The sequence below is a fragment of the Chenopodium quinoa genome, unplaced genomic scaffold, assembly GCF_001683475.1.
Source record: "Chenopodium quinoa cultivar QQ74 unplaced genomic scaffold, ASM168347v1, whole genome shotgun sequence".
Classification (NCBI taxonomy): domain Eukaryota; kingdom Viridiplantae; phylum Streptophyta; class Magnoliopsida; order Caryophyllales; family Amaranthaceae; genus Chenopodium; species Chenopodium quinoa.
The window spans coordinates 2,829,822-2,885,905 of NW_018743212.1; the positions used below are offsets into that span (position 1 = coordinate 2,829,822).

General features: G+C 33.1%; 5 protein-coding genes across 7 annotated transcripts; 3 read left to right on the forward strand and 2 right to left on the reverse strand.

Moving 5' to 3' along the window:
• The first annotated feature begins 18,318 nt into the window (after positions 1–18,318).
• LOC110734417 (auxin-induced protein 22D-like) lies at positions 18,319–19,796 on the forward strand. The gene is made up of 2 exons (XM_021914566.1): positions 18,319–18,854; positions 18,982–19,796. The coding sequence occupies exons 1-2, from the start codon at positions 18,634–18,636 to the stop codon at positions 19,355–19,357; spliced, it is 597 nt and encodes a 198-aa protein (XP_021770258.1). The 5' UTR covers positions 18,319–18,633; the 3' UTR covers positions 19,358–19,796.
• A 1,539-nt stretch (positions 19,797–21,335) lies between these two features.
• On the reverse strand, positions 21,336–28,000 carry LOC110734418 (protein OSB2, chloroplastic-like). Its single transcript, XM_021914567.1, has 5 exons — positions 27,352–28,000; positions 25,415–25,553; positions 25,236–25,323; positions 25,027–25,133; positions 21,336–22,077 (listed from the first exon to the last, which is right to left on the reverse strand). Exons 1-5 carry the CDS (start codon positions 27,705–27,707, stop codon positions 21,901–21,903), a joined length of 867 nt encoding a protein of 288 aa, XP_021770259.1. The 5' UTR covers positions 27,708–28,000; the 3' UTR covers positions 21,336–21,900.
• A 3,081-nt stretch (positions 28,001–31,081) lies between these two features.
• Positions 31,082–39,184, forward strand: LOC110734419 (NADH dehydrogenase [ubiquinone] flavoprotein 2, mitochondrial-like). Its single transcript, XM_021914568.1, has 10 exons — positions 31,082–31,315; positions 31,436–31,468; positions 31,595–31,660; positions 33,210–33,326; positions 34,087–34,164; positions 34,248–34,353; positions 34,461–34,507; positions 34,613–34,690; positions 34,780–34,845; positions 38,717–39,184. The coding sequence occupies exons 1-10, from the start codon at positions 31,250–31,252 to the stop codon at positions 38,822–38,824; spliced, it is 765 nt and encodes a 254-aa protein (XP_021770260.1). The 5' UTR covers positions 31,082–31,249; the 3' UTR covers positions 38,825–39,184.
• Positions 39,185–41,743: 2,559 nt separating this feature from the next.
• LOC110734420 (inosine-5'-monophosphate dehydrogenase 1-like) lies at positions 41,744–45,856 on the reverse strand. Of its 3 annotated transcripts, XM_021914569.1 has the most exons (6): positions 45,412–45,856; positions 44,932–45,173; positions 43,427–44,433; positions 42,701–42,880; positions 42,241–42,498; positions 41,744–42,121 (listed from the first exon to the last, which is right to left on the reverse strand). In XM_021914569.1, the coding sequence occupies exons 2-6, from the start codon at positions 44,981–44,983 to the stop codon at positions 42,050–42,052; spliced, it is 1,569 nt and encodes a 522-aa protein (XP_021770261.1). In that variant the 5' UTR covers positions 44,984–45,173; positions 45,412–45,856; the 3' UTR covers positions 41,744–42,049. The 3 variants fall into 3 exon arrangements, with proteins under 3 accessions (XP_021770261.1, XP_021770263.1, XP_021770262.1); XM_021914571.1 differs by lacking the exon at positions 44,932–45,173 and having other exon boundaries at positions 43,427–44,436; XM_021914570.1 differs by lacking the exon at positions 44,932–45,173 and having other exon boundaries at positions 45,412–45,855.
• Positions 45,857–52,960: 7,104 nt separating this feature from the next.
• LOC110734134 lies at positions 52,961–54,960 on the forward strand. Its single transcript, XM_021914187.1, has 5 exons — positions 52,961–53,505; positions 53,628–53,775; positions 54,003–54,138; positions 54,293–54,497; positions 54,668–54,960. The coding sequence occupies exons 1-5, from the start codon at positions 53,406–53,408 to the stop codon at positions 54,772–54,774; spliced, it is 696 nt and encodes a 231-aa protein (XP_021769879.1). The 5' UTR covers positions 52,961–53,405; the 3' UTR covers positions 54,775–54,960.
• Positions 54,961–56,084: the final 1,124 nt, after the last annotated feature.

Genomic DNA, 56,084 nt, shown 5'->3' on the forward strand with positions numbered 1-56,084 from the left:
ATAAATAGGCTGATTGGTGCATTGTCTGCTGATTGATAATTTCAACAATTTTTTTTTATTTGAATAATAAAAAGTTTCAGCTTATTTTTAATTATTAATTCTACTTACACAATTTTAGTCAAATGATCTTGTAAAATTTCATATATTGTTTTCATAAATCTTCTTATATTGATGTAAGTGTTTTTTGAATGAATGAACATGAATTTACTTTAAAATTTGCATCAATTTGACTTTGACATCGATCATAAAATGTTTAGCTCAAAACATACACAAATTATACTCTTAAAATGCAAAAGTTGATACTCAAAATGAGTGAACGTTATAAAAATAAATAAATAAATAAAATTGTGTGATTTATTTAACCTTAATGCATGATGCCGAGTTCTTCAACAAAAATGGTTGTTGTATAAGGCCTCAAAAGGGGGTGTTGTGTATTCGAAAGAGTCATATTTCGTTTCTTGTCCTTTTTTCTTTTTACGAGCGAGATGTTAATTAGTTGACTGACATCCACCTAGAAGTCAATAACTCGATTCAGTGAGCATAAAAATATAATCAGTAAATACGTAGTATAATTAGTCCGCAAATAGAAAATAGCAAGTAATGGATAGAAAAATGAAAATCACCCTTATATAGTTATATCATTATATATAACCACATACAAAACAATCTAATACTAAATATTTTTGGGAGAAATAATAATAAAAGAGGAAATATATAAAAATAGGTGGAATAATAAATAAATAAATAAATAAAATAAGTGGACACGACATCCAGTTGGCAATGGCTGCCAATTAAGGAGCCAAGCTACTAATTTGGAGCCTGCATGCAGAGTTGGATATTGGGAAATCAACTCCTTTTTTAATCCTCGTATAAAGTTCGTTGTCTTTCACGGGATTCACATTTTCTACCTTGGCCTTGTAATTTCATTCTTTACGTAACAAGTAATTTTATTTTTATCACTTTTTCATGTTTTTTTTTTATTTGCTTTACATATTTCAATGTTCGAGTACGTATAAAATTATACTATAATATGGTTTTCATGGGATTTGAGATTGAGTCCTCCTAAGCCTAACAACTCCTCATTCTAGAAATATCCTTTGCAATTTTCATAGCTTGATTACGTATGTGTAGATGCATGCATTGGGTAATTACCAATCTTATCTTGATTAAGAATTAAATTAGAGTTATGTCTTACGTGTTGCATTCTAAACGGCATGTAGTTTACCATTAAAATTCCTGCAAGGTAGTTTGCTACAATCTTATCACGGAGTACAAATTAAGGTAATCCTTTTAACATGTAATTGATTTATGGAGTATTAATTTAACCCTATTAACAACGTCGAGAGTACTATCATTACTAAGAATTAATAATCATCAGGCGATTTGAATCATTTACTATATAGAAATACGAAGTACGAGTATAATTTATGCATGTCTTAGTAATTCTATTTTTGCCATCGATCAATCACTAGCTTAATTGTGTGACCATTAACATGATTTGATAGCTTGAAAAATGCTAGTTAGATGGGACATGAAGTGGGATAGGCCATAGAACTCCAAATTACTAAATTGACACTGTAATGGAAAATGAAGTGTCTCACAAACTTATTAGCTAGAACTTTTAGCCTTCATAGCTATAATGGCTTATGATTTTATCAACAGTTAAAAAGAAAACTTCTTTTGAGTATTTGACTAGATGGCGACTCATGTGATACTTGTGTAGTCTAATTATGTGATATATCTTCACTTTTAGTCTAATTTCATTACTAAATTACTCTTAAACTGCTGGAAAAAAAAAATTACAAGTACATATATAATATATATGCTATATAATTAGTGTATATATTCATAAAGATTCATATAATGTTATTTATTCCTTCTGTTTTAAAATAAACATCGTAAACTTCACAATTATCAAAGTTTGATCTAAAAAAGCGAGAATATTACGAACTTACGAGTTATATCAAAGAGGGAATTACTGTACATTGTGATGGGAATGGAATACGAAAAGGTGCTACACGGCATAAACCAACATGAATAATTCTTCTATCAGCATCACATCATTATAATCATACATTTAGCACGCGTATAAAGGAAATACCTTTCACCTATTGACACTTACCATGCATGCTACCTTATTTTTATGTACTAACCTATATAATATAATGTCGTTCAATTCATTGACCAAGTATTACGTTGTTGTACATTTGGAAAACCTATAAAGCAAAAAATTATCCCATAATTAAAAAGATTAATGATCGATTTCTCCCTCTTTAACTAGCAATTAATTGTAGCAAATTAAGCGAAGTGCAATTAGCTGTAATTGATTATATATATTCGTTGCTTAATGATGTTAATTAATTAGCTACTTTACATGCTAAATTTTTTTCTTTTTGTTTGTGAGTCTTTTTTCTAATATTTTGTTGACGGATTTGAGAATATATATTATTCTTTTTCTTTATGCACATGCTACATAAAATACTAAAGAAAAGAAAAGGGGTCAACATGTTTTTAAAAGAAAAAAAATGAAAAGGTGAATTTTTGAGCAAATCTTTCTCATAGTTGTTGAAGAAGTACGAGTAGTACATACTAGAACATACATAAATTTAACTTACAGATGTTTTTATGACACAATATATACTTACATATATATAATAAATCATACATGTGTCATTTGAATTGTACTTCATATATATTGTTTTGTTGATTATGTTATGTCTCATTCGTTCATTTTGTTAGTATGATAAATTGATGTTGATTTGAAATTAAATATATTAATTAAATAGCAATCGCGATTCATTATGTATATATATGTACCACTAGGTTTAAGATCTAGAGAACACTACTGTTTGGAGTCTAGAGATAATATAATCCTGATGGCTACTTATTGCGTACAACTAATTTTAAATGTCCCCATGATTCAAAATTAATAGTTACAAATATTATTCAATTAGTTGAAAGAATATAATTTATCATATTTCATCTAATATATTATATCTTCTAAATTAATTCTCCTTTTAATATCTTATTCAAGGTAGTAATTAAGCTAATTTGGAAGTAAAAGATTGAGCTTTACTTGGTAATCCGTAAGAACTAAGAAGTTTTTTTTTTTTTTTTGAACAAAGAACTAAGAAGTGTTTGATGAGAGAGGATTAACAGCTAATGGACCATAATACAAACTATATATCTATATAAAATCATGTTACATTCTTAATTATAACATCTCAAATTAAAGTTTCAAAACTATAATACCTAATTTACAGCGGGAGTTAGTTATATAGAGTAGTACATAACTTAGCTCATACGACAAGCAAATTTCCTCGCACCTGCCTTTAATGTGGTACAATGTCCAAGTGGTACTCATATAGGTCATCAAGACGGGTAAACCAAGTTCAATTCATAACCATATGTCAAATTTCATGCATGCAAAATGAAGCTTCATTTGAAGCTTTTTTTTTTTTTTTTTCAATAGATTAGGTCATCAACGATTATCTTTTTGCAAGATCAAAGAGGCAAAACTCAAAAGTACAATTCTAATGTGTCAGCTAATTGGCTCACACTAAATAGGCTATGACATGGGCAAAAGCAAGAGAATAACCAAATAAGGTAGAGAATAATACTTGGTAACAGTGGGATTTAGAACACCAAACTCTGGTTTGGCTATTCTTGTGTAAAATTATGAAAAATAGTGGGAAATTTCATTTTCATACTTTTACACAAATTTCCTAAACCACACAAATGTAGGAAGACATATCATGCTAGGTGCCTTTCACTAATACGAGTATATTAAATAAATGCAAATTAACTTGGTCTACCCACCTAGCCTTTCACAATCACCTTAAATTGGTGGGTCTTTTCTAGTGCACAACATTGCATGTATCATCCTATGGACTAGATTTTGTGACTCGACTAATGTTTGCTCAATTGTCAATACATACATGAAATGGATAAAAGGGTCTGTAATGGTCTAATAACAATTTTGAATAGCACAAGTGTTTTTTTTTTTTTCGATTCATAGAGATATCTAATTCCTTTTTTTTTTTTCAATTTTGGTACGAACGAGCTAACATAGGTCGTTTGAGTTGCATGGCTATTATATGAATATACGATAGCATGTCACGCACTTGCATGATTAGACTAGGCGTTGTAACTAGAATTGGCTATGGTACATACGACTGGTATGAGAATGACACCATGTTGCATATCTCCTGCCTCGAAGTGGCTAGGTATCATACTCAATCATATACGTAGAGGTATTGGAGATTTTCCAAGATGCACAACAAGACTCTTTGACATGCATTTTTCAGCAATTAGAGCCAATAGCTATTAAACATTCCCTCAGTCTCTACATGTTCTCTTATTTGAAATCTTTTGAGAGACGAAGGAAGTAATAGGTTGGCCTTAGCCATGCAATTAGATTTATTTTCGCCGCAAGTGGGAAATGAAAGAGTCGATCTCGAATTCTCTCGTAAACCTTGACGTACAAAAGGAGGCAATTGCAAGCATATAATATAAGGAAGAAAAACAAGGGCAAATTCAGATGTTGGGTTATGACCCTACCTAGCTTTTAATTACATGCTCTGTTAATTTTGCTACTCTAAAATAATTAACTTTAAGGACACTTAGTACTAATTAACACAAATTATGCCCAATGCTTCTATTTGAGGAGCACCAAGCTGTTTTGTAATTAAGGACTTTCACATGCTTTTTTGTGTACTTGGTGGACAAGGTTGTAGTACTTTATTATTTTTATGCTTATATTAGAGCTTGCTAATTAGCTTGATTGACTTCTTATGTTTATACCAAAAATATGTCTAATCTTATAATACAATTCAATACATTATTAAACCTAAGATTCCTTCACTTCCAAGACTTTTAATTATATATTTATTATTACTTCCTATAGTTATTATATATAATAATCATGGTCTAAATTTAGTCCTAAACATTATATTATTAATTAAGGCATTGAGTGCAAAATTAAGATATTATATAATTGAGGTTAATAATTTGTTTGCATTATTGAGATTACCCATTACAAAGTCATAGAGCAAAGCTTAAACTTAACTTAGCTTAAATATGAGCTTAATTTTTCTAAAATAAGTGAAAAATTGGTGAACTAAAATCAATATAAGCGCGAGGGGAGTGGATCAGACTTGTCTAAATTGTTTATTCACATCATAATAGTATACAACAATATTGAACTCAAATTCAATCAACATACAAAACAAGGGTGTATATATATGTTCTTTAACATTCAATTTTTTTTTTATTTGAACAAACTTTAATTTCATTCACTTAATAGCTTTCACTTGTTTTAACCTATCTAAATTAAATTGAACTTATTTGAACTTAACTAGACTTATATTTTAAAGAAAATATTAGTTCATGCAGATAAGTAAAAATCAGATAAGTGAATAGAACACACCCTTATAAAATTTTGTAGTAGTTTAAATTGAACTTGGATAACTTTTATCAACCATTATATGTAGAGAAAAATTCTATAATCTAATTAAAAGTCAGACGTGAATGCTAGTGAATTATTTGAAATGAAATTTAAGAGGCCGGATAATATGAATTATTCTGTAAATAGGGTGTTTTTAAACTTTTTTTTTTTTTTTTTTGGTAACTATAATCTGTACAATCCATGGTATATAACTATATATATTGTGTTCTAAAAACTCTTAATTGCATCTATTCATATGTATATATAGCTAGCTTGCGTTGGGTGCATGAGCTTATAAATGACAAGTTAGCTCATCATTTAGCTAGCAGCGTACGTACTACGTAGCTACTACACTACTATAGTACTACACACAGTTATGTCTTTAAGAGCATGCAAAAAATAGTGTAGTGGCGTAATTAATTAACTTAACTGACCTAATTTAAGAGAAGATTATAGTAATAATTACCTCAAATAATTAGTCATATAGTTGCAATTTGTCTATGAGAAAGAAGATAGGGACCATTATCCCGGGGTCAATGAGGAAAATCCCGGAATAATGAGCTTTTTAACGATTATGGAATCCCGTGTAACTACTACCAAGATTGATTTTGTATTTATAACCAAATCTATTAGGTTTAAGCTAACTACTTGTATATTCATTATCATCATTAGGTATATATATAATATGTTAGGCTATTAGCTAGTAATGTGAACTTAGATTAAGGTAAAATTCTTTTCATGTCATATGATCAATTTAGTTTTATTAAGTGGTAGCAATCGGTTTTCTTTACCAAAAAAAATAAGATGACAATGATGACCTTATACTCCTATGTTAACTTTTAATACTCCGTAATATATATACCTTATTATATACACCTTCATTCTATATAGACCTCACTCTAATAATTTTTAAAAACTCATCATAAACTTAACATTGATGTAACATATACACAATAACACAAATTAAATTGTATGTATATATATAATTATAGGATAGATAATACATGTAATAATAATTAAGGTATGTATACATAGAATAAAATGTAGGTATAAAGGAGTGGGACAGAAGTGTAAGAAAGGCATGTGGGATGGAAGCATGTGATGGGAAGTGGGAAGGGCAGTATGTAAACTTATGTAGTTATAAAAGTGTCAACTTCTTCAATTTATCAAAATTAATCCCATGTGCACTGTTGCAGGGGATTCCCCCCTGTACCTGCGCAACCACAATTAGCGATTATCCACCTTATTAACTAAGCTAACTAACTCATTATTATCCACCTTAATTCCTTACATTAACACTCTTCTTCTACTACTAATTCTACTGCGAATGAACTCTTGCTCGACGTCTCAATGCATTGGTTTAACTTAATTGTGTATTGAGAATCTTTATTGGGGAACATCATTTGTTTAACAATCATATACCAATAATACGAGTAATTATTATTATTATTATTATTATTATTATTATTATTATTATTATTATTATTATTATTATTATTATTCTTCAGTAGTCATTCTTTAAATCCTTGTATTTTGTTGTAATTATTGATTGTACTACGGAGTACACATGCATTATCATACTACGATGTTATATGGTAGCATATATACTTGTATTCAAAGTAATATATAGTATATTGGTATGTAGACATTGTAAAATTAGATCGATTGAATATCATATAACATTACTTTATATTATGTATGAATATGACCCAAGGATTAAGAGTCAAGTAGTGAACCCTAAATTTGATTGATAATACATATGATTTAGATTGAATATCATTACTTTATAATATGTATATGAATATGACCTGGCTTAAATTTGAATTGAACTGAGATAAAATGAATGATGAATGAATCGTTATATATTACTCCGTATTAACTAATCAAATGTAAACCTCATTCGAGCCGTATATATACATCTTTCTTTCAATAGTGGCTGCTCCCATAGGATGCATGTAATAACAAACCTCATTATAGGATGCATGCATGTAATAACAAACCTCATAATAGAATACATGTTATTAATATTAAGTCATTATTCTTTAAAAAAAAACCTGTGAAAATTAAACTCTACTTATTTAGTATTATCTCACTCCATCTAACATATCCAAAAAAAATTGGCATTTCCCTTAAAGTTACTCTCCAATTTAAATGAATGGTGAATCCAACATTCTTTGGCACATACCCTCCTCTCTAATAATTAATAAGCTATCCCTTTTTTTTTTTTTTTTTTTTTTTTTGAGAAAATTAATAAGCTATCCCTTATTACTATAAGAATATTATTTATGCTAACATTACAATACATTATGAATTAGAACATGCATGTATAAATATGACAATTATAAGTAGTAAATATACATTCTCCATTATTTATTAATAAATTAATAAGAAGTAGTAAATGTTGATTAAGGTGAGTCGTGACACCTATATATATAAGGTGGATCCACCATAATATAACTTGACAATTTAGCAAGGTTTTGGCTCATTGTTGCCGACATAAAGGGAACTATTGAGTACACTTAAAAGCCTTTATTAATAATTTGAGTTGCGGATTGATCGAGATTGAGGATACACTCTTCCAATCTTCCATACTTAACAACTTGTTTGGTTTTCGATATGATAGAAACTTGATTTTTGAAAGGATTTGGAAAGGAAAAGATAGATAGGGCAAGTGAATTGAAAGAAATGGAATCATATACATGTATAGTACGTATGTATTATTATTATTTACGTTTCTGCTTTGTTTTATCTTCTTAAATAGTTGAATTATTTTATTATTAATTAGTATATATGGGGATTAATATATAATTATATGAATTGGTTGGTCATTAACTAATAATGTAGGTGATTACCTGTTGGTTAAATGTGTTGTAAGTATGATTTTCCTATGTAGTACTCTCGTATGTATTAAATTTGGATTAACTAAGAAGAATATAATTAATCCTCGATCTAGTATTGGCTATGTAATCAACAAGAAAATAAAGCATAACTAGTTTTTGGATTCTACGTTCCCGGGTGGCAAATTTAATAGAAAACTAAAATTACATGACGTACAAAATACCCAAAAAAAGAAAAAAAAAAAAAAATCGAAAAGGATATCCAATGGGATTCAAATAGGGGCTCAATAGGAGAGATTGTTGTTAAAAGAGACCCTTATTTGACGAGTTATTAAAAATGAGAGCAATTGTAGGTTAAATTTGTTGATTTTTTTTAGATTTATAAAAAAAAAATTAAAAAGTTCTATTTTATAAGATAATAGTGAATAATGGGTGGTGTACTGGTGTGCTTTGAAATTATTTTTTTGGTCGAGACTCATGGAGTATCTCACCATTGGACTTTGAGTCAATCTCTAAAAGTAAGATAGAATTGAGTATTACACTTACCAATCACATTGAAGATAAAACTTACGAAAGATTTTTAAGACCCAAATCGAATCTCACCAATAAAAATGATCTAATATTCCGTTATAATAAGTACACTCCGTATTTCACATTACAGAGGCAGACCAAGTATTTTATAAGCCTGCTACATTGCACAATATATAACATCTATATCTCTTTTTATACGAGTATAAAAATAAAATCAGAAGGAAAGAATGATTTTTAAAAAAATGTCTCACTTGTCAGAAAATTATTTATTTGATCGATATTTCTTGCAAAAGAGAATACAATTTACTCGTATTGAATTATTTAGGGAGGCAAATGTAATGATAATACAGTATTTTAGATGTGTGAACACATCAAATAAAAGTGGAAACAGCCTAGCTAGATTAATTAATTACTAAATAAATAGATAATTAATCAATTAATTGATTAAGTAATTAATATATTGTTAAAATAAAAAAGATATTGCGGCCAGAGATTCCATCATTGCACAAACAATGCTGTTGGTTGACGGTGCAATTTATAGTTGGTAGTTGCGTTCGTTAATGACACTGCCTCTTATTTTATTTATCTTCTATTGTTTTGGTCAATGGATCACTATTATATTATACTTGTATATACTTCTACCAAGTATTTTTATTTATATATATGCATGGTTTTATAAAAGAGGAAACCAATTAATACTATTCCCTATTTTCATTCCATATCTGTGCATTCCTCTTCTAATTCTGAAAATGTTAAGAGTTACTTCATCTGTTTCTTTAGTCACGTTTGACAATGCACAACTTTAATAATATCTTTAATATTGATAGACAAAAATTATAAAGTTGATATTTTGAAAATATATATCGTGACGAATCTAACAAGATCTCACATGACAATCATTACGTATAAAATACAAAACACGGTCAAAGGGGAGTGAGTGAATAGTGTTATGTTGAGAAAATGATCAACAAGAATAAGTTGAGTTTGATAAATAAGTTCAGCTCAACAATAATGACTTATATTTTCAGCAAAAATCTGTTTTTCCTTCTTAACTAAAGCTTAATTTAATGAAAGTAAGCTAAGCAGATTGGATTCTAGCTTAGTAAAATACAAAGCTATATATCATGTCTTGTGAGTAAAAGACTTGATTAGAAATAGTATTTTCAGGATAAACAATACACTACGCAACAATTCCAATTCTTAAATATATATTGTCTCCTCTTGACATTGAATAAAGTATCATATTGTTTTAACCCCTTGATACTATACTATATATAAGATATATAATTTAACATAAGCAGTCATATTAACACTATAGTATCACTTGAATTAATCGTTAGTGACACGTAAGAAAATTTGAGCATAAATCATGCATTCTTAAATAAGGTGATGATGATAGATTATCCAAATTAACATACTAAAATAGGATTTGTAACCAAAAATCGTGAGCATCACTAACGAAATAATTTCCTAATGAAACTAATGTTCGATAATCTTGTTATATCATTTTGCTTTCGTTAACCTAACTAGTTCATAACTCAAAGATGATTAGGTTGAATTAGGCTAAATCTTTGGAGGATTAAATAAGCAACATGAGATTGTCTTTAGATTGCAAGATGCTACCACCAATGTCTTTCTCAATCATGTTATATACTTATATAGTAGTACGATTTGTTTATATTCAAAAGCCCAATATAACATAACATATATATATATATATCTATATATGTACTATTTACAAATGTAAATTGAAGTTTAGATTGTACATCTCAATGACATAACAAACGACCAATCAAAGTCCATGACACGTGGTGGTTGGCCATGCATATATAAAGAACATAACATAGCTTAGGATCATGAATGGCTATATAATAAGGCCATATGTACATATATATAGCATCAATTATCCATCTATTTCATTAGATAAAAATAAAAATAAAAATAAAGTAGAAACATTGTTAGGGCCTTCCCATATGGGCTGTGGGCCTGTGACCCATATTCTTCTTCAAAGAGTCCAAGAACTTGTTGGGCCCACTATCCCACGTGTGGAAAGTTCCCACATCTCACTTTCATCATTTATTACTCCACACGTACGTGGTGTTGTTTACAACAACATTGACATTGATGGTCGATGAGCATGGATGATCTTATTCACTTTGGTTTTTATATTATGGAAAATACACCATCTTTAAAAATGGACTTCTACACTACATTTCATGTCGTCTCCTTCCGTCTTTTTATTTATTGCTCCATTAATTCGGGTCGACTTAACTTGTGAGAGATTTATATTTAATAAAGTCCTTTTTTACCTATCAAAAAAATTCTCTAAAATTCACTTAATTAAGGTTCAAATCGGACAAAAAATTCACCATTTGTACACGTACATGTGATCGAAGCGAGAAAATAAAATAAAAAACCAACTAAAAACATATCAAAAGAAGTCTGGAACTAACTTAAAAAGACACCCTAAAATGATATTTGAGTAAACTTTTAAGGGGCGAGGTGAGTAGTATGCATGGAGTAATACAATATGAAGTACATTACATGTTACTTTTGTTCATTTTTATTAGTAGTTATAACAGTTTAACCAAAAAGCTCTCATACAGTACTGTCTATTACGATAGCGTTTATTACAGAGGAGTTATTATCGAAAAAGGCTAGCCTGCCTGCCCTCCAATATAGCCTTTTCTTTAGCTTTAATTTCTGAACATGGTTTGTCTCAACTTTTTAGCTCCATTCAACTATGATTGAGCATAAAATACAGACAAGTCTTGGCTTTTGCTTCCAATAAGAATAAGGAATAGCTTCAATCCTTTTTTTACCAAAAAGTGGCTTTCAAATTAAGTACTTTAGTCCTTCTCATTGCGGTCTTTATTTCCATTAAGTTTTGTAGGCCTTTAATTTATTGAATAGATTTATCACATATTACCCAAATACTAATGGATAATGTGATTGTCACTACATAGATTACCCTGTTTTTGGACACATATGCATGTGTTTTAATGTCTCAATGTCTCTTGATACAACCTTATTCAACAAGATCTATCTAACAATCTTGTGTTATTTTTTTGAATTTACTTTGTTTTAATCGATAACTAGCGAGCTGATGTGCGTATTGCAAGAATACAATTACGGAGATTATATTGAATACAATTATGTATGTAATGGAAAAGTTTGATTTTAGAAAGTTTGAAAGAGCCTTGCTCTTGAGCCTACAACTCCGTACTAAACTAAGATTCAAACAACTTCAAATTTTCTAACAATTTGCTTGACAATTAAATTGGTCATTCTTTTACCTAATGTCTGTTTATGAATAGTTTGGTTGAAAACATTTCTCTAAAACTTGAATAGTGCTTGAATTGGAAAAAAGAGTGAAATAATTTCATTAGGGTAAATAAGGGGTTAATTTTACAAGAAAAAATTACAAATAAAAATACTAAGGACGACATCCTACCCCATACTTAAAATGCAAGTTTGTGGCCCTAATTCAGCACCCGAACATAATTATAAATTTCTATTATTATTGTGGAACTATAAGTTGTTCATATATTAAAATTTATCAACCTTGTCTAAAATGTGTCTTAGCTTATATGAAACATTAATTTAATTCACTTTGTTGCTTGCAAGCCATGACATATGGGGTACTACAAGTAGAAGCTTTTTATTTCCTCAATAAAATAAAAAATAAAAAAAAAGGTAGAAGCTTTTTAATTTTCAGTTTTCCCAATTGTAAAACGACGTGTATGTACATGATCATCTTGGGTAAGATTGAGTTATTACTCTTATTAGCACCAAATTTATTCTCTAGCAAGATCAAGAACATACATGTGCTAATGTACTCGTTAAATTCCCTTCACACATATGTACTCGTTAAATTCCTCCCAAAAGTTAACCCTAGTACAATATACGGAGTAAAAAAAATACAATAAAATCTATACTAGGTGTAATAAATGTGTTTATTAAGTGCTTAAATTATTATAATATGTGTTCTTAAAAAACAAATTATAAAGTGTAATACAAAATCCAATTGCAATTTCTCTATTTTTTCTCGATGTTCCAGAAGCATAGAGGCCATTGACATAGGGATTTGATTCAACCAGTAAATTCCATTTACTTTTCCCCAATTTCTGTCCTTGTTTTTGCTTACTTGTCTCCATTTTCATAGCACGTTTTTAGACCTCTTTTCTTAAAATCAAAAATCACCTTCTCTCTCATTTTGTCTTCCTTATTTTGCGTAATTTTCTTTGTAACGTTTTTTCTTCTCTTTTTGTTGGGCCCTAAGATAATGTCTCACTTCCATGAGAACTATGACCAAATTTAGTCTTTGATAGATGTTTGAGATATGAGATGTCGAAAAATATATGTGTGATATATTTTACGTAGATATCATTAAGAGAATAATATATTTAAGTATATTTACGTTAAAGATATTATTTAGCAAATATGTTTCAAGGATTTATAGTTATAGTAGTATATCTTTTAGAGAGATTATTTCTTATCTTATGAACGTAGGTTTTGTATATATACTCTATCTATTGATGAATAGTAATCAAGTCATTCTATTATATCTTTTCACCCTAATTTGTCATGATATCAGAGCAGGTTAGATCTTGGAAGCGTTTCACAAAAATTTTCCCCTATCGGTGGGTTAGAAAATTAAACCCACCGGTGGGATTCATAGGTGCATATTTGCTACTCTATTATGTCATTTATTAAGTATATATTGCGATTAAATTATGTCTATATCACCACATCATGATTTTCTTTGCACTAAAAAATATCACATTATGAAACATGCATTCATAAGTTATTTCTTGAGGAGAATATATTTAAAATGTTTGATTGTTATGTTTATCATATATAAGGCTTCCAATCTCTTAAAAAGCCAACCCACTTTAATTTCATCACAAATGTATTAAGCACACTCGAATATACTCCCTCCGTTTCGCATTAATTACAACACTTTTTATTTTTGGTCATTTTATATTAGTTGCAACACTACTATATTTAGAAAGGACCCACCATTGTTTTAAAATTTCACTCTCCCACTAACCCCACTTTCACAAATATTTTATTATTTCTCTTTCCTACCAATCCCACCCACACTACTTTTTTTTATTATCTCTATATCTCTTATTAACAATACTTTATATTATAAGCCTATAAGCCTAGTCTATTATTTTCTTAAATTATGAGTCAAGTCTACTGCTGCAACTAATGTGAAACGGAGGAAGTATACAAAGTGTAATAGAATTCGCGATTATTCTCCGTACTTTGTAGTTCGTAGTATGTAAAACTATACTCCAAATTGAACCAAAAAATCAATGATCAAAGCACTACGGAGTAAATCTCATAGTCATCGAACATTAATGCGACTTCATTTTAGCTCAAGAAACTATTATCAATAATCTTATGTACCGAAACTTTGATAAAGTACCTTATTCCACATGTTATGTCTAGATCTTCATGTTACTAAATAATTAACAAATGTTTAATTAGATAATTAGAAACACAAATTAATCATTTTTACGGTTGGATTTACGGAATAGAAGATGGGTCCAAAAAGGACGTACGGTCAAGACGAGGGTGATGGCAGGCTTGGGAACATTAGCAATAATACTGAAAGAAACTTTAGGGAACATCATATTATGCTTCTAAAACTATGTGGGGTCTCCATTTTTGGTGGGAATTTAAGTGGAAAAATATAAAGTACCATTGACATAAAAAAAAAAATGCACTTTGAATTTTCAAAAATCCCTGCAGCATTTAATTAAACCATTAACAGAATTACTAAGAACAACAACTATAAAGTTGAGCAATAATGTTTATTAAACTAAGGAATTGAATATATAAATTAAATTGAGGGCAGATATTCTTTGCATGAAATTGTGTTATGATCTGAATTTTGAAACGTTTAATGTTGTCTAATTTGATTTGATTTGATTTTTTTTTTTTGTTACTCATATTTGACTGATTTTTTATTTTATTCGAGTGTTAATACATAAAGAACACATAATAAGTGTATCTCTTTGTTTGCTAATATATATAAAATCTGCATGCTAAAATATAAGAAAATCCTGGGATCTTATTAAATTAATATCAAACTAAATTTCAACTACCTAATATTCATATTATTATTATTATTATTATTATTATTATTATTATTATTATTATTATTATTATTATTATTATTATTATTATTATTACAAAATCAAAGATACATTCATTAAAAATTTATCACAAAATATTTAAATTTACCCCTTTGTACTCAAAAAAATGTGCCTATATTTTCCTTTTTAAAAAACTATACAGTATAAAACATGACTCTCAATACAATCAAAAGATAAGTATGGGAATTGAATCAAAAAAAAAAAATTGAAGTATGGGAAAAATAAAGGCCAAAAACTTAATAATAAAAAAAGTGGACCTAAATTGTCTTGTGGTTTTAGCACCATGGAATATGTTTTTATATATTCATGTTTTTTTTTTTTAATTTTTTGTTTTGTTTAATTTTGTATAAAAATATTGATGAAATATTAATAAGACATATCTTTTGAAGTCTAAGACAAGGACACCTCAAAAATGTCCGATCAATTGCAATTGCTTATCTAATCTTCTTTAGCCCACTATTTATGAATGTGCACAAGCGCTATGTGGGTAACACCCCTAAAAGTTGTGTTAGGCTTATAATAGACAATGTTGGTTTGCATTTACTGCCTTTTCTTGGTCTCCCATACCAACTTGTACGTTGCTCCATCTTTTTGAATTTAAAGGTGCTTCCATATGAACATTTGGTGGAATTTCCATATTACTATTATGTACGATTCATTTGAGATGACTTCGTTGACTTGTATATGTACTAGTGATCTGCTTTTTTTGCGTGATTAAGATTGTCGTTACAATATTTTAAGGTTTTCATGAATCAGCTTTAACCAATACTTATCTAGAATATTAGCCAAATAAAACAATACAAGTAGACCATTATTAAACGCTTTCAACTATTTTTGTATCAAAACCCTTTCTCTGATCTTCCGTTTTTATGTTACAATAATCATTCAGTTACATACGGCGTCTCATTCAAGGTAAAGGATACAAAAAGTTGGGCACCATGCATGAGTAGCGAAACTACATAATAGTAAGTACATATCAATGTGTCACGATATTTCGTAATCACTTAGTAATTGGTACGTCGCTGGCAAGGTGGAACATGTCTCATGACTCTCATCCTCAAGTTTGAACTTGTACAGATATTGTGAGAAATATCTGCCAAAAAACATCACAGCCAAAAATAAGAGATCACAGCTAATTATGTGTAACCCCAAACCATATTTTTTTTGTCCCTAGGAAAATTCGTTATAATTAATTAATCACCAATCTTCTTGATAAGATTTTAATTTTTACATATTTGACAAACAAATTAAGTATTAATCATCATTATCTTGATAATTATAAGATTTTGTTGCTGGGAAATCAAATATATGTATGGCAGGAAAACTTAGGATCAATAAATGTGATGCTTTCTGCTTCTTCAGCAATAAGAATAAGACTTATTAGTATTATTAAATTTTATTCCACTTGCAATTTATTAATAATTAAGAATATTAGGCATAATCTTAAGGTAAAGATTAGCAACTTGCTAATCTGGGACAACAAAACTGATTTTGATGGAAGAATTTCCAGCTACAATCCTGGATGATAATCTTTAACGTACGTATCTTCTTCGTCGAACCAATGAAAACAACCATTTACGCGCTTTTAAGCCACAGATCAATCTGAAAATCTGGGTAGAGAAACTTCAACATCAAGATATAATTAGCAAAAGGATGTTGAAAGAAGGGTAGTTGCCCGTGAAAATCTCAGCATTTGTTGTGACAAGTACCAGCAATAATCATATAAGAAAAATGTAGTGGCAAATCTTTATTAGTAGAAAATGTGCACAATATTATTTTTAGCAGTTGATTTTCAGGATTTATTATATTGCAACCTGATCTAGGACCACAACAGATTTATCACATATGAACAATAAAATTTTGGAAACTACTAAAGATCACGACTTTTTGGAAAGTTTTTACAGTTTTAGCCAATGGAGAAGTCGTTTCATGTTAATTAATTCGGGTAGGGTCTTGTTCAGGTAATGAGTAACGCACTTTGGCAATCACTTCGGTTCAAGTCTATTTGGAATTCAGCTATTTAAAGCTCAATATAGTAACTAAAATCAGCTCGGTCAGGTCGTTTCAATATCAGATTATATACCATCATGTCAAGCCCAATAGTCACACCCTTAAGAGTGATAGTTTATCAGCTCAACTGCTCAACTACATAATCTAAAATCCAAGATTTACAATAATTTTATATAATAAGAGTATCAGATCCCTGAACTTCTGAAAATGACATGTCGAGTTCTAGCTTGGTCCAACGAAGAATATCGTTACAGGCCTTATAGCACTATCATCTAGGATCTTTCAGGATATGACAGTTTAATATGTTAAGAACTAAAGCAGTTACTAAAATATCAGTAAGTTTTAACTAGTTATGAGTCATATATACAACTTCCACTAGGAAAGAAAAGGGGATAATGCTGATGAAACTTCCTATATCAAATAAATACTAGAAGTAGCATAATTGAAGGCACCTGAAACTGCAAATCTTGCAATTTAGCAGAAACATGAGAAAGTTCGTAGGAACCTTCTTTATACATTTGGCTAATAATTAACGAAATCGAAATATCAAAAAAGATGTTCAACAAAAGGGTGCTAAGAAAATTTGACTGGAATTCACCCAGAACCAGGAATTAAAACACAGGTTCAATGAGTTAAATAACAGACTAACATAACAGTAGAATATGATGACAATAATTCAGACTGCAATTATAATTCAAAGTCTAAAATGTCTGATGAGTTAGCAGAAAACTGCAATAAATTAGGGTATCACCTAAACTGAAACCCCACATGTCAAGGGCAAAACATGAAATCAATAATCAATAGTATTACCCAAAGAAGAGGTCCCTTAATGTAAACATAACATCTAAACCACATGGTCATGCTCTCAACATTGGTATGCAATTGCAACATCCATCATCATCCATGTGGGGACTTTGATCACATGGTGAGCAAGCTCTCGGTTTCTCTCTCCTCGTGATCGAACGGCTCTAAAATCAAATCAAGGATCCATATCGCCCGTTGATTCGAAACCGGGTCCACAGTCTTCTAGACTAATTGGGTTGTTCTTTGTCCCTCCACTGTCTCCTCACCACAATGCAATATCCCAACACCCATTAGCTGTTTTATATTGTGCCCATAAACAAAGGTAAACACAAAAGAAGACCCTTAACCATAAACTAAACCCCACAGGACTAAAGATCATATAACACTGCTTGTGCTTGGGGTTTGGGTCATCCATCTAAGGGTCTTCCCCACCGACCCTTGTGATCAGACGGTCCACACGAGGCGCGTGGCCCTGGTTCCGCGTCTCAGGATTAGCTTTTCTAGTGTGGATGGCTAATAAATAATTCCCCTTAGAAAGCAGAATAAATTCCGACTTAGATGTGTGTTTTATTCTGTCTCCCTTGCCTAATTAATTTCTTTTATATAATAGTATTCCTCCTCTTCCTATCTCCTCATCACAACTCAGCACATATTTCATTCTCTCAAGCTTTGAAATAGCCTAAAGGAGTTTTCTTCTCTGATCATTAGCAACAAGCTAAGCTGTCATATTCATATTGATCAAACAGTTCAACCAACAACCAAACTCGGAGTCTTTCGTTTCTCTAACAAGGATTGATCTGATTTTAGTTCTAAGAATATCATCGATCAAGAAACAATGGCAAGGTCTGAGACATACGAAAACGACCTCCATCTCGAAGCAACTGAGCTCAGGTTAGGATTACCAGGGAGCAAAGAGCCTGAAAATCAATCTAATTCAAATAATGTGGCTAGAAGTATCAAGAGATCATCACCTGATCAACTTCCTTCGGATTCCTCTTCAACAAACAATTCTAGTGTTTCTGATGCTAGAAATGAAGATTGCCCCCCTCCTTCCAAGTAAGTACTGATTCATAAATCCTACTTAAAAAAAAATAAATAACAAAATGCAGACTAATAATCAATCAAACAATAAATAACACGAAATGAATCGAAAACTAAACGTGTTTCAACATCAAATTTGCAGGGCACAAATTGTAGGATGGCCACCAATCCGTTCATACAGAAAGAACACCCTTCAGACCAAGAAAAGCGAGTCTGATGCATCTGGGATGTTTGTGAAAGTAAGCATGGATGGAGCACCATACCTGAGGAAGATTGACCTGAAGATGTACCAGAGTTATCCAGAGCTGTTAAAGGCTATGGAAAGTATGTTCAAGATCTGTATCGGACAATACTCCGAAAGAGACGGATATAATGGATCTGATGTAGCACCCACTTACGAAGACAAGGATGGTGACTGGATGCTGGTTGGAGACGTACCATGGGAGATGTTCATCACCTCCTGCAAAAGGCTTCGGATCATGAAGTCTTCAGAAGCAAAGGGACTTGGATGCCTATGAGAAACAAACAAACACATGAGCAGATTATCAATCAAACTCACAACATATAGAATCAGCAGATTATCAAACAAACAAAAAAAAGCTTCTGCTCGAGGTTTTTTACTTTGTGTCTCTCTGAAAGAGAGGCTTAGGAACACATACAGAGAATTGTCAGATCAGATTTTTCTTTTTTTTTTTTTCTTCCCTTTTTTCCATTTTGTTTTCTATTTTGGTTTCTTGTGACCTTTTGGATGGTTTTGAGTTTCATTCTGGTTTTGCAGCAACAAACTGATAACAAAAGTCAAAACCTGTACTGTTTTTTTATACTTTGGATATATATGTATTTGCCTAAGATTCAATTGTACAAATGCAAAAAATATAGATATGACAGAAAAAAAGCCAAAAGTAACAATGACATTGTTGACATGATATATACTCTTTATTCTGAAGTGTTCCTTCATTCCCTCTAGCAATACTTGCATTTCAGAATTCAAATATCCTCAGAATTTACTTTCTTAATCAAGATATGACAACAATCTGACTCTTTGATGTTCTTAGAAATGAAAATGATTTCTACAAATTAAGATCCAGCACCTGAAAAGTTCAGATATCAGTAGAGGCAAGGCTTATTTGAAGTAATCATAGTAAAAATCGTAGTCTAGGTTACACAGACTCTTCATTCCAAAGTAGAGTGTCTAATTCTTAGTTCTATCCACTTCACCCCCTGAGTGTAACATGACACTAGGATCACTTCAACTAGACCAGCATCCCAGTAAGCATGAGAAAGCCTTGGCAACAGATGTTTGTTACCTGCATCTGTACAAATCTACTGTTCAGTTCTTGTTTCAAGTCCAAGTAGCACATATCATACTTCTCTCAGACTGCATTCAGTCAGACTAAAGAACCCCTAGAACTCTCTAGAACTATAAACTATTAGAAAGAAGCTAGATGAAGGTTCATGCAGTCATCTATTCTACCAAATTGCTACTGATAAGCAGAAGCAGGAAGTTCTGTTCACAGACATAGCAAGGGACTAGCCGTAGCACCTTAGTAGGACATACTCCTATGTCTTCACTATAAAAAAGGTATCATCATTATTCCAAAATTAAGAAATTGTTGGTGCTGCCATTGCCACAACGCCCTGAACTGTAACATAAAATGTCATCTTAAAGTTCATGGACTGTACAATGGATTTACGATCAGTAATCATAACTAAATCCCAGTTACATGAAATCGTTTCAGAGGATAATTCGCTAAACTAGCGTAATTCATAATCAAACCAGACTAAGTTCATTATACTCACTGCTAAAGGTTTTGTAGCCATTTCCACCACAAACCTACTTGTTATCCATGTGCAAGAGCCAAGAAGTGCAAAAAATACGCAGAAAGATTGCAAGTTGTATGGTGACATATTACTTCATTAACAAAAAATGACTACAACTAACTGCAAATCCAAACTAGATCTGAAAATAATTAAGAGTGATTATAGGGTTGACCCTTCTTAAAAGGTACTTTGTTCACAAGGAAGCCAAAACTAATCCTTCAAACATTGATGATAAAGTATAATGAAGAAAGGTACAGTGTATGTGAATGTGAGATAGTTAGTCAAACTACCCGTAAAGCTTAGGGACGCACAACAGGGCTTTATAAAACCATTAAAAGCTAACAGAAAACTAAACTGTCAGTACATCGACCCGACCTCAGACAGATTCAGTGGTTCACCATAAATACAAGGGTTTGATTATTGCCAGACGAAAGTAACAGACAAAGAGATCCAGTTATCCGCAGTTACACTCATTTCTGGGCAAAAATTTAGTGACCAACTGATTTCCCCCCTTCTTTGTCAAGTAGGTTCAAGGCACTAAGAAACACAGCTCAGAAGTCAGAAAAGCATGTCGAACGCTAAGTTAGCACTGACGTAGTATTACTCTCCTACTTAATGAAGAAGGCTTTAAGGGAAATAGAGGATCAACCATGTCATTAGAGCAACCGAAGAAACAAATCACTGTCTTGGTAATTAAACCAGTATAACGATGAATAAATCAGTAAAACGATGAATAGGAAAAATGAAATCATATCCTGAAAATGAAATCATTGAGGGTTTATATTCTTTACCATGAAGCCATGTTAGCATCCTGCCAACCATATACAATATCATCATGTGATATTATTTGGGTATCCATCAACGTTTGACAGCAACTTGATCTTCCATAATATTTGAGTTCATCCAAAAGTCGAGTGAGGAAAAAAATAAAAAAAAAATACTTGTACTAAATACTGCACAAAATTCATCACAACTCTAACAAATTTTTTTAAAATAGATCAGTGATAACAAGTTCACCTAAAAGATAGACTCGGGGTAAAATGTACATTACACTAAAAGGCTACGTGAAAAAAAAAAAAAAAAAAAAAAAAAAAAAACTAATAATACCATAATACCCTGTACAATAGAAAGGTGCTTAGCTCAAAGTTCATAAATCAACCAACGAAAAGGCAGAAATGGACAATAAATGAGCATGCAATTATACAGAAGTGATCCAATAGCAGCAAAGAAGTCGCAGCATCTAGTAACCACCATTGAAATAGTTGGAAAAACTTGAGTCTTCCTGCTTTTGAAAAGACTGCATTCTCGAATCCAATATTTCCAATTGAGATTTCACCCATGGAGGATTATACCTGGCATCCACCCACAAAGCTTCACCAGTGTCTTTGTGCTTGAAATCAGGATATTTGGGACTTTTCTGCAGAACAGATATCAGCAGCAACAAGTGAGGAATTGAACAAATCCAAATTTTATCAACACCGTCCCAACAAGGGCAGAATCCATATAGGCAGGAACTAAATGAATTAACCTTCTGCTAGCTGAAACTATCAAGGAAATAATCCAAGAGACCCATAAAGACAACTGGTAACAAAACAGAACACTAAACAAAAGTGCGCGGTGGACAATCCAGAAATGTAAAATTACAAAATTGATACTTGTATTTTTCTAAAACTTCGTACTCACTAAAGTATCTTAGATAATGTCCAACTAATTTGGAAACAAACTGATTCAGTAAGCATGTAAATATAAACTCAAACTATTTTTTTTTAACACACCATCACACTTAAGTATCATAAAAGTTTCTTATACTTTGTAGTTTATAACCAATATAAGACTAAAGGAAAGGCTTTCATCATTAAGAGCTTAAGATTGCAAATGACAACGAATCTAAAATTAGGTTCAGTAAAATCAATATTGAAGGTTTCATAACTTGCACCCCTGAGACCTTTTTAAAGGTTTACACATTTTCTCAACAAGATTTATTTGGAAAGAACCCTAACCTCCAAAAACAACATCCTCCACCCCCCCCCCCCCCCCACACAAAAAAAAAAAAGGCACACGGAGAATGGATAATAACACGAGTCATGAATCTCAGATGATGTGTTTGTGCAGCTCATCATGCTTGTATCATCCAGCATCCAGTGCTTTTTTCATTCACTTAAATATAATATAATAAGTTTCAGGAGAAAAAAATTCTAAAAAAAAAGTTACAATAACTTCTAATAAGCTCCAAGAAGCTCGGGTATGAACCACCAAAGTTTGATTCACAACTAGATAATATTTGAAAAGTTCACACAAGTTCCAATAACTTTAAATTAATTTACAGAAGATTTAGTGGAGAGTTAGCAGTTTAGCACTCCATTAGTGAGACTCTGCCGCAGCCCGCAAGTTATATACATAAGATAATTACCTTTCAAGAAATCAATACATACAATATAATTTCAAGTAATACCAAGTTTTCATGCAGGGATTTACATAATGAATAATAAAGCATATGACTCATGCTGCAAAACCAAGTCGGCACCCAAATAACACCTGAAATCGGGAGGATTGCAGATTTTCACTCACTATAGAATCCCAAATAGCAATCAAAGCCTCAAATTTCATGATGAGTCCAATTTTGAAGGCTATAATTCACAATTGTTATGCCCTTTTGAAAGTTGAAGAAAAATTCACAAATCAGGGTAAAGGGTCTTAATGCCACCTAAGGTCAAAAGATGGACATGAGAAAAATAGATGACCTAAACTATCTTCTATAAAGTTAATTTCGTACTTCTTAAGTTTTGAATCATGGGTCTTATATTTTAAGATGCAAATGGACTTTCTCCTAAAGTGAGTGGTACCCTAATGATCAGGAAAACCATAGATGGCCTTAAACATACATCATTAAACCCATATCAAAATTGTCCATGTCAATTACCATTTTGAAGTATGGTTTTACACTGCTACAAACTGAAGGGGGAAAACACAATTCACAAATTTCACTAAGCATTTAAGAACAATAGAAGACCATTGAGGTTTCAGATGGCTCTATTAGGCATTAGCAATCAGGAATACGATATAACAAATGGCAGACCTACAGATTGCTGATGGCTCTATTAGCCATCAAGTCAATAGATTAGGTTTTACACAGGTCCAAATTGGCACTGCATAATGCCTGTTTCAAAGGCATAAACTCATACCTCATTATACTTTCTCAACATACAATAATAAAAGGTCTTACTAATGGCTTTAACCCCCCCCCCCCCAACCCGGCCCCCTCCTCTTTCCTGTCTGTCCTCCCCCTCCTTCTGAACATCTATTTCAGACATTATAACTCAATACTCATGAGACCCTAAAGGTTGTTCCCAAGTGGAGCTGGACAAAGATTCTCAAAGTTCGTGAAGTGGCCATATGACCATAGATGACATAATGCAAGCAGCTTACCTAGGCAAAGTCTAGTTTATGGAGTAAAAGTGTAAACCAATCACCATTTTGGACTTGTCAGTGCTTCCAATGAAATCTTGATAAAAACCTACGAATATTAATAACAAGCTTCCGAGAACGCTGAAGACCCCAAATGCCTATCAAAACCACAACAGGACACTACATCCAATATAGCACTTTGTGAAGCAATCTTAAAGGAATAGCCCACACCCATGAGACCTTCAAGTTGCTAATCGTTTTTTTTTTAGAAAAAATTGAAGGACAGGCACCATGTGTTGCTTAAGCCCCTGTGATGGCAACTCAAAGCCGCCTTAGGAAAGGTTACTTTAAACACTGGTCCTTACACCCCAACCAGCAAGCACTCGCACTGCGATTCAATTGCCTATGAGACTTTGAAGATACTAGTGTCATTTCAGATGCTCAAATGTATGCAATAAGTATTGTGACTATTTCGGATTCTCTCGATAGAATTTAAGGAGACAAACAAGTGTGGTCCTTTAATAAGCACTAAGGTGATTATTTTCAAGTAATTTGCCTATAACTTGTGTTTTTGTTGGAAGGAAGACACTAAAATTGCTAACTGTATTAGTAAACCACACTCCAAAGCCAATCCCAAAATTGGGCCAACGATGAATCAAAAAAGCTCAGAGTGCACACATAAAAGATATTTTTGGACAGAAATGCAAGTTCTCATTCAGAAATCAAAGATTATGCTCTTAGAGTCCTGTTAATGGCTCTCTTAACTCATGCCTCTATACCACCACCATATGTTCACAATAGGAAGATAAAGGCAAGGTTGTAGAAGATCCGAACTCATTTTCCTAAGGCCTTTCCAATATTATACTCCCTCTCTGTCCCTAGAGCGTTCATATTTGACCTAGCTATTAAAGCAATCAGAAAACCAAAAAAAAATACATAACTCAAATGCTCAATGGACTACCTTATTCTTCCTATTGTCCCACCATTCTGTTGGATTGGCAAAAAATGCTTGCCATAGCTCTTGAGTGGAAAGCTTATTAGTTGAAGCAGAGTTGTCAAACTTCCCAACTGTAAGAAAGTCAGAAAATATGTCATGTCAGCTGAAACATTCAAAATAAAAAAGAAAATTCCAAATTATGCCCATGCAACTGTGCTAAATAAATTAATCACCTGTTGTTGTTGAACCAGAGGTGCCATCATATAAGACCACTGGAGAAGAAGAGTTCCTTTCAACAAAGTTTAGTTGCTGAACAACTACCTGAGAATCATAAATTATGAGTTTGCTTATTAGAAAACCTTATTCAAAGCCATGAAGCAAGCTGCAAGAATTTTAATCATATATAATTAACCTTGTAGTAAGTCTGTTGTTTCCCATCTTCACTTTCAACAGTATCTGACACCAGACGGCCAGAGACATATATCTGCTGACCTTTCTCCAAATGCTGATTAGCTACATGTGCCAGATCTTCCCAAAATGTCAAATTGATCCTACAACACAAAAGTACAATTGAGATACTTCATCAGTCACTAAAGAGACTAATACTTTTACCACAAAAGGTTTTAGTTTGCATTTGACAAATCAAATGCTAAACATAATTTTACAGTAGTTAGCAAGGAGATTAATTTTCCCCACATAATCTTAACTCCTGCAGACACCAATATTATAAGGCAGAACATTCACTTTTCCAATTACCCAGTGTAGTCTTTTATAAGGGTCTTGGTTCTGGCAAGAGGAGCAAGAAATGCCTTTGATATGCAATCAATGGCAAACTACACAGTACACACAGCCAGTTTAGGCAGCAAAATAAGACAAAAAGTAGCTAAGTTACTTGATAGCTAAAATTTCTAGCTGAACCACACATATTTTACTAAGAGATATAAAATAAGAAAAGGGTAATCATCAGAAACACAGTCCCCCAAGAGGATACAAGTACACAATGAATCAGTTAACAACCATATTGTGTCAGTGCAACCAATGAAATCCCTAGTTTACGTGCTTAACTACACAAACTGAAAGTAACCTTCAGAATCCAATTGAATTTGACAAAGAGGGACAATGAATGAGCCAAAGCCCATGCCAACCCAAAAGCTTAAGTTATTAGCTGGAGAGTTTAGCCACACTTATATATCTAAGTCTCTTTACATATCTAGAGCACTCATTAGTGTGCGCATGGAAATTTCAGAAATCTCCCTCTGACATGTGTGTTCCTCTAAATCTCTCTGGACTTTATATTTTGCTCTGACCTCACAGATATAATCAGGACCTCCAAAGTGCCAACTTTACTCTCAAATCCTATCATTTTTCATGATTACAAGGGTATTCTTTGGATGGAACAATGCAGCCAACATTTATAATGGCATAGTACCTCTACTGTGGCCATCTAAGCACCGTCAGATAAGCTACATCAGTAACCTTGGCTTTGAAGGGAGACATGATCTCAAGAATCCAAGAGAAGCATGAGTGTAATCTAGAGGATACACGTAAATGCCCATGTTAACATCCCCAAACAAAGAGTGTTTCTTCCTAAATTCCCATTCCACTTTTGAAGTGGTAAAACATGGTTTTGAGTTGGACAAGCATTACCATGGATATGGGCAAAGGGACTATGCTGACAAAGCTTCATAATAAAAAAAATAAAAAAAAGCCTTAAAATGCAAACACATTGGAATATTGGATCAAGGATTATGACTTGTGAGCTAGCGGCTTTTTGTCGCACAAAGCATCCATACATAGTACTCCGTATATATGTTCCACTATTTGGTGCCAGAGAGGAGTCACTGAAGTAGGCTAAAAGAAAAATAACCACAGATAATAAATAAAAAGCTTTACCTAATTCTATATCTCAACAAAAATGAATAAAGATTAAAGAAAATATAAGCATCATTGCCACAAATATGGAAAAATACATTTAAAAACAAAATGTTGCTATTGATGAACTGTAAAGGCATACAACTAAGGAATATCAGTCCTCTAAATGTGGTTAGCCACGATGTTCAAGATATTAAGTTAGCGAAATGACCATCAATTCAAACATAGATTGGCCTCATCTACAATTACAGTAATCAACCGAAACATCCAAACCTTATTTCCATTGTTACATGAATACTAAAGTATAAACAATTTCCAAATTCCAGCACTATCCCAGTTGCCCATTGACTATGAAAACACCAAATTTCAAGAACTCAACCGCTATCATAAGAGCAATACAATAAAATTCATAAATCCAAACCATATACTAAGAAAATAAAAAATAAAAATGAAAAAAGATGCGAAATTTAAAAGTACCAACTAGTATCAGTGGGAGATTTCCGAACAGCAAGACGGGTAGAAGCAACAACTTTGCCAGAGCTAAGTTGATTAAATTGAACAGGCAACGCAACAATGCCAATAAGTTGAACAGAATTACAGAGTTCTTTCTTCCACTGAATGTCCGAGGGTCGTGGGTATGTTCCAGAAGACTCGTAGGAGTCTCGGTTGTCCAGTGAACATCGCGGCAATGTCTTGCACACCAAGTGTTTGATGTTTTGCTTGAGAGAAAATGAGATAATTGAACGGGCTAATGGAGATGAACATGACATGGGTATTAGGGTTTTCAAAGGTTTTTGAGGTCTGCAACACAAAGTTGTTGTTAATGTTGCCATTTTTGTGTTGAATATTGGCTTGCTGTGTTTTTTTGTTTCTCTCGGCGCCAAAGCTTGGGGGCGATTGTTTCCTTCAATGCCGTATAGGCGGTATTTGTGTTTTTTTTTTTGTTGAATTGTGGAAGTGATTTACAGTATTTTTATTCCTTTTATTTTTTTATTAATTTTTAAATATTGTTATTATAATTTTTTTTTTATTTTTTTTGGCAATAGAATGCCCTTTGAATCTTTGATAATGATCTATACTTCTATTCACTTGAAATAATACAAAGTAATAAAATGAGAAAATACAAGTTTATAAATTTGATAAATAAGATTTTTCTGATTAACTACGTCTAATTTTGGTTAATTGTTGTTTTCTCTTTTTCTTTTAACCTTTTGGTATTTTCAAATTTTTCTCTCTCCTCTTTCAACCTTTTGTTATTTTCTCTCTCTTCCTTCAACCTTCAATTTCAATGGTAGAAACTTCAGTTTTTCACTATATGACGTTGAACAAGTCGAAATCAATGGAGGGAGGAAAGCTTATCTACCCTTTGGGGTTAACCATGCCCATTATTCTCACTTTATTATTTGGGTTTTTGTTTAATTCCGGCGAAATCGCACGAAAATGGTAGTCCGAAGTCGAATTTAATGGAGGAAGGAAAACTCAACTACCCTTTAGGGTTAACTATGCCATTAATTTCTCCTTTTGTTATTAGGGTTTTCGTTTAATTTCACCAGCGAAGTCGGCAAAATGGGGTCAAACAGACTTGAAAGAGAAGGTGAAAGTGGGCACAGATTGGAGGGAGAAGATTAAGGTGGGTGGGAAGAAAAAAAAAAGAACAAGAGGAAGAAGGTGGGAGGAAGAAGGTGATGAATAGTAGCAAACGGAGAGTTAGCGGTGTTAACTTTCAAAATCTGTCCAACTTGTCATAATGGCCCACGAATAGTAAAAAAATACTACCTCCGTTACATATTAGTTGCAACTTTGGAATATTTTATGTCTCACAAATAATACCCCAAAATTGCAACCAATATGTAGCAGAGGTAGTATATTTTTAAATTAAAAAACACATTTTCAATGCAACTTATTTATGAAAATGTCATTTGATAAACATAATTTGTTTATCTAGGTTTAAACTGGGGCTTGCTCTAATAAAATGTTGCACATAAACGTGAATAAGAATATAAGATGACACGTAAATTCCAAATAGTTTGAAGTCTCGATATATATTTTATTAATATTGATGTATATTTTTATTAATATCCACATTACCTCATATAAAAATATAAGGTTAAGGGGGGATTCGAACACCCAACCATTTATAACAAAATTGGCTATTTAACCATCTTAGCCCATTGTCAAGCATGTTATAAATATGAAAAGGAAATGTACTACCTCCGCTAAATATTAGTTGCAACTTTGGGGTATCATTTGAGAGACGTAAAATATTCCAAAATTACAACTAATATTTAACGGAGGTAGTACATATTTGACAATAAAAACAACATTATTTCTAGTATGAAAGATTTTAAAATTAGTCACATTTATTTAATTGATCAATAAACATGTAGATGCAAAATAATAAATAAACAAAACCAAAATATGATACTCTAATTGATGATCAATAAAAATTAAAAAAGTGTAAGAAAATAACCAAAACAATTATTACCTCCGTTAATTATCATGTCTAACTTTGTAATTCTTTTATATCTCACAAATACTCCAAATTTGCACATAATAATTAACGAATGTAGTACTTAAAGTTGATGGACAATACTCTCAAAACTAAAGTCGTGCTTGTGGCACATATACATGGTGAAGTGCAGCAACTCTGGATTTTGCAAAACCCTTAATAATTAATACCGCTAATTTCGATACCAAATTCTTCACCTGACCCTTGGTAGATCCTAACATTAGAAAAAACGTGAGATACTTGTCTATCAGTACGCAAATCAACAGTTGGAGTTCCGAAACTATTGTAAACCGTCAACCCACTATAATCAAATTCATCAACAATTTTCATTTCCCCCAAAACTCCACCAAACTTCATGATACAAAACTTGATTGACCATTCTATTTCCTCTCTCCCGGTATTACACTCGAAATGAAAAACCTACAATTCCCTAATGCAGCTGTTTTTTTAAAAAAAAACAATAATACGACGTTTAATATAAAATTTATAATCTTAATTATAATCCCTCACATAATCACTACAATAATAATAATAATAATAATAATAATTATTACTCTTTCCTCTCACGTCGTTTACTTTTTAATAAACTATTACCTCCCAAGTCCCAACCTGTTTTCAAGCCAATCCTTTTCTCGCTTGGAGCTGAATGCAAGTATTTCCTTTGGCTAGAGGGAGCTGTGAGGGAAGGGGCGATCCACTATATTTTGTTCATTTATTTTTTAAATACCAATTATATACCCTAGGTACATCTTACTCTTTTCTTTTAAGGTATCCGTTTAAGCTAAGTTGATTAAATTGAGCAGGCAATACAACAATGCCAATAAGTTGAATAGAATTACTCAATTCTTTCTTCTACTAAATGTCTGAGGGTCTTGGGTATGTTGCTGAAAAATCGTAGGAGTCTCTGTTGTCCAGTGAACATCGTGGCAATGTCTTGCACACCAAGTGTTTGATGTTTTGCCTGAGAGAAAATGAGATAAGAAGGGGTTAATGAAAATGAAAATGAAAATGAAATGTGTATTAGATCAATTTTAAGAGGTTTGCAACACAAGTTGTTGTTAATTGCCATTTTTGTGTTAAAATTAGGCTTTTTGTGCTTCTCTCGGCGGCGCCAAAGCTTGTTGTTGATTGTTTTATTGAATGCCAGTATATGCAATATTCGTGGTTTTTTGGCGATTTTTTTTTCCGCTGCAGTGAGAAGAATGTACAAGTTTCGCGTCATGAGATACGTTGTATTTTTCTTAAGGGAGTATATTTTCGTCTTTTTAATCAAACAAGGAGGGTTATTTGTGTCATTTCAACAAATGAGAAGATTGATAACGTTAAACCACATAGCCACTATTCTCTCTCCTAAAAAATGAAGTTAAAGGATTTTTCAACAAATAGAGGTCGAGAAATCCTTCAACAATGGAGTTAACCATGTCCTTAATAGTTAATACATATCCAATACACAACTTTGACTATTTATATTTTCAATTACATATTATAAGAAAATGATAACAAAAAAAGTTAAATAGTTTGAAAATGTACATTGACATCAACCAACAACAATGATAATAATATCGGTTATTTTTGCATATTTTCTCCGTTCCAAATTGATTAACACGTTTTAACTTATAATACTGTTCACAAACTCTACTTTGATTAGCTTATATTCTAAATCGATGTTTTAGCGACGACATTTGTCTCCCCAGCCCAACTCAAACACAAGTCCAGATTTCTCAACTGGGCCAAGTTTGTGGCAACCACACTCACCTCGTTGCTCAATTGCTCATCATCTGTATCACTACACCAAAACCATCGCTCTCTTTCTCTCTCATCCCAAATCTCCATTGTTGAAGCTTCCATTTTCTCTCTCCTCTGAAAATGTTCGCTCGTAGGGCGGCCCAACGGCTGCTGGAGATCCGTCAAGTTTTCCGTCAATCTCCTCAGGTTACTGCTAATTCCTCCATTTTTATCGTCGATTTTTGTTTTCTCTCTCCTCCATTTTCTACCAATAAAACGGTAACGAAACGTCTCAGAAACTTTCTCTCTCCTATTATTTTTTTGCAGGTTTCTCGATCCTTCTCTTCTGCGCTCAACTACGTAAGTTCTTGATTTGTCATTTTTTCGGGTTGACCCGTTTATTTGAATTGCAATTTTTTTGGAGCTAATTTAATTGTTTAGGTTTGTAAGTGAAATTTAATTTGTTTAATTTGATATGATTGACAGCACATTGATACACCGGATAACAATCCTAACAATCAATGGAAGTTCACTGAAACAAACAATCAAAAGGTGATTAATTTTTTTTTATTTTTTGTATTAATTTAACTTGAATTTCACCAATTTTAGCTAATTTCATATGCATTTTTCTGTTGCAATTGTGGTGTGTATGAAACTATGAATATAATTAATCATTCATAGATGGAGATTGATTTAAAAGTTAATTGGAAGTGTGTATTTCATGTAATAAATTGCCTATTTTTACCAAGTTCATGATTGGTGTATATGATTTAACAAATTTGTATGCATAGGATACTTTGATTTAGCTTATGACGATAATTTTCTTCCTCGAGTAATTCCGTTGCCGAATTTTACCCTGAGACGAGATACATTATGTACAATGGGCCAATGATCAATTATGGTGATCAGAGGATTTCAGGATGGCATTGTATTCATCAAGGGATACAATGTTTATAAACTTTAAGGGCATGTATAAACTATCGGACAATAAATTAAGTACTTTAGTGCAGTCATCAAAGATGTGAATGGGTTAAATTATAACACAAATGTACTCTAGTTGGCTGTGGCTCATTGGTATTATGAGAGTCCTTGAAAGTATTATATGCAAACCATGGATCTAAGAAACATATGCTCTAATTCCCTGCCAACGAGAATGTAAAACGTAACCCCGAAGAGTTTGGACAATCAAAATGTCAGGTTATGAATGTAAAATATATTCTGATACCTGAATACCTGGAGTTTATGGTGAAGGGTTTTGCTCTAGAATTTAACCATTATTTTGTCAATGAACATTGGAAATTTGGGATGTTACAATTCCTATGGCTTGTCTATCTTCCGTTGAAGTTGGATCATCCCTCCATTCAACTACTTGGGGTGTTGTTAAGACGTCTAACAGAATCTCATCCCTTGTATAAGGAGTTGTGTGTTCACATCAGTCTTTCAACATTATGTCATTCTGTTTGTACCAATATTTGCTTCAATCTTTCTTTATCCTCTCTACTAGGTGGTCTGCTTGTTATTGATCTTTATTGGTTGCATTTATCTTTACGTTACCCTACTCCCCTGCCTCCCCCTTTTTCTGTTATTTTCCACTCTTCCTCCAGTTTCCTTTACCTTACTCTTTATAATGGGGTGTTCTTGTACCACTCTTAGTGCTACAGTTTCATTTGTTTGTCTTTTAGAAACTGTCTCTATACTACTTGGAAAGTTCTGACTAAAGTGTCATTTAGCGCGTAGAATTTATGATTTTTAGGATTTAGTTGTCTGCTGCTGTAATACTATCTCAGGATATTGTCATTTGCATAAGCACTGTAAGATGGCTGTTTTTGCATCAGTGTTAACCTTAGAATCCTTAATTATCTGTTCATTTTCATGTCAGATATACTTTTATTGTTTCCGTGTAAACTTAAATTCTATTGTTGATGCCTTTAATTATGATAATTAGAACAATTAGCATTACAACAATGACGGGCTATTTTCTCGAAATTTCTACGTATCTAAACCTGTGCAGCGGTTATATGTTTCAAGCTTTAATGGTGGCAAGTTATTTTAGCAGTGTAAGAGATAAGTTCTGTTTACGACTTCTTAAATTTGAGTGCAGGTGAAGGAAATATTGTCTTTCTACCCATCCAACTACAAGCAGTCTGCTGTCATTCCTTTGCTAGATCTTGCACAACAACAGCATGGAGGTTGGCTACCTGTTTCTGCTATGAATGAGGTATGCCTACAAAATGTCTTGCTTATGATTTTTTGTTCTTAATAGAATTTAATAATTTTTAAAATTTACTTATTTTAGTTAGAATATAATTTGGAGATTGTGATGGTAAGAAAAAATTGAAGTGTTGCTAGAGACCTAGAGTCACACAACTTGAATGCAGTGATCTATAATGTATCAGATTGATTAATTTTCTTACATACTACTTGGCTACAAGCCTACAGTGCTGAACTGAACTTGAATTGAAGATTTTGAACACATTCAATAACCACCCCCCTCTTTCGTGGCCCCACCCAAAAAAGATGTTATTCACTATTAGGCTTGTTGCGCTAATGTAGACTTAATACTATATTTATATATTCTATACTAGGAACTAGGGATGTCTTTGATGCTCAAAGTCATGGAAAATAAAATTTTGGAATTAAGAAGTAAAATGTTCAACATGTAATTGGAGTGTCAAGTTTTGATCTGCTGATATGGATATGACCTCAGTTAAGTTACATGCTGTTCCTTGGGTTCTTCTTAAGTTATTGAATTGTTTTTGGAATGGAGATTGTTGGTTGAGGTTTCAGCAAATATATATATATATATAATATATAGCACAGTGTATTGAATTGTTTACCAGATATCCTAATTTTTTAGCATGCATGCTCTTTAGTATTGAACGGAAAATTAAGAGAGTGATTGCTGCATTGTAGCATGTGTCTTCTTTTGCTCAAGATACTTAGATTACTTTTTCTTTGAATTGTTGTGTATTACGCAGGTGGCCAGGATTATAGAAGTCGCTCCTATCCGTGTATATGAGGTTGCAACTTTCTACTCGATGTTCAATCGAAGCAAGGTTTGAAATTAGTGATTGGTTGATTTCCGATTGTATTATGGGATACTTTCCTCTTGCTTCATCAAATAATTTCATTTATTCAGGTTGGAAAATATCATCTTTTGGTTTGTGGAACAACACCTTGTATGATCCGTGGTTCACGAGAAATTGAAGAAGCCTTATTGAATCATCTGCGGGTGAAGCGAAATGGTTAGTCACGTGTATCTTTTTTTTTTTTTTAAATAAGGTTTCTTAAAGACCCTCTATGATGAGATCAGGAATTGTTAAATTGTTTTTGTTTGTATTCTCATCTACAGAAGTGACAAAGGATGGTCTTTTCTCTGTTGGAGAAATGGAGTGCATGGTGAATGCTTCCCTCATTTTTCTGATTGTTTGATGCAGTTTATTGCACTTCTCTGACTTTGATTCTATATGAAGTATGAAGTCACCTTGTGCTTTATATTAACAGGGATGTTGTGTGAATGCTCCTATGATAACCATTGCCGACTACTCCAATGGATCTGAAGGATATACCTACAACTACATTGTAAGGCTGCCTTTCTCACTGTTAAGTCATCAATTCCACAAGATAAGGCATGTCTGGAAATTTATGTTTGTGTGCTCTGTCAAATGCAGGAGGATGTCACTCCAAAGCGTGTTGTAGAAATTGTTGAAATGCTGAAGAGGGGAGAGAAGCCACCTGTAAGTCTACTCAGATGACTTCTTTTTTTTTTCCTCAATAAACCCCTGGACTACTGCTTTGAAGTTTTGTTTGTTTACTGTTATCAAATAGCAAGGCTTATTTAGTGGACAATTAGGCAGAAGCTGATATTGTGAGTTCTCTATTAATTAATATATCGTATACTATTATGCATGAAAAATGGAAGTGAATCATGTATAAATTTAGTCAGAATTTTGGAAAAAGTAGTAAGAGGCCAGATACAATCCTGGCCAAGCTGTCAATTTTAGTTTGACATCCTAATTGTAGCCTAACAATGCTACATGTTCTTTCTGGTAGTCACTGTGAAAGAGAAAAAAGGACCCTCTGGAATCATATTCTTGATCCTAATAAGTTCTATACTTGCAATATGTTTCTGTACAATCCTGATAAAATTATGATAGTGGTAGCTCACTGTTATTCTGTTACTCTAACTAGTTAGCCTCTATCCTCTACCTGTTTCTACCCATGTACCTAGGGTAACTTTCAGAGCCCCAAAACTCTCCCTGCAAGGCGCGTAATTGCTGTATGGGAGTATCTCATTCCATCTAATAGCTACAGCTAGCAGACCAATTCTCTTCATGTCTAGAAACATCCCTGAGCTTTTTAATGGATAGCTACTGAAATAGTCTCATTGCACTCTCCACAGCCCAAGGGTATGCAGTCTTTTTCATGTGGTGTTAGTCTTGAAAGAGCTGCAAGCTGTCCACCATTTTATTATGTGTTATTTGATGTTGAAAAGTGTTCTCAATCACCTCCCTGATGCTGCAATTTTTGCTCATCACTGTTTTGTATTGCTGCCAACGCTTCATGTCATTGATCTTGATGCTCCTTTGAATTTGTTTTTCTTTGCTTCACTTCAGTGCTGGATATGATTGTTAATCTTTGGGCACAATATTTTAATGAATTTGTTTCAATATTTTCTTTTGTCAGTCTTCACAAACCAAAAACAACAATACATGAAATACTACTAATATGCTCATGTCTTAGCACCCATTATGGATTACGATAGTTATTTTGTAGTTCAATACATATGCTAGAAATAGTAACATCTACAATAACTACAGAATATATATTTACAAGGGCTGTGTGATTCTGAATTCTGCACAAAAACCTTTAACTTCTAACTTCCATTTAACTACAGTTACACCCCTATAAATACCTGTTATGTTAGAAAAACATTGCTTGCCATTCCCTTAAGACCTTTTAAATACATGGTTGTGAAACTTTTGTACTTATAGATGCACCCAAAAACACTTGATGGTACTTAGGGCTGAACACGAAAATGAAAGGAGAAATATTCTTCTAACTTTGATGTTGCCTTGAAGAGCATTTTTCATTTGTATCTGCCATTCTGCCTTTATGCTGACTCTGCATAATGCATTCCATGTATCTCCAAGCTTCTGTATTGAGTCAGTGGAATTCGAGGCTTCATTTGAGTAGGCTTTGCGAGGGGAATCTTTGAAATGGAGTTAAAATAAGGATGATTGAGTATAGCCTCTTTGCCTTAGGTTTGTGTTATGCATCAAATCAAGCAGCCACCAATCCACAAAGGCTTCACTGTGGACAATTGTAAACAACCAAAATCAACAATTGTTTGTTTGTTTGTTATTTATTTATTTTTTTAAAAATGTAAACCAACAACCAAAACCAACAAATTTTGTAATGGTGTGTGTAACACCAATGTAAATGACTTAACTACATAATGGACTAATAGTAAGTAAATAATGGATGGGTTTGGGTTTGGTAACCCAATGAAGGATTCCTGTCACCTTCATAGCATCGGGGATGTAAAGATGGTGATTAGAACATCTCTTTTAGCTCTTGGCTACCAGCCTACAACTACAACTTATTCTCAAAATAGCCATATGATTGAACAAAATTCATTCTGGAGGGGCCTCAAACTAACTTTTTTGTTCCCAAGGGACACCTCCCACATTCACTTCAATTTTGGAAAATTTCTTGAAATTAGTATGAAAGTGTCGAGAGCCTTCAATTTTACATAATTTCAACTATTTCGGGCTTGAAAAGGATAGAAACAAAGTGCTTCCCATGGATCCCACGAGACTATTTGGGTGATTGGAACCTTCCACTTTGCCTTTAATGTCAATTTAGTCGTTTATGTACACACCTCCCTTCATTTACCCATGGCCACCGCAAGCCTTTATATGACCGACGTGCGGCCATATATGGTTCCAAACAATATTATATAATCCTGTGATGCAGCCCCAAATATCATTTGAGTTTTTAACATCGGGTCCCGAAATCTCCAAAAATGGTTTGATTTCGTGTATTCGCCTTCAAATTTATCCCCTGAAAAACATTTTTGGACCTGACTACTTGGTGCATCGAGATGCTTCCAGGGTTCGAGAGGCCTACTTGGTGCTTGTAACCATCTCATTAATGCCTCGGCTCACCTCTTCATATCATGTTATAAGATGTCTTGCTTTGCCCTTGCGGCCTTGCCTTGGCCCTAAGGCAAGTCAAGATGCTATCCCCAATTGCCAAAAATAGGTGTTTTTTTTTTTTTTTTTTTTTTTTTTGTAAGAATGAGGTGTTTATATAATTATATGTATGCTTATGCTATATTTGTGGATAAGGGAAATTGGGAAGCCACCTTGATGATGTCAAAATTCGGTTAAGCCTCATATGGGGCATGAACTTGTATTGGTGATTTGATTTCGTCATTAGCACAACCTCTAATTCCAAATTCTTTTTTCATCTAATTCTTAGATCTTCATTTTTGTGTCAACCTATAACACTTACTTTGATAAGATCATCATGTTTTCTCCACCACACTTAACTTGATGATCACAATGCCTTTCTAAATAGAGCTGCTTTCATGTTATTGTTGTCAAATCCTAACACCAAGAACGAAGGAGCAAAAATCCCTAATTCTAACAAATTCCTGCATCTTAATGGCACAGGCAACCATGTCGAGATTCAGAGAATGGTTAATATTGCAGCAGTTTATCATTCTCACCCTATAGTAATGCGAAGCATAAAACCTTCACATATCTTTTTTGCATGACATAAGCATCCTCTGCTTGGTATTTCCTCTTGATATTTCTGCCTCATTAAGATGAAACTTCATCAAAACAGATTGGATAATAGCCTGCTCCATAATTGAACAATACCAACTGACCATGGATCAAGCAGAAGCCCTAACAATATTGCAATAATAGCGCTTAGACAATTTCAATCAAAAAGTAACTATTTGACACAAATCGGTAACTAGAACACGTCAAACCCAGAAAAAAACCAGAGTTACCTTCAATGACTTCTTGAATTCTCTGGTGAGTGCTTTCTTGCAACTATTACCTATTGGCAAGACTTTCTTAGTCACTGGCAAGGCTGACGGTTTCCATGCAAACGCGTATGAGCTGGTCAAAGGCTGTTGGAAAATGTTCAAAGATGTCCTTGCTAGAAGCATTGTGTTTACGCCTTAGTCTTTCCGTAATTTCGGGTCTGGAATAAATACTGAGTTCTTTCCTTGTAATATATGATTATGTACTGTTGTACAATTGCTACTCTCTCTCACTAAGTTAACTGTATCATTGAACTCTCCCCCACCCCCCCCAAAAAAAAAAAAAAAAAAGAAGCTAACTGTATCATTGATTTTAACACGTTTTCGGCTTCATGCAACTTCAATTGTCTATACATGTGTCCAATCTCTTGCCTATATTATTAACAAATGCTTGCTCTTGTAAAGGGTGTGAGCCTGTGAGCATTTTATTAGCTTGAGTTGACACTCCTGTTAATCCTTCTGTATAATTTTTTTTTAATAATATAGAGAGATGGGAGTCAAATAGATCCATGTAAATGCACTACTCTTACTCTGATTTTCTGTTTCAGCCTGGCACCCAAAATCCAAACCGATTCAAATGTGCTCCAGAAGGAGGAAATAAAACATTGTTAGGTGAACCAAAGCCGCCTCCATGCAGGGATCTTGATGCTTGCTAAGGTGGCAGCTGCAGGACGATGCTTCAAATAACGCGATGTTTATTCCAACTATACACCCTGTTGCTCTGAAGAGCTTGTAGCATGCAATTTTTTTGTACTGATGCATCGTGGTTTCCATTTTCACATCTCTGATGCTTTATTTTAGTTGTCATTTTAGGTGACAGATTGTTGTACGGATGAGCTCTTGCTGACCTGCATGAGCCCCGTGATGGGAAGAATATAATAATCCTCATTACTCTGTATGTACTTCTGGTATTACATGTGGAAAAAGCTTTCAGTTGAATAGTGATTTTTTGGAGCTTGTACTTCACTTTGTATTTGACTTGGTAATATGTATTGCCAAACATTGATATTGCCTTACCCCTTCCATCAATTTTTTATAGCGTATGAGGGTGAAGAAAACTTTAAAAAAAGAGTAGGAAGGACTGAAGGAGGCATGAAGCTTAACGTTATGTTTCACACTTAGGGTGCGTTTATACACAAGTACAAGATTACCACTTAACTTAAGTGATAACTGATAAGACTCCTAACCTTGGGCATGAAAGCTATTAGCTTATAACCTTATTCCAATTGGGACGTGCAACATGTATACCTTGTTTTTTTGGGTACTAAATAGTGGATGGGTATTCCCATTTTGACAACAATAAACAACACCTTTTGTATTCACCCGGGTGCACATAGAGGTAGGTGCACCCAAGGGTGGATTTGTTGTTCATTTGGAGAGGACTTGGTATCCATTTAAAACGTCTAATATAACTTTTTTCAATCCTTTAATGTAGAATAAAGTTAATAAGAAGAACTACAAAAACAAAAGCAACAATTGAAAGAAAACTAGAAAGACCAAAACTGAAATCTACGATAACGAGCTTTCGTAGCCAACCAATGAGCAGGAGAAACTCAATCTTGAGGAACCTTCCTAATTTTTTTAAGGAACCTTCCTAATTTGACAAGCTCATAAAAGGTTATAAAAAAAAGAAAAGAAAAAAAAGAAGAAAGAACAAAGGTAATAATATTAATGAAAAAAGTAAATCAATCAAAAAAAAATAAAAGGAAAGTAGATCAATAAGCTTTACACTTTATTGCTTTGAGTTGATGATTTTGTGCTTAAATTGCTTGGAATTACAGTTATGCACTTTTAATTCCATTGTTTGATTTCTAAATTGGATGCATGAGAATGATCTAGTTTAGGTGTTGATCTATTTCATCAATTTGCTTGAACAATTGCATGAAAATGAGTTGTTTGGGTAGAATTAATGTTCCTTGGCATTTATTTATGTTAATCATCATTGTTTCCTTACTCCAAACCTTTTTTTTTTTTAAATTTTTTTAAGAAGATACTGATAGCTTTTAGCCATCGGTAAAATACTGATAGTATAAAGTCATCGGTATTTTTATTTTACTGATGGCTTGGTAGTGGCCATCGGTATTTCCCATCGATAAACGCGCGTATTCTTATAGTGTAATATTCTTATTTATTTTATTTTTAAAGATTGTGCATTAGCACGAGAAAAAACTAGTATTTATTTATTCAAAATTGTTCTCTCTATTTACATTGATGAGTTGCTCCCTCTACTTTTAAGTATTTGTTTTACCGTATCTCGTTTATTGAAAACAAATCCCTATCTTTTTAAAAGTTTAGCTAAACGCTAATAATTAGTGTTGTGCCAGTTGTATCTCTACAAATGTCTATTTACATATATATACCTCATTTATGCATGTGAATCACATGTGTGATATTTTTTTTGTCCTTTTTTTTTACCAACATAGCCCTTTGGCTTTCTTTTTTCCTCTTTTTTTCCTATCTTTTAAAAAGTTTGAGATGATTCTTATAAATAATGCAAACATTTGTACCCCTAATATTTTTAAAACATATTTTTCTTCATTAATGTCACCAACAAATAAAGTTATACTCTCTCCATTTCGTATTAATCGCAACACTTTTCTTTTACATCTGTTTCATATTAATTGCAACATTTCTATATCTAGAAAGAATCCATCATTATTTTATAATTTCTCTCTCCCCCTAACTCCAATTTCACAAATAATTTATTATTTTTGTTTCCTACCAACCCCATTTATACTACTTTTTTATTATTTCTCTCATACCAACAATACTTTATATTATAAAAAATCCTTTTTTGGGTCTCACCCTATAAATTTTCTTAAACTTTGTGAACACTCTAGTGTTGCGATTAATACGAAACGGAAAGAATAAATTAAAACCAAATTAAAAGAGATTCCAAGACACAACTAGCTATGCACGCGTGCGTTAGCTACCTAGTTAAGAAAAAGCTCTTTGCCATTTGGAATCATTTTCAAATATGTTTGTGGTCAATTATCCAAGCACTTTGCTTTCATTAGTCCATGATTTTATGTACTTTGCTCTCTTCACCATTTTACTTTTGTGAATATATTGTGATCCATGTGGTTTAAATAGTTTCTCGCTTCAAATATACTCCCTCTCTCCTCGGGTTCTTCCTATATTTTTAGAGAACCCCAGTAAAAAAAATAAAAAATAAAAATAAAAAAAAACAATTAAAAAAAAATCGGTATAAATATTCCTCACTGTTTCATGTAAGCAAGATCTTCTGACTTCTGTTATTTTAGTTACTTGTATGTATGTCAATTATCAAGTGTTCATGAATCAAGCACTGATACCACTCCTTATTTCAGATTTTCAGCTACATTAGCTAGCTTATGCAGCAACATCCCCTTTGCTCTGAACTAGTTGATGCCATGTTCTCCCAGCTCTCCAGGACACGATTTGTGCTTCGGACATAAAGCATACGCATGGCTAGATCATAGAAAAATTGTAAGATCTCCTCATAATTTATAACATCTGTTTTGGATGATCTTAAAGTATTTCTGAGGGTTTACCTCAGATGAGATGGCAGGTGCAGTGGTAAAGACAGTTCTAAATGATCAGGACACTCAGGATCTCATCTAATATACGAAGTACAAGCTTTTTACATTTGAGAGACAGAAAAGAACTGAGGAGATTCAAGTAACATAAATTCTGAATTTTATTGTGATTAAATTCAACAATAGACTTTCAAAAACCACTGAGGATTGTTTAGCATAGACCTATCAGCATTTAGTTTACCCCATTCGATTAAGAGAAGTTGCGACAAAGAGCAAGATAAAGCATACAATTTGATCAAGACGTTAGAGCCTAGTTGTGTATATTTGTATACTGCATCTCATAAGCATCTGTCAGCATGCATTTTAAAATGCCTTCTTCTCATAAGACACCAGGCCATGGACTCCACCTTCAGCTTGTGCTGCACCAGTTCGAGCCTATCAAGAGGACCATTTAAACACTTCAGATCACATGAGCATAAAGATCTTTTAGAGCACATCTTTTTACGGAATTTAAGTTTACACATAAGGCAAGCGGTAAATCAATAAAGCCATACCTCCAGTCTTAATACTTCTGATCTCAATAGTTCATGGGCAGACTGAAGTGACGAGGCACCAAGATCCTGGAAACCTTGTTTAACTGCATGCATTGCATATGGCACAAACTTTAGAATAGAACCCTTGTCTGCAACAGCTCCAACAACACCTTGTGCAATTTTAAGCTTAGACTTGTCCCCGAGATACCGTTGATCACTTCCTTTTGTCATTGCTTCCAAAGAACCCATGCCTCGATATTTCTTAAGACGGCGACCATCCTAACACAAAATATCATCCCATAATTTATCAATACTTCACTAGAGGGAACACTGCACCCCAAGCCTCTAACCACAATCATAGTACAAGAATACATGGACAATACATGAAAAGCCTCAAGTAAATAAGGAATCAATGTTTTAGCATATATTTGTGAACTAATTACTGATTATGAGGGATAGTTAAGTATTTAACAGGACATACCTGCACTACATAAGCACCAGGAGCCTCAGTGCTACCAGCTAGATAGCTGCCCATCATCACAGTAGAAGCCCCAAGAACCAGGGCCTTAACAATGTGTCCGGAGTTCGATATGCCTCCATCAGCAATGACAGGGACACCACTTTTTGAAGCAATAGAAGAAACTTTGTATACAGCAGTAGCCTAAGTATAAAAGAAAGATTTTGTTAGTACTATAGTTTCTTGAAAGTACAAAATTAACAAGTGAAGCAACATTAAGAATTTCAAGATTCAATTTTATGTAAGCACTTAGGCTCAGACAAAAAGTAATTTTACGCAAAACAAAACACTGTGTAGCTTTGTAATAAGGCAACAGAGTGCTGATACAAACAATGACTGCCTCCTAAGCTTCATCATCATTTCTACCATGAGCCAACATGTAACAGTGGAATATTGGTAACTGTCTCGCACAAATATGTTATAATGTTGCATCCCTTTATAATGTTACATCAATTAATAACTACCACCTAAGCTATAATGTTGCATCCCTTTATACCCCGAGAAATTGTTGATTATAGGTAATTATAACAGGCAAAAATCATGTCTATATCCCTCCCTATTCTATGTTTGATTCAAAATAATGAATGCAATAAGCAAAATGAAATAGAACATTAACAATATGATAATGAAGCTACTACAGCAATTTCTTACACACATTTAATAATAGTTTCAAAAGGACCAAAGAGTCACCTGTCCTCTGCCCACAGCACAAACCTCCTGAGTTGTACAAATCGACCCCGATCCCATGCCAACTCTCAGCCCATCAACTCCGGCTTGAATCAAGTTTTGAGCTTGGTATGCAGTCACCACATTCCCTCCAATAACATCCAATCCTGGGTATGTCTTCTTTATATACTTAATCATATCCAGCTGATAAATAGAATTCCCTTGAGAACTATCCAACACCACTGCATCAACCCCACCCTTGACCAAGTACTCCAACCTCTGTTTATCTGAATCTCTAGTCCCTATTGCAGCTCCCACCAAGAAATCCCCATTAGGTGTTAACGACGGCAAACCTCTCTTCGGATACTCCTGAAACTTTTCTATATCCTCCAATGTCATCACATCAACAACTTCCCCATCACTCTCTCTCACAGTTGGCACCAACTTAACCCCTTTATCTCCCAAAAACCCAGCAATTTGATCCAAATGATAGCTACTTGGCACCGAATAATCCAATTTCGACATATAATCACAAACCCTACCATCCTTATTCTTCAGATTCACCCAAACAGACTTCAAAACATACCCCAAAACCCTCGATTTCCTGCTCCCCGTGTCAGTAACCAAAATCACAGTTCCATACCCAAAATCACTCAATTCAATTACATCAGCTGGGGATTTAACCTCAAAATCCGAAACAAAAGGGATACGCCGGGACTTGGCAGATTCAAGTAGAGCAAACTGCTCAGAGGGTGTGTTGTTAGAATGTAAAATACCAATCCCACCAAGATAAGCCATAGCTACTGCCATGTAAGACTCAGTAACAGTATCCATTGGAGATGAAACACAAGGAATTGATAAAGAAATGTTTTTGGTAAGCTTGGTATTAAGCTGAACTGAATCAGTTGCAAAATCAATATAATGGGGTAGAAAGATAACATCATCATAGGTGTATGAATACCCTTGATTAAAAAGCTTTACTGCTGGGAAACCATCTTCAAGAATTAGGTTTTGGGGTTTTTCTGCCATTGCTGCTTCAAGAATTATGGGTTTAAGGTTTAGGGTTTAAGGAAAGTACAATCAACAACAATTGAAACAAATTAGCAACTAACCATATATAAAATGCACAAGAAAATTAAAATTTAAACTACCCAGATGAAAAATTAAACACCCAGTTGGATTTTTTAGTGTTTAAGGCCATTAAGGATAGTAAAATCAACAACAATTGAAACAAATTAGCAAAGGCAAAATGAAAAAAGCACAAAGAAATTTAAAGTATACCCAGTGGCGGAGCCAGGATTTTCAAATTGGGGGGACAAATTATGGATATAATATAAAAGCGAAGACAGTTACATTATAATGTACTTAATTCCGAAATACCAAAGCACCAACAAGAATAGAAGTATAAGCAATCACATGATAATGCACTAACAGGATTATAAGCAAAGGATATCACAAAATCTAAAGTGTTGCACATAATGACACTTAATCAACAAAAACATAATAAAAGCAGAACCAAATATACTTGCCTAATGGAAGTCCATTTAATATGGGCAGCTCCCAAAGATTGTGTTTGTACATAACAATGGCTAAATGTTGCTCCTTCACCGATGATCACCTCAAGAACATAATTAGTCCAATAACACTTATTACCATCTCCACCTAAAAACTCCTAATACTCTCGGGTTCGAAACCGGCAACATATTCGACCCGGCATCACTCCCTTTCACTGAGAAATACCTCAAATTTAAAGGGGCATCAACTCGGCACCCTTCAGGCACATAAATAAAGATCAAATCAGGAGCACCAACCCCATTTAAAGACCAAAACAAATCCCCTTCAATATTTGACACAAATTCCGATACCCTTTTCAGAATATATAGCCTCAAAAAATAAGTAAATTATGGGGAGAAAGAAAGGGTTATTGGGTTAACAATTAAAATTGCAAATAGGGGATTTCAAATTTTCAATTAGAAGAAAAATTAAGATATTTAAGAGTTAAGACATACCTTTAGATGCAGCGAACACCAGAAGATGACCGAGGCGGCGACTGGCGACTGACGGACGACCGACGACGATGAGGGGTTTGGCAGGCAGCGACCGAGCGACAGGACTTCGGTTTTTCAATTTTTGTGACTGTCGAAGACTCGAAGTGTCGAGTGTCGTCTGAGTATTGAGGAAGTGTCGCAGTAAGGCTGGTGAGTGGTGACCGGCGGTCGGCGAAGTGGAGGGAAGACTCGAGAGTGGCGTTTCCGTTTTTGAGTTTTTCGAAGTGTGGAGGAAAGCATTAGGGTTTAAGTCTTCTTTTCCAGCGCTTTTTCCTTTTTTTTTTTTTTTTATTAATATTTTTTTTAAAGTTGGGGGGACAAATGTCGCCACGTGTCCCTCACTAGCTCCGCCCCCGAGTATACCTCAGATAGATGGGTGCTGGTTTTCCCGTGCAATGCATATTACAATTATATTTTGTGTCCAGGCGATGTCTAGATAATTGATAAAATTTTAAGATAATATCTTTACTTGGATATTAAATCGGACAAATAATTCGTTCTGATAACGTAGGATATTTAGACATACGATCATACAATCACCACCGTTCATAAAAATCAATGGCTGAGATTCGATGCATGCTCCAGTTATTGAACTTGCTGAGAAGGGAAGCACTTATGCTCAAATGCTCGTGTCATGAAACTGGCCAAGCGCCTTTCAACCTTTTTTATAGAATTGATGATGATGAATGTCACTTGACGGCTTGACCTTTGTTCCACTAATAGGTTAAAATCTCGTGCAATGCATATTACAATCAAATTTTGTGTCCGGACAATGTCTAGATGGTTGATAAAATTTTAAGATAATATTTTCACTTGGATACTAAATCGGACAAATAATTTGTTCTGATAATGTAGGATATTTAGACATACGATATCATATGGTGTATATATATTGAATAATCTCGAAAAATACATAATTTTAGGGATACTTGATTCAATAATCAAATTACGCTCATAATTTTCTTTTCTTTTGGATATGATGTCTCAAGTGCGAAAACCGACTTTACCATTCCATGTAGTGCTGGTCACACATGCCAATCACCCCAGTTGGCGGCCGCTGCAACTCCGCAGTCCATAGGCGGGCAACCATCAGAAACTGCTCCCACGTGGCAATCATGCTTTCCGGCCATTGGACGACGTATTCCTTCAACGACGCAGATCGGACCGCCTTATTGGGCCATGCTGATGGAGGAGGGACAACTTGGATAAATCCAAGCTAGCGAAGACAGCGTTGGGGCATGTACGCCTCCACGATCTCACGATTCTGAATCAGTCTCATGTAGAGGGTCCTAGGTACCCTATTACTAGGGTTCTAGCCGAAAGGATTACAGTTCACCTGCACATTTTTTCAAATTAGTAAGATTCATATAATAAATGCATCAAAATATAAAATTAGAAAAAAATTTATACACTTTACCTCTAAGGGGGACATCCTGTCAAGCAATAACCGTATCGATCGGAGGCGGTCAACGCACTTCTTCTCGAACCGTGGACTCCACGCACAGGCATGTGCCATCCCATCCCCAGTAGGAACCGGGTCGTGGTGTGGTCGAAACGCAGGAAAATACTCGTATATCCAAGTCTGTAATAATGTCAGACATCCAGTGATATCTGTCGCGTCAGCCTAATTAGAGATTCCTAGCTGGCGATACAGATACGCCAACGTAGCCGAGCCCCAAATATACTGGCCTACTCGGTTAGGGGCTCACACGCGTCAACTAACAAATACAGTGGATGTAGATGATGTGCCAGATCTACTAACAAATCTACCATCTCTACCCTTACGCACATCTACCCTATACGTCTCATACATATCATCAAGCCTCTGACTGAATTGATCATAATCATCATATGGTCCACTCTGATCGTCCATCCCAAGCACCACATCCTCATCTGCGTCCTCCTCCTTCTCCTCCTCCTCTTCCTCTTCTTCCTCATCACCATCATCATCTTCATCCTCCTCGGGATAGTGAACCCGTTCTCTACGAGCCGAGGCCGAAATACCACGGGATCTTACATATCTGGGCCCCGAGCTCTCCATTGAGTAGATTCTACTTCTAATAACATCCATACTCTTCCCCGCACCAGGTCAAAAATGTGATACCTAACTCTATTTAAATAACGAAAAATAATAGCAATTGTTATTATTATTTATATTAATAATCTATTTTTTCAAGTATCGACAACAAAAATAAAAAATACCTAACCAAAAAAAAATATCAAATAAACAAAACAAGAAAATACTAACAAATTGACATAAAAAAAAAGTACACACAAAAAGAAAAAAAAATACCAAAACATACAAAATAAATATAAACATAAAAAAAAAAATTAAAAAAAATAAATAAATAAAATACAACAAAATTGGAAAAAAAAAAACAAATAATTGAAAAATAAATATAAACATAAAAAAAACAAAAAATTTGAAAAAAAAAAAATATAAAAATTTAAAAACAAACAAAACAATATAAACAAAAACTAAAAAAATATAAACAAAAACTAAAAAACAAAAAATAAAAACAAAAACAAAAATATAAACAAAAACAAAAAAATCAAAAATATAAACATAAACAAAAAACAAAAAATTAAACAAAAAAAAAATACAAAAATTCTGAATTTTTTTTAAAAAAAAAAAACAAAAAAAAATCAAGAAAGGTGGCGGCGCCCTAGCTAGACGCCAGGCCCACGGCGACGGCGCCTGAGCAGGACGCCTTGGCCACGGTGGCGGCGCCCACGCAAGACGCCACCATCGTGGCTCTGGCGTCTCGCCCAGCCACCGGTTTCATGGTCACGGCGTCCTGCCCAGACGCCACCGCCGCATCGAGTTTTTTTTGTTTTTTTTTAAAAAAATAAAAATACCTTCCTCCGCCTCCGGTGCCGCCACTTCATTGCCTTGCCGCATCGAAATTGTAGTTTGAAAATTTTTTTAGAGAGAGAAAATGAGAGTAGAGAGTAGAAAGAAGATTAGAGTGTGCTTTTTAATTTGTGGGCAAAAGTGTCAATTCACTTAAAATTTGTGGGCTTTATGTAGAGATTTGCGGGCGATGTTTAGCAGTTCACCCCCAAATAACTACTATCAGGATGGAAAAAAAAAAATCCACCTTATCTCTCTCCTCGTATAAATGCTAATTAAAAAAAAGAAATATTACTACTACATTTTTTCTCTCTTCAAATTTTACCCACTTTCTTCACTTTTTTACTTCATTTTCTCTCTGCTAAACTATCAAAATCTCCCAAATTTCTCTTGGAAAAACAAATCTAAATTCTCTTTGATCGCAACTAAAACATTGGACTAAAAGGATGAAATCACAAAATCGAAGGAAGTTTTTTCAAAAGAAAGATCGAAAATAAAATTATAAGTTATTTTTGTTTATTTTTGGAAGGAAAAATGTACAAACCCTAACTTTTTGCCTCATTTTTCAGTTATATTCTTTAGATATAATAAACTTCGGTAGTAGTTCTTGTTTTCTCTCTTTTTTTTTCTTTTTCTTTTTTTTTTAATTTTTTTTTAAAAATCATAAAAGTGATTTCTCATAATTGTAGTAGAATGATGTATGGTATACTTGTTGAATCGATTTGTGGTGTGTTATTAGATTACAAACATATTGGACATAAAAAAATGAAAATAAAGTGTAATTGTCCTAATTTTCTAGATAATTTGACATGATTCGTAGGATTATAGAAATGTAAATTTAGTGCGTAGTAAAAATTCTTTTTGATGAATGTTCATTTTCAATTTGATGAATGTTCATTTATATATTAGTATACGGTCATTCAAATAATAATAAATAGTCATTGAAATTCTAATAAATGTATTTTTTTTTGCCATTTTCTTCATTAATTTCTATATATCTAATAAGGGATTTCCATAAGAGTTTTTGATTTCTTATAGTTTATCACGGAAGTGGTTCTTGAAATAATATTTAAATTATGTTATAAGAACTTTCAATAATTATAACATGAGTCAATTAAAACTGATGTTCAATGAATTTTGACTAGTAAATTTAATATATTATAAATCTTCATTTTAGATGAACTTTATGTTCATTTGTAAAGGATTAATATTCATATTTTAATAGCCAAATTATCAATTTGATTTACGGAATTGAATCATTGATTCTTAATTAATATTATTTATTTTGTTAATAAAAACTGTTATTTGGTGAATTTTGGCTATGAAACTTAATCTATTGTAAATGTTCTTTTTTTTTTAAGGAACAATGATCATTTTAGATGAAATTAATGTTCATTTATGGTCATTTTTCATATATATTCATTCTTTTTAAATTATATGCTCATTCTCATATTGAAAGATGTTTATTTTTACTCTAATACAATGTTCATTCTCATATCTAAACATATTCATTTAGTTTAATACTTGTTCATTAAGTTCTCACATTAAAAGATATTCGTTTGAATTTTAATACTTGTTTGTTATCATATTGAAAAAACTCAGTTAAATTTTAATATATGTTCATGCATTCTCGTGTTGAAAGATAGATGTTCATTTGACTTTTAATAGTTGTTCATTTTCATGTTGAAAGATGTTCATTTAGATTTTAATACTGATTCATTCTTATATTGAACGAACTATGTTCATTTCTAACAATGTGTTCAAATTTGTATCTATAAATGTGTATTTGATTATCCAGTTTTTTTTTTTTTTTTTTTTTTTTTTTTTTTTTTTTTTATAGTGTGGCTTAATTGTAACTAACATTTTCCTTAAAAAATTAGTTATTCTTTTACCGGATAATGAAATAAAAAAAGTGAAAGACGACGATGTAAATATTGAGAAAAAATATGTATTAAGAAAAGCATAATACAAACATCATAATAGTAGAAGGGGTACAAGCGTATAACTAGGAGGATGATTCTATATACCTTTTATTTATACCAGATGTATTACATTAAAAAACGATGTTCATTTTGTAAGATACATGTATGATATGTACATTTTCTTAGTTTAAGATTTCACTTTTATTGTTTTTTTTTTTTATATAGTTTTTAATTTTATTTTTTTAAATAAAGCATATTTCCATTTGAAAAGTTAAATATATTTCCTTGTATGCTTAAGAAACAAGAAACAATGAGCCTATGTTAATTTAAAATGGTGTTATAATGCATTACTTTTTTTCTATATTGAAAGATATTTTTTCAAAAGAAGTATATTAACTCAACCAAATAATAAGGCAAATTAATAAAAACTGTCTAAAAACAAAAATATAATATTTTGAATATAGAAGGTCGTATTAATAAGATTGAACATTTAATGATACAAAATTGAACATTTACATATATAAAAATGAACATTTTATATGTGATTCCAAACGGAAAAAATATAAGATGACGTTATTATGAAGAAAAGAGGGTGCATGTAGTGCTACCTACACAAGGGTCTAGGTAAAAATTTGTAATTCAATAGAGGTGAGAATAAGCGTGAATGGGTTCCAAGTAAATTAAGATTTGTCCAAAACTATCATAAGATGAACACGCTAAGCTCTACTCCGATAGTCCGATCCAAATACTCATGAAAAAGTCTAAATACTTATAAATAATTTATTTTTACATGTAAAAAAAAGATTTGGATCGATCAATAGTAAGAAGTTCATGTAATATTTATGATGAGATTAAAATACTCCATACTCTATTTAAGAAAATGTTGTCATCCCTATTCCCCAGGCGTTAGAATTTTAAAACAATAACATGAAAGCTCAACTTATTATGTGTGTAGTATGCGTCAATTGTAATCATGTGACAGTAATCATGTTGAAAATTTACATCCTTAGAAGAACGAGAAGATGAATGGATTATCAACCTTTTCAAATAAGGAGTACACTACAATTACTTCATTTTTCCAACCTAACAATGGGCATAGAATAGTTAATCTATCATGCTTGGCATTAGGTGGATACGACCCCTACGTTATAACCCCTAAAAGATTGAGGCTTTGTTGCTTTTGGTCTTATATTTTTGCCAATTATACTATTAGGAGTGTTCAAATTAGTTTTAATTTTCTTAGCTTGTAGCATCCGTTTTCTAAAATGTTGTAAATAATATAAAACGAAAGCAATAAAAAAAATAAAATAATTCTTGTATACGCTTGTTTTGAAGACCAAGTGCTGCATTTGCAATATAGTACTCCCTCTATCCCTATTTTTTTTTTGCCCCATTTGACTTTGCACGTTCTCTAAGACGTGTTTTAAAATGTCTATATCTTTATTTGATACACGTAAAAATTATAAAAACGTGATATTAATTAAAACATTAATGAGACGAATCTAACAAAACTTTATGATTATATTATCTCTTATAAAGTAACGATAATGTATGGTCAAAGTTTTTTAAGTTTGACCCAAAAAATGACAATGGGGCAAAAATAAAGGAATTGAGGGAATATAAGGGTAGTAGGTTTTCTTTGGCGCCACTTCATATCCCTCCCCTATATAAAAGAAAACTAACAATCTCTCAGTTGCATGTTGTGCTTCCAAATTAAAGGAGGAGGTATTATTAGGTTTAAGGGTTTTGAATATTTTTTTGGAGTTTGTGAATCTTATGATATGATTTAATTTTGTGATGAAATTGATGGTGATTTTATGGATTTAGTTAGTTCTTGAATTGTGGCATTTTTTTCCCGAATTTCCGAGAGAGAAAAAGAGAAAGATGGAGGTGAGGGTGAGGGTGGGTTGGGGTAGTAGCAATCGCAAGGTGCGTACGAAGCGTGAATCGAGAAAAAAAAGATGAATTTAATGGCAAACAGAATTTGGAATCCAGGTACATTAATTAATTAATTAACAAATTAATCGATTCATGAATTGCGATCAAATTGATTTTGATTTTGATTTATGTTTAGACGACAACAAGTATTTTCCCCAACGTTCCATTTGCGGAAAAGGAGAAGGAAATCGGCTGTTGATGTAGGTACCTGCCCTTACAACTTGAGACCTGCCACTGCACTTCCCTCCGAGGATTCTTGGTAATTTTTCATTTAATTCTTTTTATTTTTGGTTAACAAAATCCGTAATTGTTTGATTACATTAGTTTTGTACGGTGGAAAACAACAAAATCTCCGTAATTGTTTGATTACATTAGTTTGTATAGTAGAAAACAACAAAATCCGTAATTGTTTGGTAACATTATTTTGTAGTGGAAAACAACAAAATCCGTAATTGTTTGATTACATTAGTTTGTACTCCTATAGTGAAAAACAACAAAATCTGTAAATTGTTTGATTACATTAGTTTGTTATTTGTATGGTGGAAAACAACAAAATCCGTAATTGTTTGATTACATTAATCTGTATAATGGAAAACAACAAAATCCGTAATTGTTTGATTACATTAGTTTGTATAGTGGAAAACAACAAAATCTGTAATTGTTTGATTACATTAGTTTGTATAGTGGAAAACAACAAAATCTGTAATTGTTTGATTACATTAGTTTGTATAGTGGAAAACAAACCATGATAATGATACTAGCTTCTTATTGTATACTCCTCTTGTCATACCCAAAGGGTGCCTCTCTGGTCTAGTGATATTTGTTTTCTTAAATGCTTGGTTGAGCCAACTGAATATAAAAGGTCTCAACGAGCATCAATTCATGAACGTAGGTAAGCTGGGTTTCCGGGATCATTGTAGTCCAACTTAAGGCTTTCAAGAATGTAGCTTATATATTGCTTACTAGCTCCTTTACTGCACCACTGTTCTCTGCTGATATACATTTAATTTAATGAGTGATAACTTTGGTCAGTGTGATATTATCTGATTCTGAAGACGAAGGTTTTGACAAAGGACCTGAAGCCAGAAGGCAGAAATATGCAATCATGGCTGTAAACGTGTATAATAACCGTTGTTCGTCAAACTTTGAGCTTGTGGAGACTGGCCCCCTAGCAGCCGGATACATTTCAACAGCCCGTATTTTCCATTTTAACTTCAAGGCTAAGGAGAAAAATAATCCTGATGCTCCTGTGCACACCTTTTTCTCTGAACACCAAAGATAATAGAAGTGTTGTTACTTGTCACAGATTCATTTTCATGGGGCCAACCCACTTACTACCAGGTTACATATTCATAATTGTATTGCCCTTTCTACTGTCTTGATGTTGTTTCTTTTTGCGGGTTGTCATTACCATTACGATATTACTCAACATTATAGTCATCTTGGTTACACCATTTTTGCAGAGAAAGCTGATACTCTTGGATGTCTCTATTGTTGCTCTAACAATATTCATCATCCTCATTTTCATGAGTCCTTCCAAAGAGGAGCTGAGCATCTTTATCCAACCTTGTGTTCCCAACTCCAAGAGATTAGAACATACATTGCAGAGGGGTATGTTGATTTATTCTCTAGCTTGTAACTGCTCTTCTTTTACTAGTTTCGTATAGTACATTGCTTCACTGCTGATTGAGTTATAGATATATAGATTTGTCCTTAATCTGACTTCATGTGATCTAAATTTAAATGTGGTGACGGAATTAGAACTTTGTTTATTTTGCACTTACTCGAATCAACTACCTCTTGACCAAGATTTTTTTGTTTCCAAATGCTAATCTTAGGCTAAAGAAAGCTGAAAAAGAAGAAGCGTTGTTCATTCCTAATTTCTCGCATCCTGGAGTCAAGTATTTACCCAACATGAGCACTAAAGATATAGCTATGGAAGATGTAGCCTTGCACTTTTTTTATGAAAAAGAGGTGTTTTCCTTTGATTAAATTTTCTTCTCCTGCTAATTATTTCCATGTGTCGTGTTATCTTCTTTCTTGTCATACGATCATTATGACTCATACTGGCCTACCTTTTTTTTTTTTTTTTTTTTTTTTTTTTTTGGCTATTGTTACAAATTTTAAGGGTACAAATTTTGAGCTTGTGAAGAAAGGTCCCATTGCAACATCAAGGATTAGCATAGGGCTTATCAGGCATCTCAATTTCGAGGCTAAGGACAAAATTGATCCCGACGTTCCAGTGCAGACTTTTTTTGCCCAAGTGATTCGAAACCGGTTTTTCTACTTCGCTAACTTCTGCAAATGCTTGGGTCCATCCGATTCCCTACCAGGTATATGTACTTGGAAACACCTGAATGTATCAGCTGAAACCATATAATCATATGTCTGATCTTACTGCTATCTTTTGGCGTTTGTTTTTCATTAGTTATTGTTACTATTATCTTAAGTTTGTTACTATTATGAGACTCATTTTTGGCAATCTTGTTCTCATATCATTCAGATAAAGCTGATATTTGCGGCTGCCGTTATTGTGACAAAACACATGTTCATCATCCTCCTGGTTCAGGGTACTTAACTGGACGAGAGTGCTTAAATGGACGAGAGTAAGAAAATTAACAACATTTCAAAATATGATGCAATTAAAGTCTAGTAGGATTCTGATGTCATAATTTAATTAGTTCTCGTGAAAAGGCTGCCTATCCCTCTTAAAACTACTGTAATGAAACTTGAGTTGAACTTATTATGTACATTATCCGGAGTACTGGGGAATGATTACTGCTACTAAGCTCTATATATACTTGTTTGTATTTACTATCGTTCTGTGTTTTATATCTCAGTCAATTTGAGGTGGTTGAGTGGTCTATAATCTTTATATATCTCAGATGATCGAGTTTGGGGTACTTTGGTCGAGGTGGAACAGGGCTGTCTCGTGTAAAAAGCTGGGCTAACTGAGTTAACCTTGTTGATTTGTGTTTGATCAATTGTTGGAGACTTGGATGATGTTCCAGTCTTTGATCTGGTCCATTAGCCACCTCAAGTATACTTCTCTTCGATCCTCTCAGGTTGAAGCACATGCTTTCTTTAGAACTTCCACGAAATCGCTTAGCCAATGTGCCTTCTAATTGTAGTTGAAGAATGCGCCAATAATCGTATGATAGTGATTATGTTGGAAAACCCTTAGAAGATGAATGAAATACAAAGAATGCGCCAATAATAGTATGATAGTGATTATGTTGGAAAACCCTTAGAAGATGCATGAGTGAAATACAAAGCATGAACTTTTTCAAACACGGATTATATTGCAATTACTTCATTTTTCCACCAAACAATGGGCATAGTTTAGCTATCAATTCGGCATCAAGTGGACATGGCCCTTGCTGGAGGATTATGAGTACGAGTACACAAACAACTACGAATTGTGAAGATCAACTTCACCTGAAAGTAGGAGATCAAGATTAGATTACAAAAATGACCAACATTTTATAATAGCACGTATATAGATAACAGTAAGATCAGACAAATGAAATCAAGTTCGACGCTTCAAGTACGTAACTCTATACCTGATAGTAGAACAGATAGTAATGGCTAGATCCATTTTTCATCAGATTCGAGGAATTAGGGCTGTATAAATTTCAATATGCCAAATTATGCAGTAAATTAAGATGTTTTAACTAAACTTATTTTTTTTTTTATTATTATTTTTTATTAATCAACTTTTGGTATAAAAATATGTGTGACCGGTGTTATGGGAAGATTATTTTTAGCTTAGGAGCCAATATTTAATAACAAAGCATGTTACGGCGCCATGTGTTGCTAATCCTAACGGGTGATATACGAGTATATATTTAAAAAAAAAACACAGAATTGAACATAATCTTAAAAAAACTACTAAATGGGTGATAACTTATCCATAGCTA

Excerpts from the sequence above, each read along its gene's own strand:
- LOC110734419 (XM_021914568.1), top strand. The coding sequence starts at position 31,250 with ATGTTCGCTCGTAGGGCGGCCCAACGGCTGCTGGAGATCCGTCAAGTT. Across the intron at positions 34,508-34,612 it reads TTGGAGAAATGGAGTGCATG|GGATGTTGTGTGAATGCTCC; the intron begins GTGAATGCTTCC and ends TTATATTAACAG. Across the intron at positions 34,691-34,779 it reads GATATACCTACAACTACATT|GAGGATGTCACTCCAAAGCG; the intron begins GTAAGGCTGCCT and ends TGTCAAATGCAG.
- LOC110734417 (XM_021914566.1), top strand. The coding sequence starts at position 18,634 with ATGGCAAGGTCTGAGACATACGAAAACGACCTCCATCTCGAAGCAACT. Across the intron at positions 18,855-18,981 it reads GATTGCCCCCCTCCTTCCAA|GGCACAAATTGTAGGATGGC; the intron begins GTAAGTACTGAT and ends TCAAATTTGCAG.
- LOC110734420 (XM_021914569.1), bottom strand. The coding sequence starts at position 44,983 with ATGTACAAACACAATCTTTGGGAGCTGCCCATATTAAATGGACTTCCA. Across the intron at positions 44,434-44,931 it reads ATTAAATGGACTTCCATTAG|CAATGGCAGAAAAACCCCAA; the intron begins GCAAGTATATTT and ends TTCTTGAAGCAG. Across the intron at positions 42,499-42,700 it reads CTGGTGCTTATGTAGTGCAG|GATGGTCGCCGTCTTAAGAA; the intron begins GTATGTCCTGTT and ends ATTTTGTGTTAG.
- LOC110734134 (XM_021914187.1), top strand. The coding sequence starts at position 53,406 with ATGCTCCTGTGCACACCTTTTTCTCTGAACACCAAAGATAATAGAAGT. Across the intron at positions 53,506-53,627 it reads GCCAACCCACTTACTACCAG|AGAAAGCTGATACTCTTGGA; the intron begins GTTACATATTCA and ends CCATTTTTGCAG. Across the intron at positions 54,498-54,667 it reads TCCATCCGATTCCCTACCAG|ATAAAGCTGATATTTGCGGC; the intron begins GTATATGTACTT and ends CATATCATTCAG.
- LOC110734418 (XM_021914567.1), bottom strand. The coding sequence starts at position 27,707 with ATGGCAACATTAACAACAACTTTGTGTTGCAGACCTCAAAAACCTTTG. Across the intron at positions 25,554-27,351 it reads TCTCCCACTGATACTAGTTG|GATCAATTTGACATTTTGGG; the intron begins GTACTTTTAAAT and ends TTTGTGTTGTAG. Across the intron at positions 25,134-25,235 it reads CTCTGGTTCAACAACAACAG|TTGGGAAGTTTGACAACTCT; the intron begins GTGATTAATTTA and ends ACTTTCTTACAG.